Source organism: Biomphalaria glabrata, chromosome 1 (genome assembly GCF_947242115.1).
Source record: "Biomphalaria glabrata chromosome 1, xgBioGlab47.1, whole genome shotgun sequence".
Lineage (NCBI taxonomy): Eukaryota > Metazoa > Mollusca > Gastropoda > Planorbidae > Biomphalaria > Biomphalaria glabrata.
In genome coordinates, this window is record NC_074711.1 from 49452802 (window position 1) to 49524890 (window position 72089).

The following is a 72089-nucleotide window of genomic DNA, read 5'->3' on the forward strand; positions in this document are numbered from 1 at the left end:
CCCCTGGACATGATAGGGGGTTTTAAACTCAAAACCCCCTTAGATATGCTGGGGCAAGTGATGGTTTAGTATTAAAATCTCACCTAAAATAAACAAAATCAAAGCAAAAAATCAGTCAATAAATTCCGATCCCCCCCAATGCGATCCTAATTTTTACCCCTCCCCCCCCCCCCGGCTACGCCCATGATATATAATATATACGTATAGGTAGGTAATCATATAAGTAACAGTGGCTAGAGTTAGAAGTTGGCAGCACAGGACACACGGAGATCAACTGACGTCACATTTCTTATTTAGATCTAGATTCTAGATTTAGATTTTGTTATAAACAAAATGGCGGAAGCTACTCTGGAAAGGCAACCTAATACTTTCTTTTGTCATCAGTGTATGAGAGTAGTAGTTATAAATATTCCGGTAAATAAAGTTTTATTGCTAGAATCTTGATGTTTCCTTTTTTTTAAGTTCTGATTTCACCTTATGGGTATCCAGTCTGTCTGGCCAGAGTCTCTATGCCGGTCTAACTACTCTTACTCTACTTCTACTCTAACTAAGTACTTAAGACCACTTTTAAAAGTAGTCTTAAGTTAGTCAGTGACTCAGTCTAACTAAAGTGACAGTCTAACTTCTCTAGATCTAGACTATGATCTAAGTGATAAGTCTAACTCTAGACTGAGACTCTAGTCTCTAGTAGTAGTACTAGTCCAACTCTACTGTCTCTAGACTCTAGTCATTCTAGAGATAATAAAAAAAATAATTAATTATTAATATCAATATGAATATGTCTAGACTAGAGAGTAGAGTCTAAGTCTTGTACTCCTTCGGTGCTGAGACTTCTAATCAATTTAATAATCTATCTTTATCACTGTATCTACTCAGACTACTGTCAGTACTACTACTAGTGTCTACTATTTCTTACTCTAGACTCTAGACGTCTAATTCTAGTCACTCTTCTTAGTCACTCTTATTCTTAGTGTGTTACAGTGTGTAGTCTTAGTTAGTCTTAGTTGAGTCTTCAAGACTTCACTCTACGACTGCTAGTCACTCTGGTGACTCTAGTGTCTAGTCTAGTGACACTCTAGTCTTCTAGGCTTAGGACTCTAGACTAGAGTAGAGTCTAGTCTAGAATGTCTAGATCTATAATCTAGATCAATAGACTAGTATATAATATAGAAGATAGTCTAGTACTAAGTAAAATAGATCTAGTACCACTTATCTCATTATCATGACTTTATTATGTCAGTGATTGTCACTACTAGCTAGTGACTCTAGTGTACTAGTAGACTAGTACTACGACTACACTCACTACAGTAACCCTAACCCTAATAGAGTTAAAATTAATAGCTATCTAGAATTTACTAGGGTAATAAAATATATATGGTCATGGTAATAGTCTTTAATAGACTATAATATGACTATAGTCTATAGTAATATTATCAACTATCATGAATCATGTCTCTGTAGTTTACTAGTCTAGTTCAAACTTTATAACTGTAGTTGTAGTACTAGATCTAGTGGTACTACTTGACTATAGTGAAGTATAGTGTCTATAGTCTATAGGGACTATAGTGTCTATAGTCTATAGGGACTATAGTGTCTATAGATATAGTATAGTCTAAGATCTAGACCTATGCCTATATAAATATATAACTTATAAGTATGTAACTCGTATCACTAAGTCGTTTAAGTGTCTAGAATTACTTCAATTGAATTAGTTATTAAATTAGTCTCAGAGACTCAGTTACGAGTTCTAAAGTGAGTTTAGTTTTTACAGTAACTTACAGTAGACTACACTGTCTACACACTGACACTACACAGACTTGACAGACTGTAAAAATTAAAGTCTACTCTTCTACTAGAAGTTCTAGAATCTACAATAGATCTAGATCTCTATGTGATGACTCTAGATCTATATTATATAAATAGTATCTAGATTAGATCAATAGATCTATTCTATATTATATTATATTCTTGATCTAGAACCTAGATCTAGATTTAAGTTTTTAAAAGTAGATTAGTCATCATTAGTAGATCAAGACAAGACTTGATATAAGAGTGATTGTTACTGATTGTAGATCTAGAATCTACACTTCGTATTATTATTAGACAGAGTCTAGACTCTAGATAACTTGTAAATTTACTATAGTTTTAAGTAACAAAGTATACATTTAGATCTAGATTCTAGATAATCACATTATTATTATTATATATCATCTATAGACTCAATTTATTTATATATATTCTATTCAGTCAATTTATTATATATTTATATACACCCATACCATAGACAGTGCCCACACTCATACCACTAGCGGATCCAGAACTTTGGAGTGGGAGAAGTGATTTATTAACAAACCCTAACCCTATTGCCCAGTAAACCCTAACCTTATGCATAGATGTTGAGGCCTTTCTCTTGTAAGTTTGAGGTCTGGGGGAGAGCAGTAAGCTTCCCCAGTGGAGCCCCTACGCCAAAAGCGTTTTCTTGCATTTTTCACTGTACAAACACATTCTCTTGACATCATCAGCAGCTTATTATTCATCAGAGAGGTTCGGGGTGAAGCCCAGACGCCAAAAGCGTTTTCTTGCATTCTTCACTGCAGTAACGCAGTCTCCTGACATCTATAGCTCATATGTTTTACTTGTAAAATATTCTAATATTAATTTATAGGCCCTTAAATGAAACTAATTAGTTCCTTGAAAAGATAAGATGTACCTACATATTTAGATTAAGGCTGTGAGGATCGCCACCAAAAAAAAAAAAATTCCATAAATAATATTTTTTTTAAAATCCTCATTTGTGATACTTTTTGTTCAAAAGGCATGTTTGTAACTTTGTTCTATTACAGAACTATAATTCAAAGCCCTAAACAAAAAATATCGGAAGTGAGAGGGGAAATAGTTTAGGTGGGAATGGTAGTAGATGTATTCCCTCCCCCCTCCCCTACCCTATCGGCCAACAGGGGAACGACATAATATTAAGATCGGTTAAAATATCAATAACAAGTTTTAATCATATAGATATTTAATTGATTCTGTTAGCAAGCTGTGATTTCTACAAATAATTTGGACTCCCCCCCCCTTTTTTTTGAAAGTTGGGGGGGGGGGGATTGATGCAATCGCCCCCTCCCGACCCACCAAATCGGCCAACATACTGGGGGGGGGGGGTGAAATAATCTAAATATAAGTTGAAATATAAATAATTAGTATATATATATAAGTAATAAATTCGTATATAAATTGTGTGAATTCTATACTAAAAATCTCTTCCACCCAGAGGGTCTGCCAGTGACTCATCATACACATAATATTACATATAAAATAATAATAATAAAATGTAATAATAGATGTACTATCTAGATCTAGTATATGTACTGCATTTAAAATAACTGTAACAATTACTGAATTAGATCTAGATATAGATCTAGTAATAGATTATGATCTACTCTTGATCTCTACTAGAGTAAAACTGCCATATCGAACACCTCCCTTTTGTATACCATATCGGACATCTCACCTTATTTTTATTAATGCTCTGTTATTTTGATTGTTAGAACAGAAATACTGTGGTATTATGGTGTGCGATCCATTTTCCTATTTTTTAACACTTTTAATTTTGTATACCTGTGCAAGATTCTTTTTCTTCTAGGGGATAAAGTACACTGGTATGAAAGCGTGTTATTTTGACATGAAAGTGCGTGCTTCCAGAACTAAGGCTACCGATACTGTATAGCCCCATGGTGCATTAGCTAAGCAAGACCTATATATTTGGATTCAGGATTGAAATAGAACATGTATATTACACTTCCCTTGCTTTCCATTAAACCTATTCAGAGTTATTGGGGGTGTTTGATAAGGTTTACCATTTTAGAAAATGCTACATCAAACAATTTTTTTTTTGAGTGTTTCTGTATTTTTATGCAATGTTTTTTAAATGTTCTAAGCAAAAATAAACATTATCAGTAAATTTTTAGTATATAAACACAACAAAACACACAAGAAGCAATTTATAAATACATGTTTATGAAACATTATTTTGACAAAAAAACAAATTATTTTGATACAAATTAACAAATTTTTTTTTTGCAGATTTTCTTCCATTTGCCCCAAAAAATAATTTATATTAAGTATGCTCTCCCCTGCCAATTGCTAAATCTTTCATTGTGACATGTGTATGACAATTAGTCACTTTTGCACCAGAAAATACCTATGGTTTACAGGGTGTTCAATGTCATAGTTAGGGAAAAAAATTGTCATACCTACCTCACCCCTCTTTAACATCAAATTTTATTTTAATTAGGGAAATTGAAACTGTGCAGCAGATCTAATTTTATAGACCAATGGATGACAAGTTTATAGATGGTTTCATTTTTTTCTAGGTCTAGCTAATACAGAGCTTCAATAATTCAAATGTGAAAAATCGCCACGATTCGGCTTAACTGGTCTGATATGATAGCTTTACTCTAGATCAGTGATGCCCTACCTTACTTGTCCGGCGGGCCATTTTCATTTCCAAACCTCGTGTCGCGGGACACGAAAAGATATAAAAATGAAATGAAATTAGCCTGAAACTATTTGATTAGTAATAGAAACCCGTTGATCTAGTACCCGTAGTTTAACAATCTTTCATTCGCGTCTCAAATCAAGAATGTCGCCATATTTGTTTCATAATGCCGTGTATATGTTGTATTTTTAAACAGCCACACTTTTCTAATGAAACATATATGTTGGCCTACTATCATGTTCCACAAATAAGTAAATATCCGTTCACTTTTCCTGGTAGATTGTCCATTTAGAGTCCCAACTCATAAACACCCAAATGTTACAATTCACCTAGCCATTAGAGAGGGGGCCATAACGTAGGTAAAGATACATTTGTCATCCTTTTTTATTTCGAGGGTTGTCTTATAGACTTTGTGCTAACGTTTCGGCGGGCCGGATGGAACCACTACGGCCCGCGGGCCGTATTTTGGGCATCACTGCTCTAGATTATCAGTAGTAGCACCATTAAAGGAGAAGATAACTTAACACATAATGATAATGAAGCTAAAGCTAACATTCTAAACAAATACTTTGCTTCAGCATTCTCAGCCCCAGATGATAAAGACATATTACTTAATTTGAACCAAGTAGACAACATAGGAGATATAGAAGTACAAGAAAAGGGGATCCAAAATCTATTAGCGAACATTAAACCAAATAAAGCATCTGGACCTGATGTTATTCCAGCTAGATTACTCAAAGAACTAAGCAATGAGCTAGCACCAGTGTTCAAAATACTTTTTCAGGCATCTCTTAGCCAGGGCAGAGAACAAAGGGACTAGAAATAAGCTAACGTCACCCCCCTAAATAAAAAAGGAGAATAACTACAAACCAGTATCACATGTAAAATCCTAGAACACATTTATATGTAGCAACATCATAAACCACTTAGACAAACATAACAATCTTACTCAGCACCAACATTGCTTTAGGAAATATAGATCATGTGAAACACAACTAATACGACTAATTGATGATTTTTCGAAAGGTTTAGATAATAGTGAGCAATTTTAGAGAAAATGAGTGGAGTTGCTCGTACAGAAAGACTTAACATTTTTACATTATATATCACTGATTGGACTATTATCTCTTATCAGTATCAGGAAAACATTTGCCAGAATCCTCCTTAAATGCTTTCAACCAACTCTTTAGTAGATAAAATGCTGTCTCAAAGCAAATATTGTTGCACAGTAAAATTAAGAATTACAAATCCAAAATTAATTTAGATCTTAAGTCTAGGAAACCAATGTAGACTCAGATATTTAAAAAAAAAAAGTGATAAATAATATTCTTTTTTCTAAATTAAAAAAAAAATAAATATATATTGTATATTTATTTTAGGCATATACTTGTTCAAGGTGCAACAGTGGTTTTATTGAAGAACTTGAAAGGTACGTTCACATTTTTTTTCATGATAATCTTGAATTGAATTGCATCTTGCCTTGAATTCTTTATAATTTTTTTTTTTGCATACATCATGAAAATATATCTTTCAATGAGTAGTGGAGTGTTTGAAGTAATCTTCTGAATTAATACAATTTTAATAAGTTATATAAACAAAGCAACATGAAAACTGGGTAATATTGAGTTACATTGTAAGTAGTCACAATCAACGTCAGTAATCTGGTTTATCATTTTCATAACAAATGAATAGATGAAAATAATGCTGTTTTATTTTTTATATTTTTTTTATCGCTATTTTATAGCGCATCTTTCATCAACATAAAAAACTAGGTAATATTGAGTTACATATAATAATATTCAGTTACATTGTAAGCGCATATAAATCTCAGTTTATCATTTTCATGACAAATGAATATGTAAAAATAAGGTCCTTTTTTTAAAAATAGCTTTTCTGTAGCGCATATTTCATGCTTACTGCATGCTCAGTGTGCTATGATCTTTTTGGACCAGTGGGAGGAGGGGGTATCTGGAAGAAGGTTGTTGAATTGCCATTATACGCTCAGTCAACACAACTCTGCTCAAATCAAGATTTGAACTCCAGCCTTTTTTGTTAGGTAGCCTTGTGGTTTTGGCCTCTCATCCCCACATTTTATGGAAAAATATTGTATTTATCTATCACTGAATTGTGACCAGTTTCGAAGACTTTTTCAAAAAACATCACTTCAGGTCACGAGCATTTGTATGGTACAAAAAAAAAAATCTCATTTTCAAGCTCATCCAAAGTTATTGCTTAGCATCTTTTGTTAGACAAGAATTTTTCCTTTATCAGTTTCAAACAAAAGAAAATGTTATCAGAACTTAGAATAAAATAAAAACACAATTTTTATGTAAGAATCCCTACACTTTTTGAAATTTTTTTCACAAAAAGCAGAGAGAATTTTCCTTCTCTCTCCCCCCCCCCCTTCCTCATGATATCTTTTGAGACACATAATATATATAGTTAATATAGTTGACAGAGAAGTAGAAATAGTAGACTCATATGACATATGCAACTATTTTATGTGTACAAGTTTGTAATCTGATGTTGTTGAGCTATATGTGACACTCTAAATATCGAAGACATTTGTTTCAGTCTATTTTATTACACTGCATCATTATTACTCAAACCGTGGGGCATGATGTACCCAAAAGGAGGGAGCAGTCTGTCTTTCAAGGACAAAGCTAATTTATAAGCATTGTATTAAAGCTATAAATCCACATTTTGGTACCATCAATTAAAAATGATTTTATTATTTCTTATGCCTAAAAATTATATAATAATTATATATAATATTTTTTTTACACAGACCTCAGCCCTCTTCCTCACCTAGTGTACATACTTCTGATACTGCAGCACAAATTTCTCAAGTATGTGAACTTTTCAAATTTTTTTAAAATTAAGTATTGAAAATTGTTTCTCTTTATAACTGATGGTTTTAAAAAATTCAAAGTTATTAATGAAAAGTGAATAATCGCAAGAGGGTGTCTGACACAAAAGGATTAAGTGGACATTGATGATTATTATTATAACTAACTCCAGATATTGAAAATGTAAACAACAGCAGATTGCAATGATTAACATAAGTATTAAAATGCCCTATACAACTTAAAAATATGCACACACACATTTTATATGTGCATGTGTGTAGAAATGCCTACATGTACGCATATTATGCATTTTGTACTCATAAGGACACAAAAATATGCAAGTACGATTTATCATCTAAAATTACACATTTCCCCCCATAAGCAAAAAAAATTAAATAAATAAATGAAAAAAGAAATGTTGTTTGCTAATCAGATAGATCTATATAGATCATTGCTTCAAGACCTAGAAATGGACTATTCTTATTAGATTAATTAGATCTACCATGAGATATCATTTATTTATTTATTTATTTTTTGGCTCGCTGACACACGAAAATGTAAATTACTAATACTAGATCTAGATAATGCTGATGCAAAATAAGCGAAGTTCCTTTCAGTGTGTCAGTTTATTTCTAGACTCTTGTCTTCAAACTGATTGGAATTGATTGTTTTTTTTACATACCAATTACCCTAGCAATCAGTGGATCAGAGTTTACACGGATGGCTCATCCCATAAAGCCACCACAAATGGAGGAGCTGGAATACTTATCGAATGGCCAGATGGAGAAAAACTAGAAAAATCCTTTGCAACAGGAGAGCTCTCTGACAGTCACAGAGCAGAAAGGGAAGCACTAGCACTAGCTGCTACCATGCTAGCAAATCATCCAAGTTCCCCTCACAGTCAGATTGTCTTTCTAACAGACGCAAAAACAATCCTCCAAAGCCTGCAAAACTCTGATTCCCCTTATATTAAAAACCTCAGAACAGCACTTACAAAGCTCAACCACAACAGCAAAAAAACTGTTATTCAATGGATACCAGCTCACATACAACTAGCAGGAAATGAGAAGGCTGACACACTCGCCAAGAGTGGGAGAACAAACTCACAAGTAAACTCTGCACTCTATCCAGAAGAAATGAAGAAATTAATTGTAGATAAAATAAATGAGAAATGGACGAGCTCCCATCCAAATCACAAGAAAGATGATGCTTACTATAAGCTATCCCGACAAGACCAACGTCTAATCTTTCGACTCAGGACCGGACACAACAGAATGCGACAACACATGTTCCGGAAGCTCAAAATTGGAACCAGTGAAATCTGCCCATGTGGAGTATCACCAGAAAATGCCGACCACGTCCTCCAAAACTGCTCTCTCTACCAAGAGGCCCGTATAAGACATTGGCCCCAAATCACCCCAATAGAAAGAAAACTATATGGAGAGCTCCCTGATTTGGAAACCACTGCGCAGTTCATCTCATGTATTGGTCTAGTCATATGAACACTCCAACATAACAATGAGAACGATGAAGAAGAAGAAGAAGAAGATTGTTTTTTTTATTCATTGGAGTTTTATAGATCTAGTATTGAATTAAAAAGTTTTAAGATGACAGGCACCACAAATTTACATAAATCTAGATTTAGAATTAAGATCTTAATAGATATAGATCTAGTCTTGTTTTCTAGATCTAGAGTCTAGAGAGAACTAATCTAGATTTATATCAAAGTAGATCTATTTATCGATCTAGACTTAGACTTAATAGTCTATTGACTAGATCTAGTACCTCTAGCATCTAAATCTAGATATCTGTAACTAGATTCAGACTAAAAAATGGGCAGCAACATCTGCCTTCTAGAGATGTATTGATTTCCTTTTTTGTCATTTATGGAAGCGAAAATTTTAAAAAGTTGGCAAATTGGCTGTTCTAACTTAATATTGATCTAGGTCTAGATCTAGTATTTCATATTCAGGACAGTAGCCTACAATTTCATAGGATTGTTAAAATACCTTTAAATAGCTTATTTATGCACATTAAAACCAATCAACTGTTAATGAAGTTAAAGAAGCAAGTTTTTTTGAACCACCAAATTCAGGGAGGAAAGTGAGAAGGGCAGAGGTTTGATGGAAGAAATGATGGTTGAGCTGTCTCTTAGTGTGTTGTCGTGACTTATCAAGCTTCTATTACATACACTGTTAGACATAGAAGGCTAAATGAAGACATGTTTGGTTTACAAATTTTCCAGTGAATGCTCCAGAAGTGATGTTATTTATTAGTGATGTGAATAAACATAAATATATACATTCACATAATAAAATAATAATATACCACAGCATCTCCATCCTGCAAAAAAAAAAAGATAACATTTAAATTGAATGACAAGAAGGTCGAGAAGAAAAAAATAGAAATGTAAAAAAAATGGAACATATGACTGGACAGATAGTCAGCATATATCTAAATATAAAATAAGATACAAGTCAATTTATGTGATTGTTCCATTCGTTGTATCTGTGTGGTTTTCGAACTTCTCTGCCACTTCTGGTAATGTAACCACGTTGCGAGGTTGGGTTATTGGGTTCAGTATGATTAACTGTGGGTGTAGGAGAAGTATGCGTCACCATTCTTGTAGGTGAGCATGGGTACTCAACCTGAGGTTGGGAGGATTCTTCATTGTTTCCTACTGGGTCCGGTTTTGTAGCTAGGTCACTAAGACTGTCTTGAGAAGGTATTGTAACAGCATCTGGTGTTGGAGTAGCACTAGCGAAATGTTCATTTCTTTCTGACACGGTAGGAATCATTTCTCTTGTCTTGGAGTGCTGACCAACTGATCAATGGGTTTCCTCCATATCATGCCTGGGTATATTTCTACTGTATACATTAGAGGTCCTGTTTTGGACTTTATTACATCATAGTGCCATTTTTCTTGATTCGCTCTTTAATCACGTGCAAGAACACTGTCCCTAACTTGGAATTCTCTCAGCTTCGCATTTAAGTAATTTTTTGTTAGTCTATCCTGAATGTCCATGTTTGGCCTAAGTAAATCCAGACGAGATTGTGGTCTTCTTCCAAACATAAGGAATGCTGGACTCTCATTAGTTGTGGATTGTGGAGCATTTCTGTAAGCAAAAAGAAATCTTAAAGATTTTCTGACTTATTGTGCCTGAATCAATTTTTGCAGCCTTCATAGCTATTTTAAATGATTTCACTAACCTTTCTGCAAGTCCATAGGTAGCCAGGTGAAAAGGTGCAGTTGTGATGAGCTTGATCCCATTTCTTTTGGTAAAGTCTTTAAATTCATTTCAAGTGAACGCAGAGCCATTGTCACTTGCAATGATGTTGGGTATTCCCAATCTTGAGAATGTTTCTGTGAAACATTTGATTGTTGAAGATGATTTTGTAGAACTGACGGGGAATACTTCTGCCCATTTTGTATGAGCATCTATCATTATTAAGAAGAACATATTATTCATAAAAGGTCCAGCAATGTCTATATGCACTCGTTCCCATGGCCGCTCTGGCCACTGCAATGGATGTAGTGGTGATGATAAAAAACATCCCTCACATGGCTTTGTGATCGATTCTATGTCTTTATCTAATCCTGGCCACCAAAAATACATTCGTGCGACATTTTTCATCTTGACAATGCCCATATAGCCTATGTGTAAAGTGTCCAGTTGTGAGCGTAGCTTTTTAGGAATTATTATACGATAACCCCACAGTAAGCATCCTTGTTGGACCATTAGTTTATGACGTCTTGAGAAAAATGGTTCGATGCCAGGTGATGTGAATCTGGGCCAATGGCCTTGTGAGATGAAACTTAATACTTCTGCTATTTGTGGATCATGGCGAGATTCTTTAGCAATGATTGTCGCATTTAGCAGTATCATTTCCGTTAGTTCACTATAGAAGAGATTATCTGCTATAAAATTGTCTCCATTTACTGGGGTTGTAATGGGTAGTGGTAATCTGGAGAGTCCATCAGCATTGGCATGTGACTTGGACTTTCTAAATTCAATTGAGTAGTTAAATCCAGATAAGAATACAGCATACCTTTGTTGTCTAGCAGCTGACATAGCTGAAATACCTTTGGTTGGATTGAAAATGTGTTTCAGTGGCTCATGATCAGTAATGAGGGTAAAGTGTCTCCCACACAAATAGATGAAGAACTTCTTTACTGCCCAAATTATTGCTAGAGCTTCTTTATCCAGTTGTGAATAATTTTCTTCTGCTTTATTTAGTGTTCTAGAAGCATACGCAATTGGTCTTTCATCACATGAGGCAAAACTGCCCCTATACCATATGGTGATGCATCACAATCGAACTGGTAGATTTTGGTCATTTCTTATGAGAACATTATCAGATGCGATCATTGTTTTATTGTTTCAAAGGCCTTGGTACAGCTTTCATCCCAAATGAATTTAACTTTATCTTGTAGTAGATTGTAGAGTGGTTTAGCTATTTGTGCAATATTTTTGAGCCACTTATGGTAATAGTTAACCATACCTAGAAAAGACCTCAGTTGTGACTTATTGTTCATTACTGCTAATACTTTGTCACTGGTTTTATGTAATCCTTTTTTCGAAATTTTTATTCCACAGAAAATAATTTCATCCTTGAAGAAGGCACATTTTTCCAGATTTGCCTTCCTTCAGTCTGCTGAGTACACTTCTTAAATTTTCAAGATGTTCTGTGTCATCTTTCCCTGTGATGATCATGTCGTCTTGATTGCATTGTACTCCTGGGAGTCCATTTAAGATAATATCCATAGGTCTTTGCCATATCATAGGAGCTGATGTGATCCCAAAAACAAGTCTGTTGTACACATATAGGCCTTTGTGTGTATTGATGGTTGTTAAATGTTTTGAAGCTTCATCTAGTTGAAGTGTAAGATATGCTTGTCATATATCTATTTTTGAGAATTTGTCTCCTTTTTCTACGTTTGCAAGGATATCTTCTATTCTTGGTAGAGAATATTGTTCTTCAGTTTATTCAACTCCTTTTCTACTTTTGCCTTGATAGCATAAGGGACGGGCCTTGCATTGCAGAATTTTGGTTTAACATCATCTTTTATTGCTATGTTTGCATGCATTTTCTGACAGTGCCTATTCCTTCTGAGACGACCTCGAATTCCTTGATTAGACAATTGATATTTTCTTGTATACAAGATTCAGAGGATATTAACTGTTTGATGTCACTCCAGTTGATCTTCAGAGATTATATCCATTCTCGTCCTAGTATAGGATTGCTACCTTTACTCAATATGTACAGAGGAAGTTTCTTGGTATCATGATGATTGTATACTGTTACGTTAGCTTTTCCCAGAGGGAGTATTTCTTCTCCTGTATAGGTTCTCAAGTGGACGTTAGTGCATTCAAGTTTTGGGTTTCTTTTAAATATTTTCTTGTAATCTTCTACTGTCATTAATGATAGCCCAGAACCTGTGTCTGTTTCCATTTCTGTGTTGATTCTGTCAATATTAATTTTTATGCACATTTGGTTTGTGTTTGTTGACAAGCTGAATATTTCTTCTTCTGTATCATCTTGTACATTGTATACATTTCCTTCTCTTTTGCATGCTTTTTCTATATGACCTTGTTTGCCATACTTGAAACAAGTAGCACTGCGAAAGAAGCATCTTGCTCTTGTATGATTCGGCTTGCCACAGGAGAGACACATAGTTCTGGTGTCCCCTTTATCTTCTTGTTTCGATGGAGATGAGTTGTAAGGATTCTTTTGATCTCTTGTATAGAGATTATCGTTCATTTGTAGTTCAGCTTTTGCTGTGCTCTTTTTGGTTTGCATCCTGTGTAGAGATTGGGCTTGATTAGACTGAATCTGTTCTGCATCTCTCTTGGCCATCCATGGCTGTAGCTATGTTGATAGGTGTCGATAATGTTAGATTGGCCTCTTGAAGGAGTCTTTTCTGAATGTTTACATCTTTTAGACTACAAACAAATCTATCTCTAAGTGATTCTTGGAGCGCTGGGCTGAAATTACAATGTTCTGACTGTGCTTTTATAGCAGTTATAAATTTGTTGATTGTTTCACTGTCTTCTTGAATTCTGTTGTGGAATTTAAATCTTTCCATAATCTCCAATGGAGGAGGGTTGTAATGATTGATTAGCAACTTGCAAAGCTCTTCATATGATTTCGTGATGGGCAACTCTGGGGATGCCAATGACCTTAATGTAGCATAGGGTTTGGCCCCAATGGAGGCTAGTAGTATAGCAGCCTTTTTCTCCGATGGAGTACTGTTTGCAATAAAGTAGGCATCTAGCCTTTCTTTTATAATTTATATAAGTTTCTGTACCTTTTTTAACTTTAACTTCTTGATTCTTTCAACACATCAGTTTTCTAAAACAACTTCAAGCTTCAGAACCCAGAATAAGAACTTTTATCTTACAACAGGGAGTTTATATATTCAGCAGACTCAATTGCCCAGCTTTTATATTAGAAACAAGCTCAATGACTAATAAGGATTATCTGTCTGAAAAAAATCTTTAATTTTTATTTATTAGTGATTGTAGAGGATGCCAAAGCTTTTCATTATCAAACTCTGCAAAGAATGGTCTGAAAGAAGAAAATCTGAATTCTTTCAAAATGTGATAAAATATTTCCAGTGTCTGCATACCTTCTAAAGAAATTGCCCATTAACAAAACTGTCACCAGTCCAGCCAAGTAAACCATTGTATCTGGTTTAAGTCTAAACTCACTTCAAGCATAAAGTCTCATTCTTTTGAATACATTTTCTGTTGGTATTTGATCATAAGTAACAAGAACATTCTAACATATTCTAGAAAAGTCTATGTCAAAGACTAAATGTGTGAATATTTTGAAAAATTTACAGAATGTCTTATATAACTTAATTCTGTGTTAATTTTTCGGATTGCTGCATTTCGTGAATGTTACATTCTTGAATGATTTTAGTCTTTCCTGAGTACATCTATATATATATAATTCTCGTTGTTTCTCAACAGTTTGGACGAGTAGAAGTAGTAAAGGAAAGATCACTCTCTTATTTCTATTTCTGCGGATAGTCACCCCACGAAAAAACAAGAAGGGGGGGGGGGAACAAGCATTCACTGGTCACTACGGATGGCTGTCTGGTTGTGCAGTTTGCACGCTAGACTGTTGTTTGGATTTATCAAACCCTGCCCGTTCCCATCCCCCTTTGTCCTTCAACTCTGAAACATGTAAAATATTTTACAAACAAACATTTTACAAACACTAAATAGCAGCGCGGACTTAACCATTGTGACCAAGAAGTCATGGAAAGAGAACAAGTAATCTACTATGTATATTCACCCGTCACTAAATAGCAGGGCTGGACTTTACCATTGTGGGGCCCTATGCGAAACGGATTTTGTTTGGGTAGAGAAGCGGATAATAAGTGAAATTTAATAGTTTGTATTAGAAAATAAATTCGTCTATGCATTTTATTCATTCTTTATTACATACAGAATTACTTTACGAGCCTTGCGGAAGTTGCGTGTTGCAAAGTCATACAGTATATCATAATAATTCTGTTTCCTACATTAGTAATTCTTCATTAGTTTGAGGCGTGAGAAGCTTCTTTCACCAGATTACACAATTACGGCTAATGCATAATGCCGTTTTTATATATTGCGCGTAGGATTGGCGTTTTCCATATTGAATGACACTCCAAAATGACAATTTTTGTCTATATATTTCCATATATTTCAAGGACTTTTTCGTATATTTTACAATTTAGGGAGATTTCCTGGAGCTTCTGGTAAATCGACAGGAAATCTGTTTTAAGTTATAAAATGGTTTAATTTAATAATTTATACACCTTGAATTAGCGAGGGTCCTATAAAAGTGCGGGACTCACTGCAGTCCCATAGGTTGCAGTGGCCTAATGCCGCCCTGCAAAATAACGGTGTATGCTGGTCCACTAGTTTCTTTATATTTAGGAAAATAGACATTTTGAGGTCTGGGAATACACATTTCCATTTTGATATGTAGGCATCTCTGTGTATGTTTGTGTGTATATATATATATATATATATATATGTTTATATATAGGTTTTTTTAAGTTTCAAAAGTTGCTACTTTTGGATGTAGGTGGTAGGGTTCAATTATGTCAACAGTCTGTATACGAGATAGTATCATACATAACACCCTAGAAGAACCATATGAAACTGTTCCATTGGACACATCAGCTGCTTGGAGAGGGGAGAACTGCTGTGTTTTGGCCACAGCATTCCAGGCAAAGCTAACCCAGACATTCATCTTATTTCTATTAGTTGTTCATCCACTAAAAGAAGCCATTGACATGTACTCATATAATGTATTACATCAATTTAAAAAGACAAAGGAAATATGCACAGCAACATTGTAGTTTATGTAGGTGTCTAAAATGTAAAACTTATCTGTGCTGTACAGACAATTGACAAATTAACAGGCAAATTTTATGTTTATTCAGACTCATTTTTTTTTTAATTTTTTTTTCTAGGTTTTTCCAATTTTTGCAAATGTAGGTACTTCTAGACATAGACTAAATACTCCCTCTGTTACTCGCATTAATGAGGATTTTGATGTTGATTTGAGTGATGAAGATGAAATCAGAAGTGTTGGACCTAATGCTGTGTTTCATTTTACAGAACCCTCACCAAATTTACATGGGTAAGACTAATATTAAAATGGTTATTTTTTTCCTTAGTATTAAGTATGTAACATCAGAACAAATGAGACCTTACATAGAAGTTTGAACAGAAATAAATATCTTTGATTCTGTATATATTTTTCTTGAAGTAACATAAGTATGAACCCAAGATTTTATGTTTTACTATTTCATGGTATTTTGCAGTTTGCAAAGTTCTGGTTTAATGGCTATCTTCTGAAAGCAAATCATTTTGTTTTTAAATTTAAATATGCAAGTCACTTCCATAAAAATATACCTTTTTAAAACTATTTACTATTAGTAAAAAAAAAAAGGTGAGGCTTTATTAACTCTTTGACTGCTGTGTTTTTTTTTCAAAAAAATGCTACTTTTTTTAAAAAAAAAAGAAAATGTTCCAAATAGGGCTAAAACAAAAATTTATTGCTTAAGTACCAATGATGCTATAATAGCATATTTGGTATCAAAGTAAAGGTAAATGAATGGAGAATGTGAAAATGTAAACATCTTTCTATTTAAATATAAGATACAAATTATAATCTAAATAATATGACACTCAGAAAAAAAAATGGATGCCAACTTTAGATTTTTTGAGACCTAAATTTAGATTTTGTTCTTTGTATTACTGTTGAAACAGCATATTTAGACTATTTACAGCATTTCCAAAAAGAAATGTGATAAAACAGTCAATAAAAGATGATGAATCATTGATTATATTATTATTTTTACCTGGTTTTTTAGTCAGAAAAAAAGTGAAAATTATTGCGCTTTTCATTACTACCAATAACAATAGATACCAGTACTAAATCTATCAACCAAATGCACTCAAATATTATTTACATTTGAATCAATGGGATATAGATCTAGATTTGTCTTCTTTTTATTTGCCTAGAACATCTTTCATTCTAATACTAAATATAAGATACAAATTATAATCTAAATAATATGACACTCAGAAAAAAAAATGGATGCCAACTTTAGATTTTTTGAGACCTAAATTTAGATTTTGTTCTTTGTATTACTGTTGAAACAGCATATTTAGACTATTTAAAGCATTTTCAAAAAGAAATGTGATAAAACAGTCAATAAAAGATGATGAATCATTGATTATATTATTATTTTTACCTGGTTTTTTAGTCAGAATAAAAGTGAAAATTATTGCGCTTTTCATTACTACCAATAACAATAGATACCAGTACTAAATCTATCAACCAAATGCACTCAAATATTATGTACATTTGAATCAATGGGATATAGATCTAGATTTGTCTTCTTTTTATTTGCCTAGAACATCTTTCATTCTAATACTAGACCAGTGCAAGACATAGGCTAGCGAGAGATCAAAGCCTAAATCTCTAACTAGATGAAGGACAATAAAAATCCTAATTCATTTTACCTAAGATATCGACATCTAATAGATCATTATTACTGTTCCTTTGTGATAAATTATGGATTTAGAATAGTTTTATACTTTACTTTTATTTAGTAGTAAACCTTTTGGAGTGCAACTTGAACCAGTATAGTGATGGTGATGATTTTTACCAAAAAATGATTCTAAAAAAAAATGCTAGAAAATATACCAAGAAAAGGCCCAGCATGGTGGATGAATACTGGATTTAGATCTGCCATTTCTGTTGTTTTCATTTATCTTAGGCTTAGATCTATAGGAATCTACAAAGGTGTAAAGATAAAAGCATAGATCTAGTCAACCTTGATCTACATTCAAGACCTAGCCCTAGTCTAAGGCTAAGGCCTAAGTATATAATAAGGTAATACTAGATCTAAATCTAAATGCTAATAATGTCCAAGTCTGCTTCATCCTATGCTAAATCTTGATCAAGATCTTCATTATTACAATTCATAGAAGTATAAATAAAACAATAATAAAGCTTCTTCAGTAGTAAACATTGTGGGTGTGTCTTGGACAAGCATAGCCATGATGTTGTAGATTTTTACAGATAAACAATACTAAAAATAAAAAAAGAAGAAAATGGGGAAAAAATGCCCACAGTGGATGATTATTTGATGTAGATCTGGCATTTCCTTTCTTTTTATTTACCAGAAGCTTAGATCTAAAGATATATCTAGATCTAGAGTCCAAGTCTAGAGATAAAAGCTTAGATCTAGTCAATCTCGATCTACAGACTACACCTAGCCTACTGACAATAATAGATTTAGATCTAAATACTAATAATATAGATAATATAGATTAAATACGCTAAATTTAGACCTACCTGAATCTAATCTATATATCTAGATCAAATTCTTCATTATTACTATTTATTTGTGATAAATTTTAGAATAATTATAAAGTCTCTTCGGTAGTCAACATTGTGGGTGTGTCTTGGACTAGAACATGGCGACGTTTTTTTACATTGTAAAAAAAGTAATAAATAAATGTCTAAATAAAGCCAAAAGCTTCTAATTTCTATGTAAACAAAGGATGAAGAACTCTTTTATAAAGTAAAAATAGTTCCACTGTTGTTAGTTAAAAATTTTAATTTAAAAATGCAACGAAACAAAGGTAGGGTAAGAACGTCTATGGGATAGACGTTCCGTGCGTTTAGGGCAGACAGACCGTCTATGGGATAGACGCTCCGCACTCATTGAGTTAATTAATATTTTTACAACATTTATGTTAATGATTTAGTTATTCTGTGTAATTTATCACTAGCAGAACTCCACCTCCAAAGGCCTTAATACACTTGACCAAAGGAAGGACCTCTCAATCTGCTTTAATTCTTGAAACCTGAAATAAGTACTGGTATCTAACATTTCTTTTTGCTTCTTTCAAACTAATAACAAAATGATTTTTTTTGTATTGACAGCATTATCAACTATGTGATTCAGCGTCTTGGCACTGATTTAGCTGGTGGTGGAGGACGTAATCCAATGTTAGTAGTTTGAGTTTTGGTATTGCTAAAAATTTTCTTTTTTATGCCTATTTATTGGACTTTGAATGTTTATCTTACTGTTAAACAGGTTATCTTTTTTTTTTATTTTGCAGAGAATAAAAAGTCCTTGCTGAGTTTATAAAAGTGTATAAAACTTTGCTCAGGATGATTATTCGTTCATTTCTATTATGTATTGTGTATATTTTGATCGCTAATTGACACTAAAATATGTTGGTCTTGTCGGGATAGCTTATAGTAAGCGTCATCTTTCTTGTGATTTGGATGAGAGCTCGTCCATTTCTCATTTATTTTATTTATGATTTATTTCTTCAATTCTTCTGGATAGAGTGCAGAGTTTTTTAGTGAGTTAGTTAGTTCTCCCACTCTTGGCGAGTGTGTCAGCCTTCTTATTTCCTTCTAGTTCTGTTTTTCATCTAAAAATACACATTTCACCTGCAAAATACAAAAAATCGCATCGATACCACAAGATATCAGTTTTTTTTTCCACAAGCTGATGTGTGAAGATTAAAATATTTACTAGTTTAGATCTTGCTGATCTAAATAAAGTGAAGTTCCTACCAATGTGTCAGTTTATTTCAAGTCTTCAAACTGATTGCAAATTAATTCATTGTTTAAATTTAAGTTCTAATTCATTGGACATTTGTAGAATCTAGATAAGGTCTAGATCTAATATTGCAATTTACGATGTCATGCATCAGGAATTTACATAAATCTAAATTTAGAATCTAAACTAGATCTAGTAGATCTAGATGATAGTAGATTTAAGTAGATCATGTGTGTACTAGATCTATATAGACTTAGATCCACATCTAGAACTAATCTAGATCAAAGTAAATATAATTCTACATTTAAATTAGATTTAGTAGCATTAGGATCTAGATCTGTGACTACTGGCACTCAAAAACAGCAATTTCTGCCATCTTATAAAAGAAAAGAGATTTTTTTATTTCCATTTCTTATCTTCTATGGAAGCCAAAATAAAAAAGGCAAAATGTCTGTTCCAATTTTAAAAAGATCTATATCTAGTATTTCACATTCTGAACAGAACAATTCCATGGGCATGTTAAAATACCTTTAAATGGCCTATGGATATTAGAAACCAATTAACTGTTAGTAGTGAAGCTGCCTGTAGGTATAGATTGGATATTTTGTAAATTAACAAATTCGTTCTTTAGAATCTAGATGAAATTGAGAAGGGCAGAGGTTTAATTGGCAGAAATAGTTGTTTAGCTTAATCCCTCTTAGCATGACAAAAGGAATCAAACTGATGTTTCCTGACTCTAAAATTGCAGAAAGTATCTTCTGTGGCAGATCTAAAACTACTGCTATGGTCATAAGTGACTTAAGTAGGTTCCATAAATTATGAAAGTCTGTGTTTGTAAAAGAAAACCTTTTTATTATGCAGAAAAAAGCATTAAATTCTTGATTCCTTGCACACATCTGTTTGTTTTCTAAAACAACTTCAAGCATAAGAGCCCATAATAAATATCTTTATCTTACAACAGCTCTGGAGTTTATCTATTCAGCAGAACTAATAAGGATTATCTGTCTGAAAAAAATCTTACAAATTTTTGTGAATAGTGATTGTATAGGATGCCAAAGCTTTCATTGCAAAGGCTAGATATTTAAATATTAAATATTTTGAAAACTGTACAGAATGTCTTACATAAATTAATGCTGTGTTAATTTCATGTGTTCTATGTGCTCAAATAGTTTAAGTTGTTGTTGAGTATATTTCTTTATATTTAGAAAAATACACATTTGTCCCTCAAAAATACACATTTCCAGGTCTGGGAATACACATTTCCATTTTGGCATGTAGGCACCTCTGATTATGTTAAAAGTAAATCATGTTTTATAAATTGGACTGGTTGCAATATAATTATTAAGAAAACAAAACTGTAATATTAATAGAATCTTGTAGTAACCAAAAAGGTTATGTTGCATAAAAGCATAAATCCCCAACTCTAACTTTTGTAAAAATCTTTCATAGACATATAGGGTTAGTGCTAGAGTCTTAATATGTCCTTAAATAAAAGGCATAAAGAAAAGTAAAAAAAAAAAGTTTAAAATTATGACATATTCATCACCCATTATGCTAACAGTATCTGTGCAGTTGGAGGTGATAGTATTGCAAAAGACAGATAATCCAACTTTCTTCTTCCACTTAAAACAACTTGACAATATTTTCTTAATACTTTTGTTTTACCGCCCCAGAATTTTGCATGGGAATCCTGGTGACTATGCCTGGGGAGCTGGTGGATTAGATGCAATCATATCTCAGGTAGGACATATTTGATCACTTTGAAGATTTGGATTTTTAAAAATTCATAGACCTTATTGTGTGTGTGTGTGTGTTTTGATTTGAGTACTAACTTTAGTGTCATTAACTTTTGGTTTCTTGTATTATGCCACCAATTATTTAGAATAGATATTTCAATCTAATTTATAATTTTGTAAACATTAAAGCTGTATACAAATGTGTTTCTCTTTTCTTTTAGTAACATTCCCTGTTAAAATAAATTAAATAATTATCTAATTAGTTTAAACACTTTGCATGCATGTAGATATTAGTTGCATTTTGGCTGTCTACTTGCAATTAATATTGCCTGAAAAAAAAAGAAACTTGTAAATAATAAAAGTGATAGCTGTAATATAATTTTTTTCAGTTGTTAAATCATTTGGAAGGCACAGGTGCACCACCAGCACAGAGGGAGAAAATTGAAAATCTTGAGCGAGTTCGTATAAATCAAACACATATAGGTAGGTAGTACTCTTCATTTAGTTGTTTCACTCCACTAACTGTTCCTTTTTTTTAGCAGCCCCCGTAAGGGGAAAAGCCACTATTAGGTTTGTGCAAAATGTCTGTCACACTTAGATCTCGAAAACTAGAAGAGAAATGAAAAATATTATTTCACCATGCGATGTGGCTTGAAAAGTTTAGGTGCAATGGCTACTTTTGGTTTTCTAAAAGCAAACTGTCTAGTTTACAAAGTTAATTATGCAAGCGATTTTTTCATAAAAATACACCAATTCTAAAACTATTACTTAAATGTAAGGGAGGCAATGTTACAATATGTTAACAAAGAATGATAATTTTTTGTGGATTTTCAGTATCAGTATATTAAGTTAAATATATTTATAAAATGTACAAGAAATGTTTACAACAAATATAAATATTAGTTAAAGGTGTTTTTTCTGGTCAACTAGCTGCTAAAATTAAAAATTTATGTTTTTTTATAAAGGCTAAGAATGCATTTTGTATGTAAATATCACGCATATTTTTTAAAATGGACTTTTTATGCAGTTACTTTCGTGCAGTAGCGTAATGCGAAGTATGATATGGTGCTAAACTAATTCCATAAAAATTTTTAAATAAGTAGATTTTATTTTTGTGTTTTTAGTGCCCCCACCAGGATAAAAGCGCTTATTTTGTGCGTTTGTTGGTTTGTCTGTCCATCACGTTTATAAAAAAAAAAAGCAACAACACTAAATTGCCATTCTGATTTAACCTTCAATGTTCCTTCCAAAACATTGCAATAGTTTTAAGTATCTATAACAGATTGTTCCGGATGTTTTTGTGAAAAACAAATCAATGTCAACGAATGTTTGTTTGCTTTTCTAACTTGTATTACATGTAATTTCTTTCCTATGAACTATGAAGAACTAGGAAGTTGTTCTGGATGTTGTTTTATAAAAAAAAATTATGTCAAATGATTATTTGAAATAGTATCATTGACTTACATTACCCTTACATTCTTGGACAATAAGTCACTATAGTTTAATTATCGATATCCAATTGTTCCGTATTTTCAACTTAAAACAAATTTATGTCAAATGACTTTTTTTTTCAAAAATATCAACAATAGTTTGTTCAGGATTTTAAAATAAAGTAAGTTACTAGAAACGATTATTGAAAAACACTTTTTAGACATTGAATTTTCTTGCTGAAACATAACAGAAGTTTTTTTTTATCTGTAAAGAATGTTCCGGATTTGGTTTTGAAAAAGAAATCAACCTATATTACTTAAATTTTCTTACAAATCGTCGCCAAAATTGTTCCGAATTTTATATGAAAAATCTACTAACACAAATAACTGTTTGAAATCCTACTTCTAATAAATAAAACAAATAATCTACTCATTTACGAATATCGGTTGTTCTGGATTTTTATGAAAAACATTCTAACTCTATTTATGTAAAATCAAACTTCTGTCATACATTACATTTAATTTTCTAGCTAAATGTTTTAAATCTAATTATCGTTAATATTATGTTCCGATTGTTAAGGAAAACAACTTCCTAACACCAAATATGGTAGAAAAATCTCTCCCCAAGGCTATGGTACATCTAATTTTCATACGAGACCATTCCAAAAATGTAATTAATGGTATTAGATTTATCTAAAATTCTCTTTTTCTCTCACTATATGTAAAAACATTCGGAACATTCTATTATAGATACTTAAAACTATTGCGATGTTTCGGAAGGAAAATTAAAGGTTAATCAAATTTTCAATAGGTTTTAGATGGTTTTTTTTCGATGTTAACATGATTGACAGAAAGACTGACAGAAAACGCAAAAAAAATGAGGCTTTAATCCTAATATATATATAATATCTTTAATTGAATTCTATTAGAACTCAATGCACTAGAGACTATGAACTCTCGTTAAATCTCTTGTGTTAAAAAAAAACATTTTTTTTTGTTACAAGCCCATTGTGTCGTAATGGAATATTTCTTCCTTTGACGTCATATGAATGAATTCTTTAAATATAATGTTAAAAATAAACTGAGTGCACCAATGTCTAAGAACCCTTGATAAGTGGCTCGTATTGATGGAGACATTTTTAGTCTTAAATAGGCCATGCCCTCCTGACGTAGTGGATTTTTTTCCTTTGACGTCATATGGAATTAATTCTTTAAATGAAATGTTAAAAGAACTCACTCTGTACACCAATGTCTATGAACCCTTGATAACTGGCTCGTATTGATGAAGACATTTTTAGTCTAACTAGGCCATGTGACGTAGTGGATTTTTTTCCTTTGACGTCATATGGAATGAATTCTTCAAATAAAATGCTAAAACAACTTGGTATAGTAATGTTTATTAAACTTTTAAAAAAGGCATAATAGCTAGATTTAATTCTATTCTATATTTTTTAAACTAGATCTAGATTTTTAAAACTAGATCTGGATTTATATTCTAATTAAAATCGTTGTAGAGTCTAGATCTAGAATTTCTAGGTCTAGTTTAGACTGATATAGACTAGATCAAGATATAGAATTTCAATTTCTACACTTAAAGTGTAGATTTTGATTTCCAAACATCTAGATCAATATTGCAATGCTATAATATACTGAAACTAATCTACTATTTTTAAATTAAATGTTGCATTCATATTGATAGATTATCTAGGATTTTTTTTTCATAAATCTAATCTAAATTACATCTAAATTATTCCAAATTTATATCATAAATATATGTAGATCTACATCCTTATTCTAGTTCCGTTTAAATGAAAATGCCAATAGCTCTGTTGATGGCTGTGCTGAGACATTGAAGTACAAGCACGATATATCAATGCTGAAAGATTACCTAAAATCGTTCGTCTGACATATTGTACATATCCGGTAGAGATGACATGCCGTAATGTGTAATATATCTCTTTATCAATAATAGGCTATTAGTTTGTAACCAGTTTGTTATTAAGTTAAGAGCAATGCCTTGCCGTGCAGTTAGCGTGCTGAACTGATTATCTCGACGGTCCCGGGTTGTTTTGTTTGTTTTAATGTTTCAGATGTTCCTTCAGACTTGAAGATAGTTTACTTCCTAGTCCAAACCTCCCGCAGGATGATGGGGATGTGAGAGACTTAATATAGTTTACTTCCTAGTCCAAACCTCCCACAGGACGATGGGGGATGTGAGCGGGCAGGGTTTGAACCAGGGACCATCGATAAATCCAAATGACAGTCCAGTTCACCAACTGCACGACCAGGCAGGGTTATACCCTGCTCGCCACCATCCTCCTTCGTCCAGCGAGAAGTTAATTATTTTTAACTTTGAACATCCAAAACAAGTAAAACAAAAGAACTCAGAATCTTGTTTTCTTTGCATTCATTATTCAAAATTCATTAAGCAAGTTTTTTTATTTGATCACTTTCTGTTACAGTAGAACAAAATGAAAGTGAATTCACGTTTATAAATTTATGGTAAAGCCAAGTTGTTTTCCCAATTAATACTCATGGGCAACAATACACAGTTGTTAATTTTTTTTTTGTCAATCATTTAAATTATTCCTTGCTAACCAGGTCTATTAGTTATGTTTAATAACAATAGAGTATTGACTTGCATTGCTTAATATTGTACAATACTATATTTAATGTAGCTGTGAAGATCCAGCAGAGATGGCTTGATTTACTAACTTTAAATTGTATTGTATAGGAGCTCATGTTCACTTTTACTGCAATAATCCACTAAGACAATTTGAACTATATTTACAGTTTATTCTTTATAACTTTTTGTTTATTTTGTGAGGCAATATAAATACTAAAAATACTAAGCTGTTTTCGTTTCTACAGAAAACACTCTTCAGTGTTCTATTTGTATGGATGATTTTGAGCTTGATCTAGAAGTGAGAAAACTTCCTTGTGATCATTTGTACCATCCTGAATGTATTATTAAATGGTTAGAAATGGTGAGTTATCTCTCTTAGATATATTCAGTAACTAAATAAGTTTTTATCCAATAAAATATTTGTCACATTTTTGAGTGGCCATCACTACAAGCATGTAGCCTTTTTCTATAGCTAGATCAGATAGCACTGTACCCTATTGAAGACAGGTCTTTCTGATCTTGGTTGCCTATGAATAAAAAATGTATGCTACAGTAGCAATAAAATATCACACACATGTAAATTTATAGCTCAATGAGAATACATGCTAGTTCTAATATGATACACCCAAATTAAGTTGTTACTTTCCATTGAGACTAGTCTAGTGTAGTTCTAAATATAGTAATAGCATCTAAGCCAGTTCCAATATAAGATCTAAAAAAAACAACCCAGCCAAAATAAGCCTTTGGTAAAAAGTGATAATCATATTAATTAGGAAAGACCTGTTTATAGTATGCAACAGAACTAATAGTCTGTAGATACATTTAAGAAATTATAATTAAAACAGAAAAAAAATAATTGTAACTTAATCAGTAAGTTTAATGTTAAACTTCTATGTAGTGAAGCACTTGGTTTCTCTCTGGAACTTTTCATACAATTGCTCAGTGTACTGAAAATTGTATTTAAAATATATTAATATTATCATCACAAAATTGAAAGCTTTCAATGTAAGTATATTAATTAGATTAGAGAGATATTGTGGGAGAAAAGACACTAAATGCTTAAATGGAACTAAATTCAAAGATCCCTGTTACCAACTAAATAATCAAAATTTTAGCTTTTATATAAGGCTAATTTTTTTTTAATGATTGCATTTTACAAAAGTACATACTTGCACAGTTGTAGCCTTTTTTTTTAATAGCTCTAGGAGTTGAGCTTAAATGTGTTCATCCTGTGATAAGTGCTAACAAATTGTATCTACTTTTAAAAATATATTTATAGTTTATTTACATTCCTTACACTAGATACACTAAAAGGATAGTTATTTTTAGATTAGTCTCCATTATGAAAATCCCTAGCTTACAAACACCATTTTTACTTAAAAAAAAAATCTCTTACCTTGTGTAAAGTTTAACTGTAAAGATTATACTGTATGATTAAGCAATTTAGTTCTATGTAGACCTAGATCAACATCAAAATTCAATGTATTTGTGTTCCAGTATTTTACATTTTTGGATATAAAATCCTCCCTTTGCAACTTCTCATATGACTAAAAGGCCAATCCCTGATACACATTTGCTGTCACGGGTTGGGCATCTGTGTAGTGTTTTCAGCCTTCTTCCTACTTCTGTTGTGTGAGGAGACCCAAAATAAATGTAGTGAATTGTTAATACCTGGAAAGAACTAGTGTGTCAATAAAACTAGACTTTTAAAGGCAAAATGGTTGCATATATATCAGTTTTTCTCATTTTTTATGATGCAAATTCAGGTGTTAATCTATAGTTATTTATAAGCCCCCTATATTTATAGCTCATAGAGTGGTATGGAAATCAATGAATTGATTTCTAACTAAAAGTCCTTTTAAAAAATCTGTTTGTGACTTGCATTGTTGAATTTATTTAACAGTAGCACTTTTTTATTTATATTTCAACTTTATTATCTATACATACTCTTGTATGTGTTATAAATTAGTGCATATTAGAAGAAAACAGCATCTTAATTGTAAAGATTAATTTGCAATTTAATTTAATGAACAGCATGGGACATGTCCAGTGTGTAGAAAAGACTTGAATGGCATTGATAGAACAAGAAATGAGGATGCTTTGGACTCCCAGTTATTTTCTGCTTCATTGGATGGAGCATCATCTTCTTAAAAATGCTTCCAAGCTCCTGATGTGTATAACAATTGGCAGAGATACATTTGACTTGAATACAGTAGATAAGGTTTTAATATTTTATTTTTTTTGGTTGTATCAGTTTACTCACTTCTTGAAAAGTTTCAAATGGGCAAGGAGGGAGAAGTCTCTACAGACCAAGTTTGAATATCTGATCTCTACAACTGTCCATCTTTTTTTTTTACTCCATAAATTTTTGTTTAAGTTTTAGGTGCTTTGTTTCTGGTGTATAATTTGATCTTTATTGCTGTAGTACACTAAATCTGTTTGCTCCATTGTTCACATCAAACAAATGCCTGGACTTGTACAGTCTGGTGAAAATGTTCAGTTTGTGGATATAGTCATGTTATCTATTGGTTATATAGTCAACTCCATTAATTTGATGCTGCTGTCTTTATACACATATAGTCTACCTGTGTCATTGCTATTGCTAATGTTCATTCAAGAAGTCTGTCAATGAAGTATTATAAGAAACTTGTTCAAAATAAATATTCAATAAGTATGGAGCTTCTGTCATTCTTGTGCTCTCTAATTACAAGACACAAGCCTCCAGGTCAGTTTGTAGGGAAATGGATTGAACATAAAATACTAACTGTTTATTTCCATGTACAAAATACAAATACAACCATGTCATGTATCAGATTGCTATGGCAATGGGTGAAGTTGTCATGTCAAAGTCATTGTGATAGCTGTTAAAAAATTATTCTGTGCAAATAAACCAATAACACAATTTTTTAACACTAATTGAAAAGTTTTCTTTCAAAAGTTCTCTTCCAATTGATTTCAAATACAGAAATAAATAAGTGTTGAAACTGCTAATTGCCTTTATTTACCTTCATCTGCTGTTGTAATGTGAGCCTGTGATGTGAACCAGGCTATAATATTAGATTAGTTTTTACCCACTCCTCAAAAACAAATGATCACAAAACTTATTTTTTTTTTACTTTGTGGCATGCTGGAGCATACAAAATGTCATCTATGGAGAGTTGAGATCCATTTCCTCAACATTGTTTTCTATTTGGATGAGACTACAGTGTAAAACCAGCCAGCAACTGAGCAGCGGATCTGTTTGTCTGTCCCTCACAAAGAACATTCTTTTCTTCAATACGAAATAGTAAATGTTAAGGGAGAGGAAGTGAAGCAATTAGCAGTTCTTCTTAGTGGATTCTGTTAGGTCTAAATAGAAAAGTTAGATGACTACAGTATCAACAGGGTTCCCGCGGCCTCCTGATTTTTCAGGAGCTCCTGGAAATCTCCTGAAATTGCAAAATATATGAAAAAGTCCTGGAAATCTCCTGAAATTATTAAAAATCTCCTGAAAAATAGACAAAATTGTCTTTTTGGGTGTCATTCAATATGAAAATCGCCGATCCTACGGGCGATTAAGAGAAAGAAAAAAACGGCGAATTCAAGCCTAAAACGGAAGTTTCAATACTTTGTTTACTTTAATAGGCACTGGCATATATAAACATAGATCTAAGTACCGGTATTCTAAGTCTAAGTCTGTCTCGATCTCAAAAGTGATTTTTTTAAAAACAAATCTAGATATATGTATAGAATTATAGATCTACATAGATTTGATAGATCTGGAATTAGAATGAAAATGCTAGATCTATTTTATCTAGATCTATCTAAATCTAGAAAGACTTGATATTAAAATTAAGACTAGACCGTAAATCTAGATTAGATTGATTAGATCTAATAATATAAATATCTATCATCTAGGCGCTAGCTAGTAGATATCATAATACTTTTATACTAGTCTACTAGATTACTAGAAAATTACTAGTAGTAGATCTAGATCTACTATCATGATTTATGATCAGTATGATCTAGATCTAGTCAATCTAGATCTAGTTTATAGTAGTTTAAATTAGTAGTTATCTTCTAGATCTAGTAGTAGTACTAGTTACTAGATCTAGTAGATCTCTAGTCAGATCTAGAGATAGATATATCTAGTCACTAGTCAATCTAGATAGAGACAGATATAGTGATATAGTCAGTTACAGACAGTATATAATAGTTATAGTTACTGAATATAGGGCCTTCTATTCTACTTTTACTGTACTTTTTAGGGTGGAGGCCATAGACTTAGAGTATATATGGTATATATACCATATATATATATAGAGTATAATGGTATAGTCTATAGTCTACTAGATTTTATTTCTAGAATTCTAGATCTAATAGAGATCTACTTAGATTCTGGAATCTCTCTTAGTTTTAGTTTTATAAATCTAGATTGTGAAGTAGATGGGGCTTAGAGTATAGTGTTATATGGTCTATATAGTATTTAAGCTGCTATATAAAATTAAACTATTCATAGTTTTACAATCAAATTCACTTCTAGCTTTATGATTCAGAGCTAGATTTTTATAGATTTAAAGACACCTATTGTTAATAAAAACAATCAATGCAAGAGATTTCCACTGAAATAGGAAACTGATAATGAGAATGTGTTATACATTGCAATTTGTTTAATTTTAGAGATTTTAATTAATTCCTAATGTTGACTAATACAAGCAATATATATAGAGAGAGTAGTGCAAATAGGCTTATTGGTTTACAAGTACTTTTTTTTACTCTTTAATCAGTTACTTTTGAATTCGCTAATTTGAAAAGGAAAAAAAAATTGTATACATGTATATGGTAATTCTTATATTTATTACTAAATATAGATATAGTTCGCATTTTTCCGCTCCTGAAATCGAATATTTTCTCCTGGAAAACTCCTGGAAATCTCCTGAAATCCTAATCTCAGAATGGTGGGGGAACCCTGTATCAATAAAATCGTCTAAATAATGTGATATTTAATTTGTCATTTAATGAGGATTTATTTTCAATAATTAAACCCTTTAAATAAAATAGAATTGAGTTTTTTTTTTTGTTTTTTTTTTATGATCTGGACCATTGTTGCTTGACAGTAATCCTCTACTCAACTGTTTTGAATGTTTCCATAGTTGATGCATATAGTGATATGCTTGAATTATTGGCTTCATCTTCATCAGACTTGCTGTGAAGGTACCTCAACTCTTCCTGGTCAACATTTGTCCTTAGAGAGAAGTCAGTCCATAGCATTGGTCCTTAGAGAGATGTCAGTCCATAGCATTGGTCCTTAGAGATGTCAGACCATAGCAATAGTCCTTAGAGAGATGTCAGTCCATAGCATTGGTCCTTAGAGAGATGTCAGTCCATAGCATTGATCCTTAGAGAGATGTCAGACCATAGCATTGGTCCTTAGAGAGATGTCAGACCATAGCATTTGTCCTTAGAGAGATTTCAGTCCATAGCATTGGTCCTTAGAGAGATGTCAGTCCATAGCATTTGTCCTTAGAGAGATGTCAGTCCATAGCAATAGTCCTTAGAGAGATGTCAGTCCATAGCATTTGTCCTTAGAGAGATGTCAGACCATAGCATTGTTCCTTAGAGAGATGTCAGTCCATAGCGTTTGTCCTTAGAGAGATGTCAGTCCATAGCATTTGTCCTTAGAGAGATGTCGGTCCATAGCATTTGTCCTTAGAGAGATGTCAGTCCATAGCAATAGTCCTTAGAGAGATGTCAGTCCATAGCATTTGTCCTTAGAGAGATGTCAGTCCATAGCATTTGTCCTTAGAGAGATATCAGTCCATAGCATTTGTCCTTAGAGAGATGTCAGTCCATAGCAATAATCCTTAGATGTCAGACCATAGCATTTGTCCTTAGAGAGAAGTCAGTCCATAGCATTGGTCCTTAGAGATATGTCAGACCATAGCATTTGTCCTTAGAGAGATGTCAGTCCATAGCAATAGTCCTTAGAGAGATGTCAGTCCATAGCATTTGTCCTTAGAGAGATGTCAGACCATAGCATTGTTCCTTAGAGAGATGTCAGTCCATAGCGTTTGTCCTTAGAGAGATGTCAGTCCATAGCATTTGTCCTTAGAGAGATGTCGGTCCATAGCATTTGTCCTTAGAGAGATGTCAGTCCATAGCAATAGTCCTTAGAGAGATGTCAGTCCATAGCATTTGTCCTTAGAGAGATGTCAGTCCATAGCATTGGTCCTTAGAGATGTCAGACCATAGCAATAGTCCTTAGAGAGATGTCAGTCCATAGCATTGGTCCTTAGAGAGATGTCAGTCCATAGCATTGATCCTTAGAGAGATGTCAGACCATAGCATTGGTCCTTAGAGAGATGTCAGACCATAGCATTTGTCCTTAGAGAGATTTCAGTCCATAGCATTGGTCCTTAGAGAGATGTCAGTCCATAGCATTTGTCCTTAGAGAGATGTCAGTCCATAGCAATAGTCCTTAGAGAGATGTCAGTCCATAGCATTTGTCCTTAGAGAGATGTCAGACCATAGCATTGTTCCTTAGAGAGATGTCAGTCCATAGCGTTTGTCCTTAGAGAGATGTCAGTCCATAGCATTTGTCCTTAGAGAGATGTCGGTCCATAGCATTTGTCCTTAGAGAGATGTCAGTCCATAGCAATAGTCCTTAGAGAGATGTCAGTCCATAGCATTTGTCCTTAGAGAGATGTCAGTCCATAGCATTTGTCCTTAGAGAGATATCAGTCCATAGCATTTGTCCTTAGAGAGATGTCAGTCCATAGCAATAATCCTTAGATGTCAGACCATAGCATTTGTCCTTAGAGAGAAGTCAGTCCATAGCATTGGTCCTTAGAGATATGTCAGACCATAGCATTTGTCCTTAGAGAGATGTCAGTCCATAGCAATAGTCCTTAGAGAGATGTCAGTCCATAGCATTTGTCCTTAGAGAGATGTCAGACCATAGCATTGTTCCTTAGAGAGATGTCAGTCCATAGCGTTTGTCCTTAGAGAGATGTCAGTCCATAGCATTTGTCCTTAGAGAGATGTCGGTCCATAGCATTTGTCCTTAGAGAGATGTCAGTCCATAGCAATAGTCCTTAGAGAGATGTCAGTCCATAGCATTTGTCCTTAGAGAGATGTCAGTCCATAGCATTTGTCCTTAGAGAGATATCAGTCCATAGCATTTGTCCTTAGAGAGATGTCAGTCCATAGCAATAATCCTTAGATGTCAGACCATAGCATTTGTCCTTAGAGAGAAGTCAGTCCATAGCATTGGTCCTTAGAGATATGTCAGACCATAGCATTTGTCCTTAGAGATATGTCAGACCATAGCAATAGTCCTTAGAGAGATGTCAGTCCATAGCATTTGTCCTTAGAGAGATGTCAGTCCATAGCATTGATCCTTAGAGAGATGTCAGACCATAGCATTGGTCCTTAGAGAGATGTCAGACCATAGCATTTGTCCTTAGAGAGATGTCAGTCCATAGCATTGGTCCTTAGAGAGATGTCAGTCCATAGCATTTGTCCTTAGAGAGATGTCAGTCCATAGCATTTGCTCTTAGAGAGATGTCAGTCCATAGCATTTGTCCTTAGAGAGATGTCAGTCCATAGCAATAGTCCTTAGAGAGATGTCAGTCCATAGCATTGTTCCTTAGAGAGATGTCAGTCCATAGCATTTGTCCTTAGAGAGATGTCAGTCCATAGCATTTGTCCTTAGAGAGATGTCAGTCCATAGCATTTGTCCTTAGAGAGATGTCAGTCCATAGCAATAGTCCTTAGAGAGATGTCATTCCATAGCATTTGTCCTTAGAGAGATGTCAGTCCATAGCATTTGTCCTTAGAGAGATGTCAGTCCATAGCAATAGCCCTTAGAGAGATGTCAGTCCATAGCATTTGTCCTTAGAGAGATGTCAGTCCATAGCATTCATCCTTAGAGAGATGTCAGACCATAGCATTGGTCCTTAGAGAGATATCAGTCCATAGCATTTGTCCTTAGAGAGATATCAGACCATAGCATTTGTCCTTAGAGAGATATCAGTCCATAGCATTTGTCCTTCGAGAGATGTCAGTCCATAGCATTTGTCCTTAGAGAGATATCAGTCCATAGCATTTGTCCTTAGAGAGATATCAGTCCATAGCATTTGTCCTTCGAGAGATATCAGACCATAGCATTTGTCCTTCGAGAGATATCAGACCATAGCATTTGTCCTTCGAGAGATATCAGACCATAGCATTTGTCCTTAGAGAGATGTCAGACCATAGCATTTGTCCTTAGAGAGATATCAGACCATAGCATTTGTCCTTCGAGAGATATCAGACCATAGCATTTGTCCTTCGAGAGATATCAGACCATAGCATTTGTCCTTCGAGAGATATCAGACCATAGCATTTGTCCTTAGAGAGATGTCAGACCATAGCATTTGTCCTTAGAGAGATATCAGACCATAGCATTTGTCCTTAGAGAGATATCAGACCATAGCATTTGTCCTTCGAGAGATATCAGACCATAGCATTTGTCCTTAGAGAGATATCAGTCCATAGCATTTGTCCTTAGAGAGATATCAGACCATAGCATTTGTCCTTAGAGAGATATCAGACCATAGCATTTGTCCTTCGAGAGATATCAGACCATAGCATTTGTCCTTAGAGAGATATCAGTCCATAGCATTTGTCCTTAGAGAGATATCAGACCATAGCATTTGTCCTTAGAGAGATATCAGACCATTCTCTCACGTCCAGCTTTTCTTTGGACAACGTGGCGCTCCCTCCCCTGTTCGCCTCACTGCTGACAGTAACTTTCTCAGAACCAGCTCAGCATTCGTCTCTTCACAGTATTGAGGAATTGATCCTTTGTGTTAGCCAGTGTTGACTTGTAAAAGTATCAACTCATTTGTTTTCTTTTCCTGATATCTAGCAGTTTTTCATGGCTTCTTTCAGCTTTTTTGTTCAGTGTTCGACTTCCATAACCATATAGAAGTACAGAGACCAACACCACTGCACCTGGAACACACCAGTGTTTCTCAAACTGTAACTCACGACATGCCAACTTGTTTGTTTTTTAAGGATATTTTATTGTTATTGCCTTTTGGGGAAATAACGAAAATAAAATGCAAAGGTTTAAAAGAAATTTTGTGTTTTTTTCGCGAATTGCGGTGTTCAGTTTGCAAATCTGTTAAAACTCGCAGTGTATGGTATTTTGCTCTTTTAATATAGATTTGATTTCAAATTGAAGTACAAGCGAAACTGATTTGGCTAAGAGAATCATACTAATAATATGAAATTCTAGGCGCATCACATAAGACATTGTATTGTTGTAAAATATATCTCGTTGTTGATGACGAATTTAATGTTGAAAAGCAACTCATGACACTGTTTTGATTTCCAACAGTTCTATAAAGTAAAGAAAGATTCGCCTATCACTGGCAATCCTTATTAGTACAGAAGAGAGCAATGTTATAGCTATGCCCTACGCTGAAGCTTATGGTGCGCACTAGTGCACTGTTTAAGACGAGTGATGAACACGATGGTGGATTGTTAATTCCGCTAAGTAGATGGAGAAACAGAACTAAAGATAGGTTAGAACCGTCTTGAGTTCTAAATGGGATTTTAGCCATTGTGGTCAGCAGTTGCGAAGCTGTGTCAGGACGAAGTCTTGTAAGGAAACTGTGGAAAGGGTAGTTTCTGTTTAAGTAAACTATCGCCCTGGAGACATGTAATGTGACCCTGTGTTAGTGGCAACAGTGAACCTTGTAAGTTTGTGGAAGGCAGAGACGGCGAAAGTGAACCCTGCAGGCCAGAGCTAAATAAACTCATAACTGACAGAAACATTTATGTTTGTGCAATCGTTTCTCCACTGTTGTCAACACAATAAACATTACACATCTCTTCATCTTGAACATTGATCTGTCGTTGAGTGTTTGTCCTAGATTCGTTATGTATATATGTATATGGTCGAGAGGCTAAGTGCGCTTGAACTTGGCTTGGCTTGGCTACCTAGAAGGGGGCTCGAGGTTCCACACCCGAGTCGGGCAGAGTTGTGTTTACTGAGCGCCTAAAGGCAGCACGGAAACCAACTCCTAGATACCCCCTCCCCTCCACTGGTCCACAAATGAGATTGGACCAAAGCGCTCTGAGCATGCTAAAAGCATGAAAGTAGCGCTATATAAAAGCTATAAATATATATATATATACATACATATATATATATATACATACATACATATATATATATATACATACATATATATATATATTATATTGCCCGAAAACGTTTCAACCCATCAAACATTTCCACGCTCCGCCAGCTCCAACACAATTTTCTAGCCCTCAAGTCCTTTTTTTCTTTTTCAATGGAACGGCCGCAACCCTCGTGTCAACCTTAATTAAATAGAGTTATGGAAATTTCCTATTTTAGACCTGTCCAGTTTCAACTTTTAATTAGTCCACTGACAAAATTAGACGACTTGTTTATGTAACAAGTGTGCATCATGCAAAGAAAAAAAGTTAACAATTAGCAATATTAGCTTCCATTCTCTTCATGGGTGGCTGGGTGGGTAGGCCTACTTCGAAATTGATTTTAACGATTTTCTAGAAAATTGACATTATGTACATCTTTTGAGCAAAAAGTTCTACCTAATGGGCCACACACTGAAACTCTGGTTTAATCGCTATAATTTTTCTAATTACCTACAATCATTTTTCAATTTAAAAGCATGTGCGTTATAAATTGTTTTTTTTAAATTGATAATAAAAGTGAAGTGAAGGGCAGCTTCAAACATGGCTGACAGCAAACCTGAGGGGTAAGTAGTACAGGGACAGCAGCTTTAGTGATAGAGAAGAAAATGAGCCACCCCCCCCCCTCTCCCATAGTGAGCTTATTTTTAATGGACCATTTTATTTCGTTCATCTGTTTGAAAGATCTGGAGTAGAGTAGGCTAACTTATCTTGCAAGAAGACAAATAGAGTAGGCTAACTTATCTTGCAAGAAGAGAAATAGAGTAGGCTAACTTATCTTGCAAGAAGAGAAATAGAGTAGGCTAACTTATCTTGCAAGAAGAGAAATAGAGTAGGCTAACTTATCTTGCAAGAAGAGAAATAGAGTAGGCTAACTTATCTTGCAAGAAGAGAAATAGAGTAGGTTATCTAATCTTGCAAGAAGAGAAATAGAGTAGGTTATCTAATCTTGCAAGAAGAGAAATAGAGTAGGTTATCTAATCTTGCAAGAAGAGAAATAGAGTAGGCTATGTTGCAAGAAGAGAAATATAGTAGGCTAACTAATCTTGCAAGAAGAGAAATAGAGTAGGCTATCTAATCTTGCAAGAAGAGAAATAGAGTAGGTTATCTAATCTTGCAAGAAGAGAAATAGTGTAGGTTATCTAATCTTGCAAGAAGAGAAATAGAGTAGGCTATCTAATCTTGCAAGAAGAGAAATAGAGTAGGCTATGATGCAAGAAGAGAAATAGAGTAGGTTATCTAATCTTGCAAGAAGAGAAATAGAGTAGGTTATCTAATCTTGCAAGAAGAGAAATAGAGTAGGCTATGATGCAAGAAGAGAAATAGAGTAGGTTATCTAATCTTGCAAGAAGAGATAGAGTAGGCTATCTAATCTTGCAAGAAGAGAAATAGAGTAGGCTATGATGCAAGAAGAGAAATAGAGTAGGTTATCTAATCTTGCAAGAAGAGAAATAGAGTAGGTTATCTTATTTTGCAAGAAGAGAAATAGAGTAGGCTATGTTGCAAGAAGAGAAATAGAGTAGGCTAACTAATCTTGCAAGAAGAGAAATAGAGTAGGTTATCTAATCTTGCAAGAAGAGAAATAGAGTAGGTTATCTAATCTTGCAAGAAGAGAAATAGAGTAGGTTATCTTATTTTGCAAGAAGAGAAATAGAGTAGGCTATGTTGCAAGAAGAAATAGAGTAGGCTATCTAATCTTGCAAGAAGAGAAATAGAGTAGGCTAACTTATCTTGCAAGAAGAGAAATAGAGTAGGTTATCTAATCTTGCAAGAAGAGAAATAGAGTAGGTTATCTAATCTTGCAAGAAGAGAAATAGAGTAGGTTATCTAATCTTGCAAGAAGAGAAATAGAGTAGGTTATCTAATCTTGCAAGAAGAGAAATAGAGTAGGCTATGTTGCAAGAAGAGAAATAGAGTAGGCTAACTAATCTTGCAAGAAGAGAAATAGAGTAGGCTATCTAATCTTGCAAGAAGAGAAATAGAGTAGGCTATCTAATCTTGCAAGAAGAGAAATAATGTAGGCAACTAGTAAAAAAATGAACAAAAACAAATAACTTTATTTAATACACCATGAAAAAAATACTGATAACAATGTTTCTTAGTTGATTATTTATTCAGTTTTACATTGAAACGCTATGACTATAGATGACTCTAAATACATGATGCAAGAATGCATGACTAAGTGACATCAGTTAGCTGGACACGGACTGTGTGTGACTGTATGATCTAATCTACATGCTCACTTTGCATTCTGAAAGCGTTAACTTCATAGAGCAGCCAACATGTGTTAAGGCTGTAAGATTTGTAGGTGACAATGACCAAACAATTGACATCAAGATGTACACATCTTCAAGAAAAGAACCAGTCCTCTGCTTTTAAAAATGCAATAAATGTCATGGCACATGGCAAATATATTCTACTAGTAATAGCACATGACGTTTTTGCGCAAGAAGTTTTGACAGTAATATACTTAAAAACAACAACAAAAAATATACTTTTTTTACATTAAACTTTTTTTTCACTACTATAACTATAGTTTTGTAAACTATCTTGTACCCCCCCTCCCCCCAAAAAAAAATCCAAAATTTAAAAAAAGTTTTATCAAAGGTTTTTGATTTGATTATTTCATAAAGAAGTAGGCTAGAAAAGGATCAAATAAATAATGTTATTTATATAAAAACAAAATTTGGACTACCGAAACAAAAGAAAACATTTAAAAAGAAATATGCACGTAAAAAAAAAAAGGATTTCAATATCATTGGAAATACTGGATTGGCTCCTGAACACGCTTCCCAGAATCAAGATGGCGACTTCCATAGAGAGAAAATAAGTCAATTGAGAAGCAAAAATTAAAAAAGCAGATTACTGATGGCCATATAGAACCCAGTTCATTGTACTTGGCGGTAATGAAGGAAAGCCTCTCATTCGTTTGTCACGACCGTTCCTCAACGTTTGCCAGACCTCATTGATCGTTGGGGAACGGGGCGATTAAAATTTGTTTCTATTTGAACCAGACCGAAAGATGACTCCCACCAATACCTTTAGGGAGAGGCCTAACACTTTGAACCAGACCAAAAGATGGCTCCCACCAATACCTTTAGGGAGAGGCCTAACACTTTGAACCAGACCAAAAGATGGCTCCCACAAATACCTTTAGGGAGAGGCCTAACACTTTGAACCAGACCGAAAGATGGCTCCCACCAATACCTTTAGGGAGAGGCCTAACACTTTGAACCAGACCAAAAGATGGCTCCCACCAATACCTTTAGGGAGAGGCCTAACACTTTGAACCAGACCGAAAGATGGCTCCCACCAATACCTTTAGGGAGAGGCCTAACACTTTGAACCAGACCGAAAGATGGCTCCCACCAATACCTTTAAGGAGAGGCCTAACACTTTGAACCAGACCGAAAGATGGCTCCCACCAATACCTTTAGGGAGAGGCCTAACACTTTTAACCAAACCGAAAGATGACTCCCACCAATACCTTTAGGGAGAGGCCTAACACTTTGAACCAGACCAAAAGATGGCTCCCACCAATACCTTTAGGGAGAGGCCTAACACTTTGAACCAGACCAAAAGATGGCTCCCACAAATACCTTTAGGGAGAGGCCTAACACTTTGAACCAGACCGAAAGATGGCTCCCACCAATACCTTTAGGGAGAGGCCTAACACTTTGAACCAGACCAAAAGATGGCTCCCACCAATACCTTTAGGGAGAGGCCTAACACTTTGAACCAGACCGAAAGATGGCTCCCACAAATACCTTTAGGGAGAGGCCTAACACTTTGAACCAGACCGAAAGATGGCTCCCACCAATACCTTTAGGGAGAGGCCTAACACTTTGAACCAGACCGAAAGATGGCTCCCACCAATACCTTTAGGGAGAGGCCTAACACTTTGAACCAGACCGAAAGATGGCTCCCACCAATACCTTTAGGGAGAGGCCTAACACTTTGAACCAGACCAAAAGATGGCTCCCACCAATACCTTTAGGGAGAGGCCTAACACTTTGAACCAGACCAAAAGATGGCTCCCACCAATACCTTTAGGGAGAGGCCTAACACTTTGAACCAGACCGAAAGATGGCTCCCACCAATACCTTTAGGGAGAGGCCTAACACTTTGAACCAGACCGAAAGATGGCTCCCACCAATACCTTTAGGGAGAGGCCTAACACTTTGAACCAGATCGAAAGATGGCTCCCACCAATACCTTGAGGGAGAGGCCTAACACTTTGAAATAAAGCCTCGACTCTCATGACTAGATGAAACTTAGATGGCCTCCTCTTGTTACTTTCTAACTTATTCTAGGTTCATTAACTGATGCCGGTATTAACAATGTCAACAGCATATAAGATTTCAAGAATGAAGAAATCTTTTATAACTGTCTATTTTATATTAGTCCAATCAATATTTTGTAAGATAATAAATAACCATCTTCTTTATTATTTTATCTGAAACTTCTTTGCATGTTTATTTCTGCATAGTTCAAGTCTGTGCTTGCCGACATGAAATGGAACACTTTCATCACTTTGAGATGTTCTTTGTAAAGATAGTAATTCACTTGATTTGTCTGTTGTTCCTTCACGATCAATTTAGCCAAAGTAACTTCAGTCCACTTGCTGTGTGTGTGTTTGTACATGTGGATTGAATAAGGGTATTAATAAAAACAATTTGAAATAATCATTTCTAACGACATTGAGCCTTATCATGCCCTGGGCCACTGCGATCTAGTGTACAAGGTACGCAGGGGGCCAAAATGTTTTCCAAGGTTACCGGTACCTTTAAAAAAATGTAATTTAATTTTTTTTTTATTTTATCTAAATTAATTTATAACTTTTAGTGAAGATATGTGTTTTTTAAATTAGAAATATTTGATTTGAAAACTTCTATTCATACTATTTAATTACACACACTGCGCGCACACACACATATATATATATATATTTATAGACAATGAAAATGGATGCTGCAACTAGAACAGTTGACATGGAAATTAAAAAAGCAAAGTATTAGTTTGTGGTGGAAATAGATCGAGATGTTGTCTACAGTTAAATGGCCAAATTGACATTTAAATGCATAGGGTCAAACAAAACAATAGATCACTAAAAGAGTTAAAAACCCGTTTGAGATTGACTTCCACCATCATGAGTCAATTGTGGAAAATCTGGAAGAAAAACATCAGCTCCGAGTAAATTAAAAACTGTATCTTCGTTTGTGGTCCGTTTATTTCTATAGTGTTGTGGAAGTTGGACTCTGAATGCTAGGAGGAAAGAAGAGTTCAGGCCTCTGGGAGTAAATGCAACAGAAAATTGCTGGGTATCAGATACCAGGAAAAGAAAACAAATGAGATGGTACTTACAAAGCTTATATCAATTCACTCTGCCTGCCTGTGTGTCTGATAAAAAGTGTCTTCACATTGTTTCAAATTACGCACAATTATTTCTTGTACGGTACCTGACAAAACAAGACTAAATAAAAAACAACTTCTAATTTGATAATTCATTATTTTGTTTGGAATCGAACAAGGAAAACAAATTTACTTGACAGATGTGGTGGTATAAGTTGAATTAATTCCCTTGAGGAGGCTTGAGCCTTAAGATCGAACTCAAGACGTTAAACTTTTAAAAATTCATTTCAAAAGCGATCACGGTAACATTGTCACAGCTCCTTACCTCCCCCTATCCTTTCCCCAATTGATCTATTGAGAAAGCTAAAAGCATAAAATTGCGCTAAACAAAAACTATTTTTACAGTAAAAATATTTCTACTTGGACAGATTTATTATTGTTAGTCCGGATCTATTACAAATTTAATTACATGACTGATCCAAATTAATTGATACAATTACATTTAATTATGATTTAATATAAGCTTTGTTGTTGTTATTTTTTTTAAAGTATCTGTTTTTCGTGATTTACAATTCGACACTATGATTGGAAGAATGGAGTTCGAAAAGTAGTGTTTATATTTTTAAAATTATAGAAAAACCTGCGCAATTTGTTTTTGTTTTCACAATATTTTCAATGTCTTTTAAAAAATGGTTTTAGTGATTTCTTTTATTAGGATTTATTTCTAAAGCATAGAGAAAGAAAGGAGTGCCAATGTTCTAGTTTATTCTAAAATAGCTTCAGGCATGTCTTTAAAAACTACATCAACTACATAAACATATATATTATACTAGACTGGAAACCGGAAATAAATTCTTATCCGCGACTGATCGATTCACAGACCTATAAATAGAGAGATGTTTATGTACATAACCTCTTTTTTTCAGGCTCTAACGGGAGTCTCCCCAATTAATCTTTTCTTTCTTAGAAAAGTAATTACCTTTAGTTTTCAAAGTTTATAAATAATGCAAAATCATTTTTCGGACATTGACGCAAATATATGAAACAAAGCCATTTCCTGTTTGTTTCCATTGAGATAATATTTCAAAAATCCTAGATCGAAATAATTCATGTTGATTTAAATCATCTTATGTACATTTAAATAGATTGATTACCTAGTCTCACAATACATGTATGTACAAACTGACTTAGTCTCAGAGTCAATGTATAAACTGACCTAGTTTCACAGTCCATGTACAAACTGACTTAGTCTCACAGTCCATGTACAAACTGACCTAGTCTCACAGTCCATGTACAAACTGACCTAGTCTCACAGTCCATGTACAAACTGACCTAGTCTCACAGTCTATGTACAAACTGACCTAGTCTCACAGTCCATGTACAAACTGACCTAGTCTCACAGTCCATGTACAAACTGACTTAGTCTCAGAGTCCATGTACAAACTGACCTAGTCTCACAGTCCATGTACAAACTGACCTAGTCTCACAATCCATGTAGAAACTAACTTAGTCTCACAGTCCATGTACAAACTGACTTAGTCTCACAGTCCATGTACAAACTGACTTAGTCTCACAGTTTATGTACAAACTGACTTAGTCTCACAGTCTATGTACAAACTGACTTAGTCTCACAGTCCATGTACAAACTGACCTAGTCTCACAGTCCATGTACAAACTGACCTAGTCTCACAGTCCATGTACAAATTGACCTAGTCTCACAGTCCATGTACAAACTGACCTAGTCTCACAGTCCATGTACAACTGACTTAGTCTCACAGTCCATGTACAAACTGACTTAGTCTCACAGTCCATGTACAAACTGACCTAGTCTCACAGTCCATGTACAAACTGACCCAGTCTCACAGTTCATGTACAAACTAACTTAGTCTCACAGTCCATGTACAAACTGACTTAGTCTCACAGTCCATGTACAAACTGACCTAGTCTCATAGTCCATGTACAAACTGACCTAGTCTCACAGTCCATGTACAAACTGACCTAGTCTCACAGTCCATGTACAAACTGACCTAGTCTCACAGTCCATGTACAACTGACTTAGTCTCACAGTCCATGTACAAACTGACTTAGTCTCACAGTCCATGTACAAACTGACTTAGTCTCACAGTCCATGTACAAACTGACCTAGTCTCACAGTCCATGTACAAACTGACCCAGTCTCACAGTTCATGTACAAACTAACTTAGTCTCACAGTCCATGTACAAACTGACCTAGTCTCATAGTCCATGTACAAACTGACCTAGTCTCACAGTCCATATACAAACTGACCTAGTCTCACATTCCATGAACAAACTGACTTAGTCTTACAGCCCATGTACAAACTGACTTATTCTCACAGTTTATGTACAAACTGACTTAGTCTCACAGTCCATGTACAAACTGACCTAGTCTCACAGTCCATGTACAAACTGACTTAGTCTCACAGTCCATGTACAAACTGACCTAGTCTCACAGTCCATGTACAAACTGACCTAGTCTCACAGTCTATGTACAAACTGACCTAGTCTCACAGTCCATGTACAAACTGACCTAGTCTCACAGTCCATGTACAAACTGACTTAGTCTCAGAGTCCATGTACAAACTGACCTAGTCTCACAGTCCATGTACAAACTGACCTAGTCTCACAGTCCATGTAGAAACTAACTTAGTCTCACAGTCCATGTACAAACTGACTTAGTCTCACAGTCCATGTACAAACTGACTTAGTCTCACAGTTTATGTACAAACTGACTTAGTCTCACAGTCTATGTACAAACTGACTTAGTCTCACAGTCCATGTACAAACTGACCTAGTCTCACAGTCCATGTACAAACTGACCTAGTCTCACAGTCCATGTACAAATTGACCTAGTCTCACAGTCCATGTACAAACTGACCTAGTCTCACAGTCCATGTACAACTGACTTAGTCTCACAGTCCATGTACAAACTGACTTAGTCTCACAGTCCATGTACAAACTGACCTAGTCTCACAGTCCATGTACAAACTGACCCAGTCTCACAGTTCATGTACAAACTAACTTAGTCTCACAGTCCATGTACAAACTGACTTAGTCTCACAGTCCATGTACAAACTGACCTAGTCTCATAGTCCATGTACAAACTGACCTAGTCTCACAGTCCATGTACAAACTGACCTAGTCTCACAGTCCATGTACAAACTGACCTAGTCTCACAGTCCATGTACAAACTGACCTAGTCTCACAGTCCATGTACAACTGACTTAGTCTCACAGTCCATGTACAAACTGACTTAGTCTCACAGTCCATGTACAAACTGACTTAGTCTCACAGTCCATGTACAAACTGACCTAGTCTCACAGTCCATGTACAAACTGACCCAGTCTCACAGTTCATGTACAAACTAACTTAGTCTCACAGTCCATGTACAAACTGACCTAGTCTCATAGTCCATGTACAAACTGACCTAGTCTCACAGTCCATGTACAAACTGACCTAGTCTCACATTCCATGAACAAACTGACTTAGTCTTACAGCCCATGTACAAACTGACTTATTCTCACAGTTTATGTACAAACTGACTTAGTCTCACAGTCCATGTACAAACTGACCTAGTCTCACAGTCCATGTACAAACTGACTTAGTCTCACAGTCCATGTACAAACTGACCTAGTCTCACAGTCCATGTACAAACTGACCTAGTCTCACAGTCCATGTACAAACTGACTTAGTCTTACAGTCCATGTACAAACTGACCTAGTCTCACAGTCCATGTACAAACTGACTTAGTCTCAGAGTCCATGTACAAACTGACCTAGTCTCACAGTCCATGTACAAACTGACTTAGTCTCACAGTCCATGTACAAACTGACTTAGTCTCAATGTCCATGTACAAACTGACTTAGTCTCACAGTCCATGTACAAACTGACTTAGTCTCACAGTCCATGTACAAACCGACTTAGTCTCACAGTCCATGTACAAACTGACTTAGTCTCACAGCCCATGTACAAACTGACTTAGTCTCACAGCCCATGTACAAACTGACTTAGAATTTATGTACAAACTGACTTAGTCTCACAGTCCATGTACAAACTGACCTAGTCTCACAGTCCATGTACAAACTGACTTAGTCTCAGAGTCCATGTACAAACTGACCTAGTCTCACAGTCCATGTACAAACTGACCTAGTCTCACAGTCCATGTACAAACTGACATAGTCTCACAGTCCATGTACAAACTGACTTAGTCTCAGAGTCTATGTACAAACTGACCTAGTCTTATAGTCCATGTACAAACTGACCTAGTCTCACAGTCCATGTACAAACTGACTTAGTCTCACAGTCCATGTACAAACTGACTTAGTCTCACAGTTTATGTACAAACTGACTTAGTCTCACAGTCTATGTACAAACTGACCTAGTCTAACAGTCTATGTACAAACTGACTTAGTCTCACAGTCCATGTACAAACTGACCTAGTCTCACAGTCCATGTACAAACTGACATAGTCTCACAGTCCATGTACAAACTGACTTAGTCTCAGAGTCTATGTACAAACTGACCTAGTCTTATAGTCCATGTACAAACTGACCTAGTCTCACAGTCCATGTACAAACTGACTTAGTCTCACAGTCCATGTACAAACTGACTTAGTCTCACAGTTTATGTACAAACTGACTTAGTCTCACAGTCTATGTACAAACTGACCTAGTCTAACAGTCTATGTACAAACTGACTTAGTCTCACAGTCCATGTACAAACTGACCTAGTCTCACAGTCCATGTACAAACTGACCTAGTCTCACAGTCCATGTACAAACTGACCTAGTCTCACAGTCCATGTACAAAAATACTTAGTCTCACAGTCCATGTACAAACTGACCTAGTCTCACAGTCCATGTACAAACTGACCTAGTCTCACAGTTCATGTACAAACTGACTTAGTCTCACAGTCCATGTACAAACTGACCTAGTCTCACAGTCCATGTACACGAATGTTGTCATTGAAACTTATATACTTTCCGTCATAAACATCAAACTAAGTCAACGAATTGCGTTGCCGAGAATTAATTTCAGCAGCATTTTATGCCAATAAGGAATGGCTACATTTCAGCTTCATTCACTATGACGTTGCCATAAGTTTACGTTCAAACATTCCCATTTATTGTGCTGCACCATTTCAATCAAAACTCAGTATAAAGGGGTTCAACTTACAGATGTAATACAATCAGTCGTAAATAAATGTATACAGACCATCTCTAGTCCTTTTATTATGCACTTTTTCATGTACCAAACTACACTGTAAAATGCTTCATAAAAAACTGCTTTTCAGACAGCTGATTCACAGACACCTGTTTCACTGACAGCAACTTCAGAGACAGGTGTTTCACTGACAACTGCCTCACAGACTTCTGTTTTACAGCCAACTGCTTCAATGACATTTGCTTCACTGACAACTGCTTCACAGACAACTGCTTCAATGACAATTGGTTCACTGACAACTGCTTCACAGACAACTGCTTTACAGACAACTGCTTCACAGACAACTGCTTCACAGACAACTGCTTCACAGACAACTGCTTCAATGACAACTGCTTCACAGACAACTGCTTCAATGACAACTGGTTCACTGACAACTGCTTCAATGACAACTGGTTCACTGACAAATGCTTTACAGACAACTGCTTCACAGACAACTGCTTCAATGACAACTGGTTCACTGACAAATGCTTTATAGACAATTGCTTCAATGACAATCGCTTCCCTGACAACTGCTTTACAGACAACTGGTTGCTGACAACTGCTTTACAGACAACTGGTTGCTGACAACTGCTTTACAGACAACTGCTTCACTGACGACTGCTTTACAAACAACTTGTTTACTGACAATTGCTTCACTAACAACTGCTTCAACAACAATTATTTTCCAACTAATTTTTCATTGGACAGATAGTTCATATAAAATGATTCGCAGACAACTGGTTCACACATTTTAATTTCTTGCTCTTCCCATTTGTTTGTCATGAATAAAAGTAGCCAATCGAGACTAGAATATCTCAACTTTTAAAATTAGATGTACCGGTATGACTGTTCAATACAAAAATAATTCCTTTTTTCTCCCTTTGCTTTTCTCTTGCCAGTCTCACAAGTTATAACACCTAGCGATGGAGACATGGTCCATCCTTATTAAGTAGTGTGATGTCACCCTTCAAAAACGTGTTAGATCTCTTACAAGAATGCTCCTTTAAGGCTAAAACTAGTTCAGAATTTGCCGATAACTAATAAAGAATATGAAAAAAAAAGTTTTATCTCAAGATATATTTAGTAGACTTGTATTGTAACAAGAAACACATTTAAATATTTATTAAAAAAAAGACAATACCTCCTTTATACAACTCATAGAGCGATTATTTTTCTGTTATGAATCTCAAAAAACGGCTTTAACGATTTTCCTAGAAATTTGATTGTTGGTGAATATAGTTCGGAAAAGAATTACTAGCACGCTGGTAAATTCTAGTTTGACCATCATAATTTTTCAAAGTAACAAAAAAAAATTAATTTCAATTTGTCCAGAGAACTAGAAAATATTTGAACGGACCAAGCTCCTTCGTGTAGTTCCGCATTACGATATATATAGTCTTCAAGAGTTTTAATACATGAATGTTCAGGGACGTTTTGCGCATCTTCTCCCATTTCTAAAGACCTATCCTTTTAACAAAATCTAACATTCAGTAAGACAAATAATCGCTCTATAAGTTCTATCAACAAGGTATTTTAAAACGACTCTATTTCTTATGTTGTTCTTGTTACAAAGCTTCTATCAACTCACTCTGTCTTTCTAGTAACAAGTTTGTACACGTTATTTCTCCTACACCCAATCTCGGATCAAGCTGAAATTTTGCACAATTATTTCCTTCAACTGACAATGCAAGAATCAAATGAAAAAAAGTTAATTAACTATTAGTAGTTAATTATTTTGTTGAAATCCAACAAAGGAAATACATTTTACATGACTGAGGTGGAGGTATAAGCTGAGTTAGTCCCCTTTATACGTCGTCGCTTTAAATTAATTTTGAAACATATCCATACAATCTTTACAAGCTATAGTTACAAGCTATACAATCTTCCATTTTCATACGCACCTCACCAGCAGAGTGGTTATTATGTCGTTTTGAGTTATAAGTTCGAATTCAGTTTGATCCCCCCTTTTTTATATAAAAACGTTTAAAAAACGATTGCGGTAAAATTCACCCATATTTGTTTTCCTCACCCCGCTCATTTTCCGAAATGATCCAGAAAAATGAAAGGATCAGAGCGTATTGAGAAAGCTAAAAACATGAAATAGCGCTAAGCAAAAACAATTGGTCAAAATATTTTTAATCGCACAGATTTATTATTGTTGGTCTAGCTCTATTACAAATGTTATTACATAACTGATCCAAACAAATGGATACAACAACACTTCGTATAAGTTTTATTTGTCTTCAAGTATTTCTTACTGTTGTTCTTGTTGAGTCCTGTGTTCTCATTTGTCAATGACTTTAATTGTGCGAAGTATCAGCTTCGGGAGAAATAACGTGCAGACGATTTCGACCAGACAGACAAATTGATTTAAGCTCGGTAAAAAATATCTAAGTAGACAAGTACACCCTAAGTGCTATCATGTCATCTGGAAGCCTACATGTTTTATTCGAAATGGACAAGTGCAAATAGAGGCAGAAAGTACGACGCTACAAGCTTGAGCTGCTTACTAGGTCACTAAAGAGTCTTGCGTCAATGAACAGTTGAGAACAGCAACAGCAGCTCGTTAAACTGATTTTTTTTTTTAAATGACACCTTCAGGTTAAAAGTATTTGCCAGACTATTGAAGATGTCTAAGTAAAGCAACGTCTTTCAGAACACTAAAGAAGTTGTTGAGAAACCCAGACTAACCCAGACAAACCCAGACTAACCCAGTTGTTCACTTAGGAGTGTTTGAATAGATTCAATGAACTAGTTCATGGCATACAATCTACATCTAACATGTTTGCATCTATGGCTGTACTAATAATGAAGTTTAGTCTAACCTCTGTTACTTAGAGGATCTATGAATAGTCCACACAGAATGCAAGATGACTAAATTCTTGTACAAGTACTACCGGTACATATACATCTACATTCATTTAGAACTGTGTACCGACACACACACACGAATAGAAACTGCGACATTTAGATAGAGCATTACTCTTTGTTACTGCGATATTTAGATAGAGCATTACTCTTTGTTACTGCACATTTAATTGTTTCTCACCTCTAACCCAATCAATTCACTTCGTTTCATAGGAGAGGCCATTAAAATAAGTAATCTGAATAATGTATGCACAAGACTCAGAAGAAATACACTCGTTTCTGAGTCATAAGATAATATCGAAACTATACACAATACCCACCAGCTACGCCCCTTCTTTTATGCCCAGACTATATTTTGTATATGTTGCAATGAGCCCTCCCTTTTTTTCTGACTTATAATAATAATAAGGCCTACAAGTAAGCGCTTTCCCATGGCCTCATACATTCCTTTGACCAGCGAATTCTAGTACAGGTATCTATTACGTTGAATTTGTACATTCCCGTATTACTTCTCTTCCCTCCCCATCTTTCCGCCTTGACAAATTGTCTTCTTTACACTATTTGACTATTCTTCTGCTTTTTCAATACACACAATAACTAGTCAGTCACTATTTCTGTGACATAGGTAATAGATACCAAAGTTGCATAAAGTTTCGTTTATTTTTTTTTTAGGAGTATTTTGTTTTAAAAGCTAGACACAGCCAATATCTATACACATGTGACTTGTTCTTGGTTGATATCGAAACTAGATTTGCATGCAATTGATTCGGTAGGCTGGTTGTCTATATGCTTCATTTCATACCTGGACTTTTGATGATCTTGAAAACATGTGAAAGATACTTTATCATAGCAACAGAGAATTTTTCTAAACGCTTGTCTGAATTCTGTGTTGAATATAGTGTAAATAATTGGATTTAAACAAGAGTTTGCATAGCCTAGCCATGTTGTTATAATAAAGGCATCGGATGGAATGAGGTGGGGATTGTATGCTGCTAAAGGGTTGATCACAAAGAATGGGAGCCAACACAACAAGAAAACTCCTGTAATAATTCCCAAAGTCTTGGCAGCTTTGTGCTCAGAAGTACGAAACAACTTTCTGACAGAGCTCAAACACGTCATCACTGGTAAGGGTTTGTTTTTTGGTTGCATAGACTTGATATTAACTGCATGTCTTCTAGCAAACAAGAAAAGTTTAAAATACAAAACCAACATAACTAAACATGGAAGGTAGAAGCTTACAGCGGACGATACTATTGCATAAGTCAGATTTAATTGAATGATACATTCTTCTTCTTGTTTGGAACTCACATTCATGACATTGTTTGTTTCGTGCAGACCCAGCTGAATGGGCAGAAAGGAAATAATGGCTGACAGAAGCCAGACACACGTGATCAAAGTTAATGCTTTCCTGCGGGTCATCCAAAGGTCATAGTACATAGCGTCTTGCACGTGCTTGTATCTGTCAAAACTGATGACGCACAGGTTTAGAATGGACGCCGTTGAGCACATGACATCAAATGAAATCCACAGCCGACAAAAAGTACTGCCAAAAGTCCATTTTCGTTGTATGTCATTTGCCATAGCAAAACTCATGACAACACTGGCAACACATAAGTCAGACACAGCCAGGGAGACAATGAAATAGTTGTTTTTGTTTCTTTTCAGTCGTCTTTCACTGATCACAGCAACACAGACTAATACATTACCAACTATAGCAATCATGATACAAAGTCCAAATACTGAAGCCAGCAAGAATGCTATTTCAGATGACATATTGGCGGCATTTTCAAATCAGCTAGCGAAGATAGATCATAAAACTTTCCCCTGATGAAGTCGATAATATAGATGACAAATTTCCAGTGTCCGTGCCATGCTGAGTCACTAGCGTCTAGCTAGCGCTGAGGTGTTGGCTGATTTATCTTTGAACACAGTCAATGAGCTTTATACAGAGCTTCATTACCATTGGATCAGGAGGGATAGTTGAGTCAAACATTTCTCTGTTCATCCACCACCGGGAAATAGTTTTTGAGAATCACCTGAAAAAAAAAAAGAAAAACATAAAAAAAAAACACTTTAAAAAAAACAACAAAGCTTATACGAAGTGTAATTGTAGAAATTAGTTTGGATCAATCATGTAATTAGGCCTAAATTTGTAATAGATCTAGACCAACAACAATAGATCTGTGTGATTAATACTATTTTTACCAATTGTTCTCATTTAGCGCTATTTCATGCTTTTAGCTTTTTCAATACACTTAACTTATCACTTATCTGAACCAGTTGGGAAAATGGGGGGGGGGGGGGGAGATAAAGAAAGGAATATCTGGGTGGATTTTACAGTCATTGGTTTTTAAAACCGTTTTTAAAAAATGGGGGAGAGGAACGACCTGAATTCGAACTAGTGGTTCACGCCTCCTCGGGCCGATGTTCTAACCACTCTGCCAATGAGGTACTTATGACTAGAGAAGATTGTAGAGTTATATAGTGTTTGTTTCAATTTAGAGCGGCGACCTAAAAAGGGACGAATTCAGCTTATACATACCATCACGTCAGTCAAGTTCAAGTTCTTCCCCTTGATCGAGATAATAAACAAAATAATTAATTAGCAATAGTTAATTAGGCCTAACTAATTGTTTAATTTTTTGTTGTCTTGTCAGGTAAAAGAAATAATTGTAAAAAAAAATTCAGCTTGATCCGAGATAGGGTGTTGGAGGACTAAGGTGTACAAACTTTTTACTAGATAGACAGACCGACCGAGTGTGTTGATATAAGCTTTGAAAACAAACAAACACTGATTGTGAGTCTCGTGGATGATACTCCTTGAAACAAAAAGACAATGTAAACCTCTTTGAAAAGAAACAAATCTCCACACACAGAGACTTAGGATTTAAAACAATTCTAGCGTTTACACACCCGCTACGCCCGTTGATTTGTTTCCAGGCTTTAGATTGTTTCGTATGACCGGAACATCCCCTCATTTTTTTTTTGAATTTCCAATAAACGGGACGATCCCCCTTACACACTTTTTAGTCCGTGAATGATTTTTTCTGATACAATAAAATGAAACGGCCCCACACTTTTTAGTCCGTGAATGATTTTTTTCTGATACAATAAAATGAAACGGCCCCACACTTTTTAGTCCGTGAATGATTTTTTCTGATACAATAAAATGAAACGGCCCCACACTTTTTAGTCCGTGAATGATTTTTTCTAATACAATGAAATGAAACGGCCCCAGTGCAGGACTGTGTATCAAAATCGGCCATAGCATTACCATCTAATCCGGCCCACATATAGTACCATATAGTTATAAATCTGGTGGTGGTGCGATAGGGGTAGTGTGTGTAGCCAGCTGACACTAATCGCCCCAGTCCAGCGTTAGACGAGCGGTCAACCGTGACGAGTGGCAACGGTCAACCGCGATGACTGGTGGAGTTTCAAGAAAAAATCTCAAGTAAACACTACACAGGCCAGTCACGCCAGATACGGCCGTGTGAGGAACCAGAAAAGTTCAGCGATATTCCATCGGTTTCTAGAAGGCCTTCGGGGATCCTAATAAAGAGCGAAGATGTCGCAGTAGACTACACTGCTTAGCCTGTTTCAGTTCAGTGCGGTTCAGAAGTATGGCTCTGTTAGGTGCATTACGATGGTTCGGTGCGGAGTAGAGTCTAGAAACCTTGCGAGTACGAGACGACGTCTTGATCTTGATCTATGATCAAGTCCGACACAACGAGCCCAGTGTATGAAGTCAGTCGTGAATAGTTGAACCCAGTGCAAGTCTGTGACGAAGCTGAGAGGCTAGTGGAGGTTGATACAGAGATACACGAGTTGATACGGCAGTACGGTTGTTAACGGTGAAGTATTTGTAAGTCTATGTTACGTTTCACCAATCGTACAGTGGCTGTGATTTATTGGACATTAAAGTGTTACGTTACTTTGGAGCCCTGATTTGTCAAGTTCTTTGAAATGTTGGAGTCGTGTGGTGCGTTAACACGTTATATATATAAGCCTAATTCTCTTCAAATTAAGTTTGATAATGCCTCGAAGACTGAGTGCGTAAGATTACATATGTGTATTTTATTTATACGTGTATGTAGTCTAAAAATTATTGACAGTACTGTAGCAACTTTAAAGATTTTTAAATAAATATTTTATTTAATATTTTGGAAACTTTTTGGTATTACTAAAAAAAAAACTAAACGTTTAGAGGCACTGACTTAATGTGAAAAGTTCTTGCTTTTGTTAACATTCACATATGTGTCAGCTGGCGCTCCTAGATCTCATTTTGGACCTATTTTTAAAGGTATTTTAATTTATAATTTATATAGGCCAGTGCTAGAAATATTTAATTTAGTGTCTTTTCAGTTTGTATGGGTCAGTGCTGAGTATTTTGTAGTTTCCGCTATTTATAACTTTCTGATAGTTTTAGTCTTTTTCTGTTATTTGTGTTTTACTCGTAGAGGAAAAGTAGTTTTTAAAATAGTTAACTAGTCTTAAAGCTGTGGATGTTCTTTCTTATTTTTTGTCCCTGGTTAGTTCTGCTTATTTTTGTCTTTAACATTAGTGTTGGATTGGTTGTTATTTTTTTATTTCAGTTTATGTGCAGGTCTGTAAACGGTATAGAGCCCCCATATGAATTTAGAATACAAATAACTTTTTATCTTCCTTTTTGTATTTTTGTAGGATTTAATTTTTAAGATTCTCTTTTTAATGCTGTTTAATTTGGTATATAATGTTGTGTAGTCCGTGTCTTTAGTAATTTGCTAGATTTTATTATAGCGTACGGCTAGGTACAAATTAGGGAAATCGGTAGTCCAGTTTAGTTTTAGAAAATTAGCGTGACGTCATGCTCTCTGATATGTTCGCGCTGACCCGTTATAGCTAGCTCCGGAACCACGTTAAGCTCTCTTTTGTCTTGACCAGTGGTCAGTGCTGACAGTGGTGCCTGTTTAAGTTATTTTTGTGTAGTGTAATTTCAGCTGGGACCGCCCGTAAGTTGGAAAATGTTTTTATTTTTACTTTCTTTAGTTAGATTTGTATTAATTGTTCCTACATCTACTGTTATAGTCTAGATGTAGACTGATTAGTGGAGTGACATCACTGGCTAAGTAATTAGCCATTGTGGTCTATGGTGGAACCGGAAGTTCCATAGACTTGGGTAGCGTCACTTTTAGCCATCCTTAGTAATCCCCTTATTACTTTTGTTCTATACTATGTCAAAATATTTCTTATGTATTTTTATTAATATTGTTATGACTTTGCCATGCGCACCACCATCCAGGCTAGTGCAGAGATGCGCACTTCTAGTAACCAAACTAGAACAGGATGTTGACATGAAGAGACTAACGATTTCCGCCCAAGTAGAGAGCCAATATGGAGATGCTGTACTCAAGGCAGATGCCCTTTGTGTTTGTCACGTCTCAGTGTAAATAAACGTCTATGTCCTCGTTGAGTTGCCTCACTTAAGTTATTACAATTGGTTGTCAGAAGTGGGATTTATAGGCAACTCAACGAGAGGAGGTAGGATTAGATCTCTATGGCATCGTTGAAGCTCTTTTTTAAAGAGCTAAGACAAGAGCTTCGAGACTGAGGTTTAAAACCTGTCGGTAGCAGGGAAACGCTCACGGCTCGTCTGCGGCAAGCTCTGATCGATGAAGAGGAAGATCCGGAGACCTATCAATTTGAAATTGAGCCTGGGATTGTTGATGTAATGGGCAAGATCCAAGACTGTAGGGATGCATTAAAGGAACAATTGAACATGATTAGGAATAAGATGAGGAGCATGATGTGGAACAAAGTAGATGAAAGTGTGGTACCAGTAGAAGGCCAAATAGACCAAAGTGATAACATTGTGTCGCAAGCAAAAGGAGGAATAAACTCGTTAGGGAAGGAGCAGTTGCCTGGTCAGGACTGTGGCTGCACAAACAGTGGTGATGGAGGCGCTGGGGATTGGAGCGCCGTCTGTGACTGTGTTGTGGGCAAGTCTGTTGGGGGTGACTTTCAAGGCGAGAAACGTGACGACGATTGCTTCGACGATCTGAACGGTATGTTTCAAATCGAAAGGAAAGAAACAAATGAAGAAACAAGAGAAGTCTGTTATGTGCCTGAAGTGTTTGTTCCTGTTGCACCTGTTACCAGTATCTCGGTAAGCCGGACAGATCAAGACAACGTTGGGTCTGCGTCCAAGCTTTCTGCTGTGGACCTTAAAGACCTCTGTTTATCTGTCAGTACCTTTGGCGAGAATTCAAACCATGAAAGCCTGAAGACCGTTTCTGATTCCTTGCCTTGGATGCCGTCGGGTGAAATTACGAATACGGGCCCCAACAATGGCCGAGACAGAAACAACGAATTTGACTTTGGCAGCGGCATAAGAGAGAACTGGATGCTTGGCAACTGCACCCAGACGATTGACATGAACTGTATATGCGGCGTCCTGCGGGGAAAGTGCCCATGCCAAGAAACCCAGCTACAAGATCTGAACTTGACAGAAATGTGTACTTCTGCCCACATCAGAGAGAGTGACTTGAACGGTTGTGAATTAATTCCAGCGAAACCTGATGTAGCGTTGGAAGAACATTACAAGGATGCTTCATGGGCATACCTTACAGATGAAGCTGAGAAAGACTATGTGCTTGAAACCATGGCTAGCTGTGGGCCTACAACTGTGTCACAACACGTCCATGGAAAAAGTTCTCTGACTCAGCGTCTTAGAACAACAACCATGGAATCTACGGTGATCGCCACAACATCCATTTGTGTTACGTGGCTGGCAACCCTGACCTCCACTAACTCTCCCTGTGTCAGCTGGCTGGCATCAGCGACTATCGTCATGAGGTCGAAGCAGCGACCACGATATCGCCTCAAGCGTAGACTTGCCAACTGGAAGAAGAGGAAGCGACGACCACGGGAAACTGTGCAGATGGCTTTGTGGGCAACAGACACCCTAACGTCTGTGGTTCCCACCGATCGACCTCCACCTGAACTGTCAAAGCTCCACTGCAGTGTTTCTTTTCGGGACGAAAAGTGCTAAGACGGGGGCAATATTATGACTTTGCCATGCGCACCATCATCCAGGCTAGTGCAGAGATGCGCACTTCTAGTAACCAAACTAGAACAGGATGTTGACATGAAGAAACTAACGATTTCCGCCCAAGTAGAGAGCCAATATGTAGATGCTGTACTCAAGACAGATGCCCTTTGTGTTTGTCATGTCTCAGTGTAAATAAACGTCTATGTCCTCATTGAGTTGCCTCACTTAAGTTATTACAATATTTTATTGTTACGATAAGCGCTCTATTAAGTTGGCAATTTGTCCTACTTTTTAATGTAAAAGATGGCTGCGACCTAAGCATCGCTGTCATGGAGGCTCGTTGAGCCTTATCTAGATCTAGCTTATGTTTATGGTAGTCTAGCCTGACCTGTGTTGGTTGTGGCTTAGACTTTGACTTGAGTATGTATGGCTTTTATTAGCTACATGCAGGTAATTGTATTTACCTCATGCATTTAGGTATGTGTATGTGCTAGACTAGGTCTAGTTCATTATTATTTTGTTAAATTATCATATTATGTCTTATGTTTTTATGTATTTGTAATTGCAGGCTATAATTCCAGCTGTGTAGCTAGTAGCTTGCGGTAGTTCTGCAAATTGCTGCTGTGCAGCTAGTAGCCTGCTGTGTAGCTAGTAGCCTGCTGCATAATTGTGCGGCTGCCTTACTTGTTGCCAAATAGCTGCCCAAACTAGCTGTTGTATAATTCTGTCCTGTTGATCTAGTAGTTGTGAGGTTTAGATTAGAAAAAGTCAGTTACAATAGTTTATTGTTTTGTAAGGTATTTTGGTGGATTATTGTGAATCGGGGTAACTAGTGGTTTTATTTGGGTTTGGTTTGTTGGATAGTATTTGTAGTTGTAATAGTATAGATTAAGTAGGGTTGATTAGTTGTTTAGTTTTTGTTTATTTAGTTTATTTAGTTTTTTCCGTAAAGTTTATATTCGTATGCACATATATTTTTATTGCTTTGTTGTAAATAAAGTGTATATAAGTTCATTTTATAAATTTAGTTGGTTGTTTTACTTTTAGTTTGTTCCTTTAGTTAGCTAGATTAGTTTAGTTTAATTGTGCTGTCTGGTGGCTTAGGCGACTCTAGCCCCTTGGTGGCAGACCGAGGTGCACAGATTGGGCCCACCCAGTAGAGCTACCACCTGCCTACTGTTCTAAATGAATAAATGTTGAGCAGCAGATAACCATCTCGCGCCTCCTGACCTGCTCACATATGTAATACCGCTATGTATATTCAAGATCCCTCTTCAGAGCCCTACTCTCTGCCACATATCATTGTGTCCAAATCAATTACTTTATTTACAGCCATCAGCATAAAATCTTCCAAGTGTTATTGTGTCATGGTGCTTCTCAGCATAGTCTTTACAAATTTCAATGTGCAGAACCTTTTTCACAAGCTACTTGAGTACATGACAGTGTAAGCACACATTTAGAAGGTAAGACAATTACAAGATGTGCCCCTTTTAGCAAATTGTACCTCTTTCAAATTCGGTAACAGCAATTTGGACTTTGCTCTCAACTTCCATATCACTATAGACATCGCGCTGTGCATGTTTGTTCTTTCCCACACATATCTTATAATAATAATAATAATAATAATCTTTATTATCCAAATGGAACTTTGTCTTACAATTTGAGCATTGTACCAAACAAAACAAGACAACTTTTGAAAACCAAAATATACATTTACACCAGACTCACTCATAATTTACATGTGAAAAGTTTTTATCAGATCATTGGATTTTATTTAGTGATTTGATTGTCAGGGTTTTTGTGTTTGTTTGTCTTTTCAATCGGTGTCTTGTATCTCTTTTGTGATGGTAAAATCTTCCAAGGGTGATATTTTCTGCTTTACCAACTGCTCAGCTATATTCATCAATTCACTAAGTAATTAACATACATACTCAGCCACAAAATCGCTCCACCTGCCTACAAAAATCAGTGTTTTGTTTTTTTAATCCTCTCTTTAAGGATCTGAAACATGGGTACTATACAGAAAGCCACTAAGACTTCTTGAACGATTTCACCAAAGATGTTTCCGCTTTATCATGGACATACGGTGGCAAACCGCACTACAAACATTGATGGTAGGAACATATTTAAGTGACTTCTTAAAGTCCGACCGTAACGCTGGGCATGGCACGTATCCCGTATGAGGGAAGAATGAATGCCAAAGGCTCTTTTTTTTTGTGAGCTGAAAGATGGTCGGTGTAACAGAGGTGTCCCAGGAAAACGCTTTGAAGACTAGCTTAGGCACCAACTTGTTTCAAATGACATAGAAGAGAGCAGGTGGCTTCAGAGACAGCTGGAGATCACTGTCAAATTGACATGATCCTTGTTCAGCCTGGGACATCAACATCCTTATGGCGCCTTTCGAGTGTCATCTCGGTTGGCTGCGACTCGAACGCGAAAAAACTCCCAAATATCAAAGAGTAGCACTAGATAAATAATTAGCGATGAACCAGCACATTCATATTCGACTTTTAAAACAAAAGAATATGCATTCTGAGTAGCATAAACTGATAAACATACTTTGTATATAATTCAAACTAGACCACGACGCTTGTAAAATTGTTCTTCAAAGTATGCCTTGCATTGATGATTAAAAAACAACGTGCGATACTTTAAAAAAAAAAATACATTTTTAGTTCTAGAGTAAAGTGCGAAGTTCGAGCGCATTAAGCCCGCTGGCAGCAATTTTCAAGTTTGGATTTTTATAGCACCGTAACGGTCTGACCTATGAAAAAACTGATGGTATCTCTGAATTCCTCGTCCTTTTTTCTATAAAAATATATTGGATTTAATGTATCACTAGGCTTGGTTAAAATTAAATACGAAGTCAAAGAGGTGTAGGGTAGGTATCGCCAAGCGTACTTTACCTCGAGCGGATTTTTCCCCAGTTAGTAAGCTCGATCGGGTTGATGGAAGGTTCGAGCAGATCAAAGAAAATATATCTAAAAACATGTTTTAATATTTAATTTTCACTAAAAAGTCATTTTCTTTTTACTCCAGCGCAAGAACACCATCCATTGCACCATTTCCCACCCTCCACAACTTCAAATAGTCTCTTTGAGCTGATGAGCAATCAGACTTTAAAATAGCCTTAAACCCATTACCCATCCCTTCACTACCGGGTAGTAAAAAAGAATAATTCCACACCTTCTGAGTTTGACCTCACCATGAACTTAGCCTTTACAAGGAAAAGGAAATAGTATGTGTCGGAAGTAAAGAAAAAAGGTGCATGCGCAGTAGCAATATAGTAGTAATTTGGTAAACATTCAAATAAAAAAGTTTAAGCAATAAAAAGTGAACTGTTCGAACCTCTTGACAAATCGGGGCTGCTCGAACTTCGCACTTTATATGCATGCAACTGTTTATTTACAAAGCAAAACGGGTCTCTCTTTTAGAAGAACCAAATAATTCAATCATTTATTTCAAGCACCAAGAAGGTGAACAAAATTTTCAACAGTTTCTGAAATTTCAAGTTTGGCGCAAAGTCTGTTATCTGTTAAGTGGACGGGAAGGGGATTAGAACAAAAGACGCCATAATATACTAATTAATGCTTCGCGACTGAAGGAGGCCATACAGTCATCACTTAGAACCTGAGATAGACTCCATCTAAATATTGTAGATAGATAGATAGATAGATAGATAGATAGATAGATAGATAGATAGATAGATAGATAGATAGATAGATAGATAGATAGATAGATAGATAGATAGAATGACATGATGGTTAAATATACTAGCATTACCCACCGACCAAGCCGTTAATCTATTCCCTGATTTAGGTATCACAAGATACTCTTTATTTGAAAAGTCTTAAAAATCAATTCTTTAAAACATAAGCCACCTCCCTCGTGCCTTGCTAAATAGTGAAGAGTCTATTAAAACCGCTTCTTAGTAAGCATCTAAGTCCTAAAAGATAAGAGGAACATGTTTACAAAATTTCATGCCAATCCGTTGCGCGGTTTCAGAGATTTAATGATCGATCAGTCAGTGAACGAATGAGTGGTTTTGTTAAACCAAAATAGATTGATGTATAGAGAGCTGATCAGACAGACAAACAGACGGAATGGCGGAAGAATGGAAAGACAGACAGTCAGATAGATAGATAGATAGATAGATAGATAGATAGATAGATAGATAGATAGATAGATAGATAGATAGATAGATAGATGCTTAAACACATATCTATGGTAACGTTAAATCAAATGAAAACGCCGTCCAAGATCTCTTGCACGTGAGTAAAGATCTAAAGTTTTATATCATCTGCTTGAATAAGCGATGAGCAACATTGCTCTCAGGAAACTTTTCCAGCCAGCAGCAATCTCTGAAACAGTTCTGCTTGATGGAACAGCCAAATAATGAGAGACTAAATGAAACGATCTAAGAAGTTCTCTTTCCCACATGACCTAGAGAAAAAACATTCCAACTTGCTTAATCTCTCAAATATTTGTCTTAGAAGAAGGAATATATAAGCAATAGAAGTTTACAAATACTTCAATTGAATGTCAGATCTAAACATCTGAGTCTAATATTTTAACTTTTAATAAGTGTTCACATTTCATTTCTTAGTCCCATGTTTATTAGAAGTATCTTCTATTTTCAAATGACCAAGTAGATGACTTTATGAGATATATATATATCAGATAGTATGAGATCTTTTGAAATATCAGACTTAATTTGTTTTTGTTTTTTTGTTGTACCCTAGAATAGTTTTTTTTTTCTGGAGTAAGTGGAATGTCAGTAGATACCATTCCCTCGCTAGCTAGGGGATCTTGGGGAGCGATGTGAGAAGCCCCAGTGCCAAGGATTATTTTTTTAAACTCGGAACTGACAACCATTTCTGAGGTGAGTACAGCGGCTGCTCTTCTTGTCACAAAAACGTATAAATATCAAATCTGCTCATCACTGCACTTCATTAATGGAGTCCACAAACTGGTAGAACAACCAAGCAATGTTTGATTTGGGGAAGTAGAGCTGAACATCAAAGGACTGTAAGGCTAGGGATTAAACTTTCGTAGATTTACATTCAACTCTCCAACGATTGCTAGAAAAACAGATTCAAGTGTGAAAGGTTTCTTTTTTTTTTTCTGGCAGAGGGAACGGGGGTAGGGGGGAGGTGGAGGTGGAACGGGTTGAATCTCAAACATTCTCCATTGCTACTCTCACGTGGTTATAGCTTTGCTTTTTTTTTTTTTACTGGGCGGATTTCGGTGGCAGTATTTTGCTTTAGTTTTTCTCAGAATGATGTTACATCTGTTCTTAATTACTATTAATCGTACACGTTTTTTTAAAGTACACTTTGTTTAAAAAAGTAAATTTCTATGTGGATAAAAAAGTTGCTTAATAGATTTAAAAAAAAAACAAAGGGTTCGCTTTCAGAAGACCAACTGTAGCCGTTGCATCAAACCTTATATGTTGGGCTCTATATATGACTATAAATTGCTTTTCTAGATATTAAAATTCCTCTTATTAGCTTGCAAGCTCTTCATGGATGAGTGGTCACGAAAAGTCACGATTATAGTATCGATAATGATTTGACATATTTCAAAATATAATCATATTAAATTTACATTTGGCTATTTGGATATTCCCGTACTTGATTCCAATGTTTCTTTGTGTTCGGTAAAGGTTCAAGAGTTATAGACGTTCGTGAACAGTTTGCGCACCACGTTATGTAGGCAGGAGCTGGATTGGGATAGAAGTGGATTGTGCAGGGTCACTGGAAAGACTTCTTGCGTTATGTAGACAGGAGCTGGATTGGGATAGAAGTGGATTGTGCAGGGTCACTGGAAAGACTTCTTGCGTTATGTAGGCAGGAGCTGGATTGGGATAGAAGTGGATTGTGCAGGGTCACTGGAAAGACTTCTTGCGTTATGTAGGCAGGAGCTGGATTGGGATAGAAGTGGATTGTGCAGGGTCACTGGAAAGACTCCTTGCGTTATGTAGACAGGAGCTGGATTGGGATAGAAGTGGATTGTGCAGGGTCACTGGAAAGACTCCTTGCGTTATGTAGGCAGGAGCTGGATTGGGATAGAAGTGGATTGTGCAGGATCATTGGAAAGACTTCTTGCGTTATGTAGACAGGAGCTGGATTGGGATAGAAGTGGATTGTGCAGGGTCACTGGAAAGACTCCTTGCGTTATGTAGACAGGAGCTGGATTGGGATAGAAGTGGATTGTGCAGGGTCACTGGAAAGACTCCTTGCGTTATGTAGGCAGGAGCTGGATTGGGATAGAAGTGGATTGTGCAGGATCATTGGAAAGACTTCTTGCGTTATGTAGACAGGAGCTGGATTGGGATAGAAGTGGATTGTGCAGGGTCACTGGAAAGACTTCTTGCGTTATGTAGGCAGGAGCTGGATTGGGATAGAAGTGGATTGTGCAGGGTCACTGGAAAGACTTCTTGCGTTATGTAGGCAGGAGCTGGATTGGGATAGAAGTGGATTGTGCAGGGTCACTGGAAAGACTCCTTGCGTTATGTAGACAGGAGCTGGATTGGGATAGAAGTGGATTGTGCAGGGTCACTGGAAAGACTCCTTGCGTTATGTAGGCAGGAGCTGGATTGGGATAGAAGTGGATTGTGCAGGATCATTGGAAAGACTTCTTGCGTTATGTAGGCAGGAGCTGGATTGGGATAGAAGTGGATTGTGCAGGGTCACTGGAAAGACTCCTTGCGTTATGTAGGCAGGAGCTGGATTGGGATAGAAGTGGATTGTGCAGGGTCACTGGAAAGACTTCTTGCGTTATGTAGACAGGAGCTGGATTGGGATAGAAGTGGATTGTGCAGGGTCACTGGAAAGACTTCTTGCGTTATGTAGGCAGGAGCTGGATTGGGATAGAAGTGGATTGTGCAGGGTCACTGGAAAGACTTCTTGCGTTATGTAGGCAGGAGCTGGATTGGGATAGAAGTGGATTGTGCAGGGTCACTGGAAAGACTCCTTGCGTTATGTAGACAGGAGCTGGATTGGGATAGAAGTGGATTGTGCAGGGTCACTGGAAAGACTCCTTGCGTTATGTAGGCAGGAGCTGGATTGGGATAGAAGTGGATTGTGCAGGATCATTGGAAAGACTTCTTGCGTTATGTAGGCAGGAGCTGGATTGGGATAGAAGTGGATTGTGCAGGGTCACTGGAAAGACTTCTTGCGTTATGTAGGCAAGAGCTGGATTGGGATAGAAGTGGATTGTGCAGGGTCACTGGAAAGACTTCTTGCGTTATGTAGACAGGAGCTGGATTGGGATAGAAGTGGATTGTGCAGGGTCACTGGAAAGACTTCTTGCGTTATGTAGGCAGGAGCTGGATTGGGATAGAAGTGGATTGTGCAGGGTCACTGGAAAGACTTCTTGCGTTATGTAGGCAGGAGCTGGATTGGGATAGAAGTGGATTGTGCAGGGTCACTGGAAAGACTCCTTGCGTTATGTAGGCAGGAGCTGGATTGGGATAGAAGTGGATTGTGCAGGGTCACTGGAAAGACTCCTTGCGTTATGTAGGCAGGAGCTGGATTGGGATAGAAGTGGATTGTGCAGGGTCACTGGAAATACTTCTTGCGTTATGTAGGCAGGAGCTGGATTGGGATAGAAGTGAATTGTGCAGGGTCACTGGAAAGACTTCTTGCGTTATGTAGGCAGGAGCTGGATTGGGATAGAAGTGGATTGTGCAGGGTCACTGGAAAGACTCCTTGCGTTATGTAGACAGGAGCTGGATTGGGATAGAAGTGGATTGTGCAGGGTCACTGGAAAGACTCCTTGCGTTATGTAGACAGGAGCTGGATTGGGATAGAAGTGGATTGTGCAGGGTCACTGGAAAGACTCCTTGCGTTATGTAGGCAGGAGCTGGATTGGGATAGAAGTGGATTGTGCAGGATCATTGGAAAGACTTCTTGCGTTATGTAGGCAGGAGCTGGATTGGGATAGAAGTGGATTGTGCAGGGTCACTGGAAAGACTTCTTGCGTTATGTAGGCAAGAGCTGGATTGGGATAGAAGTGGATTGTGCAGGGTCACTGGAAAGACTTCTTGCGTTATGTAGACAGGAGCTGGATTGGGATAGAAGTGGATTGTGCAGGGTCACTGGAAAGACTTCTTGCGTTATGTAGGCAGGAGCTGGATTGGGATAGAAGTGGATTGTGCAGGGTCACTGGAAAGACTTCTTGCGTTATGTAGGCAGGAGCTGGATTGGGATAGAAGTGGATTGTGCAGGGTCACTGGAAAGACTCCTTGCGTTATGTAGGCAGGAGCTGGATTGGGATAGAAGTGGATTGTGCAGGGTCACTGGAAAGACTCCTTGCGTTATGTAGGCAGGAGCTGGATTGGGATAGAAGTGGATTGTGCAGGGTCACTGGAAATACTTCTTGCGTTATGTAGGCAGGAGCTGGATTGGGATAGAAGTGAATTGTGCAGGGTCACTGGAAAGACTTCTTGCGTTATGTAGGCAGGAGCTGGATTGGGATAGAAGTGGATTGTGCAGGGTCACTGGAAAGACTTCTTGCGTTATGTAGACAGGAGCTGGATTGGGATAGAAGTGGATTGTGCAGGGTCACTGGAAAGACTTCTTGCGTTATGTAGGCAGGAGCTGGATTGGGATAGAAGTGGATTGTGCAGGGTCACTGGAAAGACTTCTTGCGTTATGTAGACAGGAGCTGGATTGGGATAGAAGTGGATTGTGCAGGGTCACTGGAAAGACTTCTTGCGTTATGTAGGCAGGAGCTGGATTGGGATAGAAGTGGATTGTGCAGGGTCACTGGAAAGACTTCTTGCGTTATGTAGGCAGGAGCTGGATTGGGATAGAAGTGGATTGTGCAGGGTCACTGGAAAGACTCCTTGCGTTATGTAGACAGGAGCTGGATTGGGATAGAAGTGGATTGTGCAGGGTCACTGGAAAGACTCCTTGCGTTATGTAGGCAGGAGCTGGATTGGGATAGAAGTGGATTGTGCAGGATCATTGGAAAGACTTCTTGCGTTATGTAGACAGGAGCTGGATTGGGATAGAAGTGGATTGTGCAGGGTCACTGGAAAGACTTCTTGCGTTATGTAGGCAGGAGCTGGATTGGGATAGAAGTGGATTGTGCAGGGTCACTGGAAAGACTTCTTGCGTTATGTAGGCAGGAGCTGGATTGGGATAGAAGTGGATTGTGCAGGGTCACTGGAAAGACTCCTTGCGTTATGTAGACAGGAGCTGGATTGGGATAGAAGTGGATTGTGCAGGGTCACTGGAAAGACTCCTTGCGTTATGTAGGCAGGAGCTGGATTGGGATAGAAGTGGATTGTGCAGGATCATTGGAAAGACTTCTTGCGTTATGTAGGCAGGAGCTGGATTGGGATAGAAGTGGATTGTGCAGGGTCACTGGAAAGACTCCTTGCGTTATGTAGGCAGGAGCTGGATTGGGATAGAAGTGGATTGTGCAGGGTCACTGGAAAGACTTCTTGCGTTATGTAGACAGGAGCTGGATTGGGATAGAAGTGGATTGTGCAGGGTCACTGGAAAGACTTCTTGCGTTATGTAGGCAGGAGCTGGATTGGGATAGAAGTGGATTGTGCAGGGTCACTGGAAAGACTTCTTGCGTTATGTAGGCAGGAGCTGGATTGGGATAGAAGTGGATTGTGCAGGGTCACTGGAAAGACTCCTTGCGTTATGTAGACAGGAGCTGGATTGGGATAGAAGTGGATTGTGCAGGGTCACTGGAAAGACTCCTTGCGTTATGTAGGCAGGAGCTGGATTGGGATAGAAGTGGATTGTGCAGGATCATTGGAAAGACTTCTTGCGTTATGTAGGCAGGAGCTGGATTGGGATAGAAGTGGATTGTGCAGGGTCACTGGAAAGACTTCTTGCGTTATGTAGGCAAGAGCTGGATTGGGATAGAAGTGGATTGTGCAGGGTCACTGGAAAGACTTCTTGCGTTATGTAGACAGGAGCTGGATTGGGATAGAAGTGGATTGTGCAGGGTCACTGGAAAGACTTCTTGCGTTATGTAGGCAGGAGCTGGATTGGGATAGAAGTGGATTGTGCAGGGTCACTGGAAAGACTTCTTGCGTTATGTAGGCAGGAGCTGGATTGGGATAGAAGTGGATTGTGCAGGGTCACTGGAAAGACTCCTTGCGTTATGTAGGCAGGAGCTGGATTGGGATAGAAGTGGATTGTGCAGGGTCACTGGAAAGACTCCTTGCGTTATGTAGGCAGGAGCTGGATTGGGATAGAAGTGGATTGTGCAGGGTCACTGGAAATACTTCTTGCGTTATGTAGGCAGGAGCTGGATTGGGATAGAAGTGAATTGTGCAGGGTCACTGGAAAGACTTCTTGCGTTATGTAGGCAGGAGCTGGATTGGGATAGAAGTGGATTGTGCAGGGTCACTGGAAATACTTCTTGCGTTATGTAGGCAGGAGCTGGATTGGGATAGAAGTGGATTGTGCAGGGTCACTGGAAAGACTTCTTGCGTTATGTAGACAGGAGCTGGATTGGGATAGAAGTGGATTGTGCAGGGTCACTGGAAAGACTTCTTGCGTTATGTAGGCAGGAGCTGGATTGGGATAGAAGTGGATTGTGCAGGGTCACTGGAAAGACTTCTTGCGTTATGTAGGCAGGAGCTGGATTGGGATAGAAGTGGATTGTGCAGGGTCACTGGAAAGACTCCTTGCGTTATGTAGACAGGAGCTGGATTGGGATAGAAGTGGATTGTGCAGGGTCACTGGAAAGACTTCTTGCGTTATGTAGGCAGGAGCTGGATTGGGATAGAAGTGGATTGTGCAGGATCATTGGAAAGACTTCTTGCGTTATGTAGGCAGGAGCTGGATTGGGATAGAAGTGGATTGTGCAGGGTCACTGGAAAGACTTCTTGCGTTATGTAGGCAGGAGCTGGATTGGGATAGAAGTGGATTGTGCAGGGTCACTGGAAAGACTTCTTGCGTTATGTAGACAGGAGCTGGATTGGGATAGAAGTGGATTGTGCAGGGTCACTGGAAAGACTTCTTGCGTTATGTAGGCAGGAGCTGGATTGGGATAGAAGTGGATTGTGCAGGGTCACTGGAAAGACTCCTTGCGTTATGTAGACAGGAGCTGGATTGGGATAGAAGTGGATTGTGCAGGGTCACTGGAAAGACTCCTTGCGTTATGTAGGCAGGAGCTGGATTGGGATAGAAGTGGATTGTGCAGGATCATTGGAAAGACTTCTTGCGTTATGTAGGCAGGAGCTGGATTGGGATAGAAGTGGATTGTGCAGGGTCACTGGAAAGACTCCTTGCGTTATGTAGGCAGGAGCTGGATTGGGATAGAAGTGGATTGTGCAGGGTCACTGGAAAGACTTCTTGCGTTATGTAGACAGGAGCTGGATTGGGATAGAAGTGGATTGTGCAGGGTCACTGGAAAGACTTCTTGCGTTATGTAGGCAGGAGCTGGATTGGGATAGAAGTGGATTGTGCAGGGTCACTGGAAAGACTTCTTGCGTTATGTAGGCAGGAGCTGGATTGGGATAGAAGTGGATTGTGCAGGGTCACTGGAAAGACTCCTTGCGTTATGTAGACAGGAGCTGGATTGGGATAGAAGTGGATTGTGCAGGGTCACTGGAAAGACTCCTTGCGTTATGTAGGCAGGAGCTGGATTGGGATAGAAGTGGATTGTGCAGGATCATTGGAAAGACTTCTTGCGTTATGTAGGCAGGAGCTGGATTGGGATAGAAGTGGATTGTGCAGGGTCACTGGAAAGACTTCTTGCGTTATGTAGGCAAGAGCTGGATTGGGATAGAAGTGGATTGTGCAGGGTCACTGGAAAGACTTCTTGCGTTATGTAGACAGGAGCTGGATTGGGATAGAAGTGGATTGTGCAGGGTCACTGGAAAGACTTCTTGCGTTATGTAGGCAGGAGCTGGATTGGGATAGAAGTGGATTGTGCAGGGTCACTGGAAAGACTTCTTGCGTTATGTAGGCAGGAGCTGGATTGGGATAGAAGTGGATTGTGCAGGGTCACTGGAAAGACTCCTTGCGTTATGTAGGCAGGAGCTGGATTGGGATAGAAGTGGATTGTGCAGGGTCACTGGAAAGACTCCTTGCGTTATGTAGGCAGGAGCTGGATTGGGATAGAAGTGGATTGTGCAGGGTCACTGGAAATACTTCTTGCGTTATGTAGGCAGGAGCTGGATTGGGATAGAAGTGAATTGTGCAGGGTCACTGGAAAGACTTCTTGCGTTATGTAGGCAGGAGCTGGATTGGGATAGAAGTGGATTGTGCAGGGTCACTGGAAATACTTCTTGCGTTATGTAGGCAGGAGCTGGATTGGGATAGAAGTGGATTGTGCAGGGTCACTGGAAAGACTTCTTGCGTTATGTAGACAGGAGCTGGATTGGGATAGAAGTGGATTGTGCAGGGTCACTGGAAAGACTTCTTGCGTTATGTAGGCAGGAGCTGGATTGGGATAGAAGTGGATTGTGCAGGGTCACTGGAAAGACTTCTTGCGTTATGTAGGCAGGAGCTGGATTGGGATAGAAGTGGATTGTGCAGGGTCACTGGAAAGACTCCTTGCGTTATGTAGACAGGAGCTGGATTGGGATAGAAGTGGATTGTGCAGGGTTACTGGAAAGACTTCTTGCGTTATGTAGGCAGGAGCTGGATTGGGATAGAAGTGGATTGTGCAGGATCATTGGAAAGACTTCTTGCGTTATGTAGGCAGGAGCTGGATTGGGATAGAAGTGGATTGTGCAGGGTCACTGGAAAGACTTCTTGCGTTATGTAGGCAGGAGCTGGATTGGGATAGAAGTGGATTGTGCAGGGTCACTGGAAAGACTTCTTGCGTTATGTAGACAGGAGCTGGATTGGGATAGAAGTGGATTGTGCAGGGTCACTGGAAAGACTTCTTGCGTTATGTAGGCAGGAGCTGGATTGGGATAGAAGTGGATTGTGCAGGGTCACTGGAAAGACTTCTTGCGTTATGTAGGCAGGAGCTGGATTGGGATAGAAGTGGATTGTGCAGGGTCACTGGAAAGACTTCTTGCGTTATGTAGGCAGGAGCTGGATTGGGATAGAAGTGGATTGTGCAGGGTCACTGGAAAGACTTCTTGCGTTATGTAGGCAGGAGCTGGATTGGGATAGAAGTGGATTGTGCAGGGTCACTAAAAAGACTTCTTGCGTTATGTAGGCAGGAGCTGGATTGGGATAGAAGTGGATTGTGCAGGGTCACTGGAAAGACTTCTTGCGTTATGTAGGCAGGAGCTGGATTGGGATAGAAGTGGATTGTGCAGGGTCACTGGAAAGACTTCTTGCGTTATGTAGGCAGGAGCTGGAAAGACTCCTTGCGTTATGTAGACAGGAGCTGGCTTGGGATAGAAGTGGATTTTGCAGGGTCACTGGAAAGACTCCTAGTAATAGTATAGCATTCCAAGAAATAAAAAAAGATAGAGAACAAAACAGCTTCATAAAGGAGGAATTGATTTTAAACAAATGAAACGTTATTTTTGAGATCTAAACGTGACAAGCGGACAGACCGATTCACAGTCCATATAAAATTAAAAGCGGCTCCTCTCCTTTCGAGACCGCTATAATACGTATGGCGGTCCTTGTGGGAAATTAATTAACTTACTTGACTCAATCCTGTGCACTCCCTGTGGACCATAGGACCGCAACCACACATCTCCACCAAACTCGGTTCTGATCGCTTTCTTCCTCTACTCCCATGTCATTCCAGTACCGTCAGCTTCACTTTATGACTGACCTCTTCCAGGTTTGCTTGGGTCTGCCCACTTTCCTCTTTCCTTGCGGATTCTAATCAAGTTCCTGCCTTGCAAACCTTGTTAGCTGGTTTTTGCAGGGTATGTCCTATCCAGCTCCGCGTTCACTTTTTGATATCTTGGGCTTCTGTCTCACAAATTGACAGTGGTTATCTTCTATGGACACCTAATTCCTAATATTCTAATATAAGCTTCAAACCTTCGATAACGGTTGCCTACGCCTGATTTTAGGGAAATTAATTACTTAGTACAAAATATTTATAGAAGACTCGAGTTTAGGTTCGATTTTTTACTATTCCTCTTTTCAGGTTGCATACTCTTCATCGAGTCAAAAAGAAAAAAAAAGGTACAACCTGGCTGGAAACTGTTCTCGAAAATGTTAATGTTTATGCTGTATTATCATACTAGCTGGATATTACCCGCGGCCTGCGGGCCTTAGTTTGTGTATTACTAATCTAGTGGTTTGGATTCTATCTATGTCAAACTTAGATAATGTTTCTTTCAAGTTTTTCTCCTACGCCACGAAAATAAAAGTAAATGGGTTTACCTGTTAAGCCGATACATCCATATCTATTAAATATGAAAGAAGCGCGAGATGAATGGGATATTTAGTACAATTAAAACGGGTTTACCCGATTTGTTAAATAAATGGTATTATAAAGTACGTCAGGATGTCTAAATTAGCAGATATATGGAACGAATTTATGTAAAAATGCTTTTGAAACACACATTTGAAGGTTAATTTTTTAAATAATGAAATCAATACACTATATTTTATACTTTTATGTGTCAACGTAAAAAACTAGCAAAATGTAGTTCTTAGAATTAGATTTAGATCTATATCCTTTCGATCTTGTATGATTTAAACATGTCCTAGATCCATAAAATAGTAATACATTCATAGAGTTAGGCAACTTATTTTTAAAGGTCTTAAGTTTGTTTTAGGGCTACAATACATAGGTTACGGTTCCAGTTAGTACCCAAGGAACATTTATGCCAAGTTTTATCAAGATTGGTCAAATGGTTTTAATTTCTATGAGGGACATACATACATACATACGCCTTACTTTCTACTTTATAGTATAAGAAGATACGAAATTTAATCTGAATCATATTGCTAGTTTAAGAGATTTCTTGATACAGTCTGCCAGTCAGTGTTATCTTATAAAAATATTATAAATAAGAGACAAGATAATCATTCATTACATCAGTTAGGCCATTGAACCATACCTTCATAACAATCAGTTCATTGAATATATATATTAGGAATGTATATCTGTGACATTGTACATCCAGAGAGAAAACATTTTTCCTTTTAACTTCTTGTGTGACTAAAGAGGCCACACCAGGTGCTATCACAGGTTGGGCCACACCAGGTGCTGTCACAGGTTGGGCCACACCAGGTACTATCACAAGTTGGGCCACACCAGTAGCTATCACTGGTTGGGCCACACCAGGTGCTGTCACAGGTTGGGTCACACCAGGTGCTGTCACACTTTCACCCTTGTTTCTACTTCTGTTGTTATGACATCTGCAATCCGGAACCCTTCCTTTATGCTCTCTCTCCATGTGGATCTCTCTCTCTCTCCATGTGGATCTATCCAGTGCCACTTTTTCAAACTGTTAGTGTCGATTAATTAAAATAGCATTAATAAATCTCCATATCTTCTCGTCAGTCGGCATAACAATACTATCATGACTCTGCCATTAGGCATGAGATTGTGCATTGTGTGTGTGTGTGTGTGAGAGAGAGAGAGAGAGAGAGAGAGAGATAGAGAGAGAGAGGGAGAATGAAGATATTGAGGAAGTGGCTGATGACTAGGGTGTAAACAGTGAAGCTTTAACTGTATTGGTTTTCGCTCTATTTCTTGATGTATTGAAAATATTGAAACCTGCTTTTTTTTACTTTCCTGACTGGACCACTTCTGGGGGAGGGGGGCGATTCTGAATTTTGTTTCCACCCAAACTCTCTTGTAACTTTGATTCCACCCAAACTCTCTTGTAACTTTGTTTCCACCCAAACTCTCTTGTAACTTTGTTTCCACCCAAACTCTCTTGTAACTTTGTTTCCACCCAAACTCTCTTGTAACTTTGTTTCCAGCCAAACTCTCTTGTAACTTTGTTTCCACCCAAACTCTCTTGTAACTTTGTTTCCAGTCAAACTCTCTTGTAACTTTGTTTCCAGCCAAACTCTCTTGTAACTTTGTTTCCACCCAAACTCTCTTGTAACTTTGTTTCCAGCCAAACTCTTGTAACTTTGTTTCCAGCCAAACTCTCTTGTAACTTTGTTTCCAGCCAAACTCTCTTGTAACTTTGTTTCCAGCCAAACTCTTGTAACTTTGTTTCCAGCCAAACTCTCTTGTAACTTTGTTTCCAGCCAAACTCTCTTGTAACTTTGTTTCCACCCAAACTGTCTTGTAACTTTGTTTCA

At 36.8% G+C, this 72089-nt stretch overlaps 2 protein-coding genes across 2 annotated transcripts; one reads left to right on the plus strand and one right to left on the minus strand.

Annotated features, from left to right (window-relative positions):
- The first annotated feature begins 255 nt into the window (after positions 1–255).
- Positions 256–28230, plus strand: LOC106065911 (E3 ubiquitin-protein ligase RNF126-like). Its single transcript, XM_013224831.2, has 9 exons — positions 256–414; positions 5878–5927; positions 7287–7347; positions 15824–15993; positions 18817–18882; positions 21121–21187; positions 21573–21666; positions 25485–25600; positions 27274–28230. The coding sequence occupies exons 1-9, from the start codon at positions 334–336 to the stop codon at positions 27388–27390; spliced, it is 822 nt and encodes a 273-aa protein (XP_013080285.1). The 5' UTR covers positions 256–333; the 3' UTR covers positions 27391–28230.
- Positions 28231–48143: 19913 nt separating this feature from the next.
- LOC106065910 (dopamine receptor 1-like) lies at positions 48144–51460 on the minus strand. Its single transcript, XM_013224830.2, is given in 3 exon segments — positions 48144–49620; positions 49623–50923; positions 51430–51460. Coding segments are annotated over 2 exon segments (1080 nt in total). The 5' UTR covers positions 50661–50923; positions 51430–51460; the 3' UTR covers positions 48144–49578.
- Positions 51461–72089: the final 20629 nt, after the last annotated feature.

Bases quoted from the DNA above. Each gene is read 5' to 3' on its own strand.
- LOC106065911 (XM_013224831.2), top strand. From the start codon at position 334: ATGGCGGAAGCTACTCTGGAAAGGCAACCTAATACTTTCTTTTGTCAT. The intron at 7,348-15,823 runs GTATGTGAACTT...TTTTTTTTCTAG, and splicing joins CTGCAGCACAAATTTCTCAA to GTTTTTCCAATTTTTGCAAA. The intron at 25,601-27,273 runs GTGAGTTATCTC...TTTAATGAACAG, and splicing joins TTATTAAATGGTTAGAAATG to CATGGGACATGTCCAGTGTG.